The sequence below is a fragment of the Rattus norvegicus genome, chromosome 11, assembly GCF_036323735.1.
Source record: "Rattus norvegicus strain BN/NHsdMcwi chromosome 11, GRCr8, whole genome shotgun sequence".
Taxonomy (NCBI): Eukaryota; Metazoa; Chordata; class Mammalia; order Rodentia; family Muridae; genus Rattus; species Rattus norvegicus.
In genome coordinates, this window is record NC_086029.1 from 69,787,991 (window position 1) to 69,860,079 (window position 72,089).

At 41.6% G+C, this 72,089-nt stretch overlaps 2 protein-coding genes across 9 annotated transcripts in view; both read right to left on the reverse strand.

The window, feature by feature from the left end:
- Cfap44 (cilia and flagella associated protein 44) overlaps positions 1 to 2,008 on the reverse strand; it is an 85,002-nt gene extending 82,994 nt beyond the window's left edge. Inside the window, exon 1 of one of the 2 annotated variants that reach the window (XM_063270671.1) lies at positions 1,856 to 2,008. The gene's annotated coding sequence lies outside the window, so the exon portion shown is untranslated. The remainder of the gene's footprint in view (positions 1 to 1,855) is intronic. The other variant, NM_001134590.2, reaches the window with a different exon arrangement.
- A 6,491-nt stretch (positions 2,009 to 8,499) lies between these two features.
- Positions 8,500 to 50,314, reverse strand: Spice1 (spindle and centriole associated protein 1). Of its 7 annotated transcripts, none has more exons than XM_008768719.4 (18): positions 50,188 to 50,314; positions 44,216 to 44,311; positions 43,372 to 43,419; positions 41,655 to 41,798; positions 36,899 to 37,001; positions 35,961 to 36,067; positions 34,794 to 34,909; positions 26,204 to 26,343; positions 25,857 to 25,991; positions 25,283 to 25,548; positions 23,265 to 23,396; positions 19,519 to 19,669; positions 18,528 to 18,752; positions 16,255 to 16,766; positions 13,598 to 13,781; positions 10,939 to 11,041; positions 10,016 to 10,103; positions 8,500 to 8,948 (listed from the first exon to the last, which is right to left on the reverse strand). In XM_008768719.4, the coding sequence occupies exons 2-18, from the start codon at positions 44,309 to 44,311 to the stop codon at positions 8,895 to 8,897; spliced, it is 2,604 nt and encodes an 867-aa protein (XP_008766941.1). In that variant the 5' UTR covers positions 50,188 to 50,314; the 3' UTR covers positions 8,500 to 8,894. The 7 variants fall into 7 exon arrangements, 6 of the variants coding, with proteins under 6 accessions (XP_008766941.1, NP_001008286.1, XP_063126462.1 ...); NM_001008285.1 differs by having other exon boundaries at positions 8,500 to 8,951; positions 50,188 to 50,210; XM_063270392.1 differs by lacking the exon at positions 50,188 to 50,314 and adding an exon at positions 47,674 to 50,180.
- Positions 50,315 to 72,089: the final 21,775 nt, after the last annotated feature.

Genomic DNA, 72,089 nt, shown 5'->3' on the forward strand with positions numbered 1-72,089 from the left:
GTTAAGTTTCCCTTTATGAGATTCAAGCTTATTGATTCAGTCTATAGCCAATTCTTTTAACCACCTCACTAATTAGACTGTCCAGTTCTGAGTTAACCCTAAGAAAATGTACAGAGTAAAAGTTCTCAATGGCACTGAGGGGATGGCTGGAAGCCAGACAGGACTCCACAAGGGAGTGTTGCTCAAACTTGTTCACCAGAGTCCAGGAGCCAACCCTCACTCCCCAAATCTCAAACAATCTCTTCAGGGTGCTGGAGCTCATCACAGTTAATGGCCAGTAATCGATGTAGGAAACTGACTCAATTTTGACTTTACTTAGTGAAATATAGTGGTAGAAAAATAATAATAGCTTGCGGTGGGGTCTTTTTGTTTGTTGGCTTGCTTGCTTGCTTGGTTCTTATCTGATGGCAAACACAGTTCTTAACATTTCTGCACACATTATCTTACATTCTTAAAGCACAAGGCAGATGCTAATATTCTAACTTTGCAAGTGAGAAAGAAGAGCAGTCAGACATTGAATCCTTTCCTGTCCACCCCCTCATGCCATCAATTTCCAAGACCTGTTGCCAGATGTCCAGCTATGAAGACTTCTGAATTCACCCTTGTCCTCACCCCTTCAAGTACCAGGCTCACTGTCCCTGTCACCTTGGATTGCCTCTGACCCTACTCTGTTTCTCTAATCCATTTTATCTTTACATTTTCTTTCCATGGGAGCTGGAGATGAGATATGCCCCAGTGGTCAAGAGCACTGGCTGCTATTCCAGAATACCAGGGTTCAGTTCCCAGCACTCCTGTGGCGTTCACAACCACCTCTACTCCAGCTCCAGGGGAGCCAATGCCTTCTTAGAACCTCCATGAGCACAGTACGCATGTGGTACACAGACATACATTCAAACAAAGGCATACACATAGAACAAGAATAAACAAAACCTTTACAATCTTAGCTTTCTGTTACATTTATTTATATCTTATTTGTGGGTAGGTGGGTACACGTGTGGCGATCACAACTTTGTAGATGTTCTTTCCTTCCACCATGAGGGCGACAGGGATGGGACATGGGTTGTCAGGCTTAGTGGCGGGTGCCTTAACCCACTGAGCCAACTCGCCATCTTCTAATCTGCTTTCTGCCTTGCCCTTTGGGTTCCTGAAAGAGCTGTCAGAATGCCACTCTTGTTCACAGTGTTGACTGACTGTTGCCATCTCAGGAGGATGCAATACAAACCTTCATCATGGCATAACAGCCCTTTGTGGTGGGGTTGCTGGTCACTGCAGCATTTCACACCCCACTTTTTGCTCCTACTTCCCTTTAGCCCCTTTCCCCTACTGTCTTACTAAGCAGGCAAGTAAGACTGCTCATGACTAACGCATAAACTGTATACTGGCTTCCTACTGCCTTTTCCCATTACCAGCATTCCACCACACTCCTGAGACACTTGGCCTGCATTAACATGAACCCCAGGAAGCAAACACAGCCTTTTTTTTAGAGATAAGGAAAATAGTGTAGAAGGTCGCACTTGACAAGACTCACAGCTAAGGGTGGGTAGTATGGCTTTGTTGACCCAGGTACATTTCCAGTAGGTTTTTCTCTTCTCTCTGTGGTGACCTAACTTCTCTAGCTATCTGGTTGCTTCTCAATCTGCACCACAAGTTCCTCGAAGGCAGAGGTTGTGCATGCGTCTAAACCTCACTGGTTGCTTCAAATGCTTGCGTTGATCTACCAAAGGAGAACCAGGAAAGTGCTCCAGGGAAACTAGACCATTTGAGTTCCACCTAAAAGGGGTTCACTGCTCTCTAGGTCGCTACCAGACTTGGAGACTGGTGGGGGCAGCCAAGACCAGGCAAGGGGCCCACTTACCAGAGATGTTCACCACAGCAGCTGGTTTCTAGTCACACCTGCCCAAGGACTCCGTTTACTGCGGTTGCCACAGCAACGCCACTCCCACCGCCTCCTGGTAGTGATGTGGGGGAGGGGGAACAACAGGCTCTTAAGCGCATGCGCAGCGTGCCCCAAGGCTTTGCCTAAACTGAGATGCTGCTAGAGAGAGAGAGTTGTCTGCCCTGGGGACCCACCTCCCTCTAGGAAACAGAAGCCTAGCATTCCAACAGTTTATGAACCAAATGACTGAGCATTTGGGTACTTGCCCAACTTTCCAAGCCGGCCAAGGGTCCTAACGCAATTATTTGCCAACTAAAAACAAAACTTTTAAAATGGTGTGGCCTTGGCTACAGAAGATTGCTTCTCTGCTACATCAACATCAAAGAGCATTTTCAGTGGGTTTTAAAGGGTAAATAAGGGTCTCTGCTGTGAATTCTTGCTGTAGGAGTTGGGCACGTACAAAACAGAGGCTTGACTTTTGGGGGTTTATTTTTAATCTGTAACGTATGTATTGGACAAAGGACTCGTATATAAAATATATGAAGAGCTCATGCCTTTAGTAAAAAGGCAAATAACCCAACGAAAATTGAACAAAAAGTTTTGAAGCTTCTTTATGAAGGAAGGCATACAAATACCAATGAACAGACCAACGTAAGTAAGGTATCATCTTCAACTCACATGTACCACAACTCAGCCTCTGAAAAAGTAAAACGGCTGATCAAAACCAGATAGGATCGGGAGTAACAAGAGAAGGCACATGTTGCTAGTGAGGGTGTGAAGTGGGATGTCAGAAAACCACTTAATCTCTTAAAATTCAACCATGCATTCCCATGTAAGTAATTCATTTCTAGTTTTGTATCTAAGACAGATAAAATATTTAACCTCCTTCATAGCAGGTTTTTTTTGTAACAGACTAAAGCTGGAAACAAGCCCAGGCATTTGGTATCAGGACACTAAATATGAAATGATGACAGTCATTCGATCAAATACCAATACGGAATACAAAGTATCTATTGACACATATAATATGGCTCAATCTCAAAATCATGTTGAATGTGAGAAACCAGAATAAAAATATTGTTCTTAATCCTGAGATTTAAAGGAAGAAAAACCAATTCCACCATTCTAGATCAAATTTGAAGCAAGCTTTAAGTATCAAATACTGGCCTAGAGATGGACTTTGGTCAGGACCACTCCCTAGAACTTCCTGGCTGAGTGGCTCTGAGACACGTATTGGGGGGGAGGGCGTTATAAAGACAAACCTATAGGCCACAGTATTACCATGAGGCTTTTGTTATATTCCAAGAACCACAACTCCAGCATTCCAGGAAGTTACCTGGTCTTTGGGCAGCTGGGGCTGCAGGCTAATTTTGAGCATTACTGTATGTTTTGAATGGTTTCCTTTATATGAAATTCTAAAATGACCTTTGGTGGTGGGAACCACATTCATAGTGTTTTCTGCTGGTGTACAGATGGTAGGACTAACAGAGATGGACATGTAAGGTCAGCGGGATTGGTACTTTATACACATCCTAAAATTGATTGGTAAATTAAGGTCTAAGCATCCCACTGTACATGAATTGCATGTTAATGACAGCATCTAAAGGGTAGAGGTGACTGGCATAATTTTAAAAGCCAGATACAGTTTTCAAATAGATAATGCTAATTTCAATATTAAGGCAGAAGAGGTGTATGAATAAATATTAATTCACGAGAAGAGTATCAGGGTTCTGAACAGGGCAATTTTTATTTTAACACACACTCTTTGGACATCTTCTGATAAGACATTAAGTGCATGGCCTCTAGTTAAGAGCAAACGTCATTCTCTATTATCTTCTCCTTTGACATAGAGACAGTGCTCTGGGGGTGGACATATCTTCCCTGCCCTTATTTAGCAATAAATCTCCCCAATTACCCAGAACAAGAATCTCCAATTTATGTGCAGTTTATAAAATATGAAGCCATGGAGCCAGCTGTAATTCTTTTTTTCACTTTTTTTTAATTGCATTTTTTATTTACATGTTAAATGTTATTCCATTTCTAGGTTTCCTCTTCAGAAACCCTCTAACCCACCCCATTCCCCTGCTTCTATGAGGGTGCTCCCTCACCCACCCACCCACTCCCTCCTACCTCCCCACCCTGATATTCCCCTAGACTGGGGTATCGAGCCTTGACAGGACCAAGGGCCTCTCCTCCCATTGATGCCCAACAAGACCATCCTCTGCTACCTACACTCCAGAGCCATGGGTCCCTCCATGTGTACTCTTTGGTTGGTGATTTAGTCCCTGGGAGCTCTTGGCGGGGGGGCAGGGGTCTGATTGGTTGATATTGTTGTTCTTCCTATGGAGTTGCAAACCCCCTCAGCTTTTTCAGTCTTTCTCTAACTCCTCCATTGGGAACCCCATTCTCAGTTCAATGGTTGACTTCGAGCATTCCCCTCTGTATTTGTCAGGCTCTGGCACAGCCTCTCAGGAGACAGCTATATCAGGCTCCTATCAGCATGTAATTCTATATGTAGCAGTTCACAAGGTCTGACCCCAGAGGGTGCACATCCCTCAGCAGTATGCCTTCTTCAAGGTCATATCCCATCATGCTCAGCTTCGCAGGAAGCCTCACTTGCTTCCATGCTGGAAGGTTTCCCATTTGTGACTCATTGTCTTTACTAGTCATCATCTAGCTAATTGAGAGATCAGTTGATTCTCCTTTGTTCTCGTTTCTAGGATTCTAGTTTTATTAAACCACCCACACCCCACCCCCAAATTCCTTACAGTTTGGAGACTTCTAGAGAAGGTTTTTCTCTACTAATGAAAAGGAACTAGGCACTGCTGACACCACTCCAGTGTGGATGAGACCTTCAGAGCTGTATGTGCTGAACTGCAACCAGGAGACAATGAGCCAAGTAAGCTAAAACCGTGGAGGTAAGTCTAGCAGACTGAGTTCTTGACAACATGGCTAAGCCACTGTATCACATTTGGACAGTTTATTTCCTGAACTTTTGTTCTAATAAATAGAGGTACTACTTAGGAGCATTCCAGGGCACATGAAGGATCAAGGGAGGACCTAGCTGCATGGGAAAGACTGTCCTCAAAGCACTTAGGAAAAGTACAAAAAAGAAGTGGTAACTCCAGAGATTAACTCTGCTCTAAGCCGGGTCCTGTGCAAATCCAGCTCAACGGATTAGATGAAAGCAGAGGTCTAAAATATTGACAGAATTAAATTTTTTGTGTGATTTTTGTTAAATCATTCTCTCCTCCACTTGTGTGTGTGCGTGCACGTGTGCAGACAAGAAACACAGAGCAGAGAAGAGTGGATTCCACAATGAGGGGGGTCACAGGATGAACCACGCCATGAAGGAGCAGAAGGGTAAGATGGCTGAAATGTAGGTATAAAGGGAAAGCAGCCTGTGGGAGGGCTGCCCAAAAAGGAAACAGGGAAGCAAAGACAAAATATAGATTTGGAAAGTGTTAACTCAGGAGGGGAGTGTATGCTAGCTGTGGGGAGGTTTGGAAGTGCCCAACCATTGAGCTAGTTAAAGGATATCAAAATATAAAGATTTTTTCATTTTCAAATGCAGAGAACCCTCAGAGGTTCCATCACTCTTCCAGGAGCTCAGATTAACTGTTCACCGCTGCAGGCTGGTGGCGGTCGAGCCTCATGGTTTCTTCTGGATTGAGCTGCAGTTGCTGATTCCTGTGTGGTGTCTGTCAAGTTGACTGTTCTGCTGATTCATATTTGGTGTTTGCTGGTAGACTGGACTGAGAACAACGAAGACTGGAATCGCCCCAAAGAACATTTCTAAACAGGTCCACTTCCCCCATGTCCTATTAACCTTTCTTTTCTATTGGTGGGTGGTGGGCTAGAGGGGAGGTTGAGGAAAATTTATGCTTACAGTGTATCAAAGCATGCATTCAAAAATGCAAATCTCAATGCTAGCACGGAATAATCTCTACAAGATATTGGTCAGGGAGATGACAGAAGATCCTCCCTACCCCCTACCCTCAGAAAACCCCACATACACAGCAAACTACCATGCCATTGTTGCCAAACATAACTAGAAGGTGCGGCCACGCTGCTGAAGACTAGGGTTGTCCTGTAAGTGCTCAGCGGCAGATGAGTCACCCGTATCATCGTCATGGAACAGGGAACATCACTGAAGAGGGGCGGAAAGAAATGTTGACTTCGAGACATCACATGGCTGCGGCACATGCCACCTCACAGCAGCTGTGGTTACCTGCACAACAACAAGCTTGACAAAATACCAGCAGGGACAAGGAAGAGGCCCCTGAGGCCCTATCTTAGTGGAGGAGCTATAGACAGTTGCTGCTCCCCAGGAAAGGAGGCTAACTCTCCTTTGGGGAACTTGGCTATTGGTTAGTTGCCCATGCCCGAGTGAGCCGCCCACACCCACGTGCATACGGGCAGCATTATTTGGACTCAGGTTAGTGAGGAAGACAAACCTGAAGCAGGGAGGGGCAGAAGAAAGATACTAAGGAGAGTTGGAGGCAGGCAGTGATGAATGAATAAGATCAAAATACATTGTATAAATGCATGAAAATAAAAAAGAATTAAGTTTTTAAAGCAGCCTTCATAGGTCTGGGGAGAGATTTGCCGTGTGAGCATGAGGACTGGGATTCAGGTCCCCAGCATTGACACAGTTGTCAGGACTGCTGGCTCACCTATAATCTCAGTGTGCAGGAGATGGAGATGAGGGAACCCAGGGCACGCGGGTTGGCTGGACTAGCTGAAGTTGTGAGCTCCACGCTCAGCATCAGTAGCTACGATGAAGAGCAACCAAGAAAGGCATCCAACCTCAACCTCCGGGCCTTCACACAAACATGCACTTGTGCACCTGCACACACAGGCCAGTTCACACACACAAGAACACCCTCACACACGTGCCGTACATACACACATGGGGAAAAAAGGACACCCAGGGAAAGCAGGAAACTTAACATTTTGATGAGTGGTAATACCAGAATGATTTTACCTCAGACAAAGACAGTCTCTTAATCATTGCTGTGAAGGGACACCATGACCAAGGCAATACTTAACAACGAAGGCAAACATTTGATTGGGGATGGCTTACAGTTTCAGAGGTTTACTCCATTATCATCATGACAAGAACTATGGCAGCATACAAGCAGACATGGTGCTGGAGAAGAAGTTAAGAGTTCTACATCTTGATTGAAGGCAGCCAGAAGGATACTCTTCCCCATTGAGTGAAGCCTGAGAGACCTCAAACCCCACCCACATGGTGACACACTTCCTCCAAAAAGGCCACATCTCCTCCAATAAGACTATTACTTACTAATAGTGCTGTTTCCTTCCTATGACCACAGAAACACATGAATCTATGGGGGCCATATCTATTCAAACCACCAGACAGTCTTTATTAAACAACTTAGAAAATGTACAGAACTAGTGGAAGAAATTGGCAAGAAATAAAACAAATACAGATTCTGCACCAATTCACCAGTGCCAGAAGAAAATAATCTTACTTTTTGCTATAATTTAGAAGCCCGGGGCAGTTCCTAGAATGTGATTCTCAACTGCAGAGGGAGGGAAGGGGAGGTCTGAGTCAGGGGAGCTTCAGTGTGATCCTCCCCTCCCAACTTACACGGATTGAAAATTACTACCACAGCATGGCAGATATCAACTGAAAGAACTGGAAAGAGAAGTCAGCACTTGAGAAACAGTCAGCACATGAAAGAAAATCTATTGTAGGTGATTCGGGGTGAGGAAATTACTAAAGTTTTTATATTTCTTTCTCTAACACCATCATTAGATCAGTGTACTGCACTTAGACATTTGAACATAATGGGCATTACCACTGCTGAGGCCTGCCCCACCCCCAGCATAGCTGTAGCATTTTGTTCCATGCCGCCAACTATTTCATATTGTTGCTGTAATATGCTTGCCAGTCACTGACACAGAAAAATAAGTTGACTTAGAGCAGGTCCGTGCCGACCACATACCCTGTTACGTTTCCTATGTTCTGAGGTTTAACTTAAGAAATTCCACGAAGCTTTATGTAGAACCCATCAAATTAAAGATCAATATGAACTGTTATGTCTAAAATGGCTTGAGTCAGAGCCGAACACTGGGCAGCACTTCCTGCATCTGCATATGAGCTCACCGTGGTTTTTATAATTTTAGTCTTTATAAGCAGACGGAGAAAGATGTTCAGGGTTGTAGCCTCAGCCCTGAACCCAAGTTATGGCCTTGATCGACCAGCTTAAGGGTGTGTGTTCAATAAGCCATCCCTGTCTGACTGAGATCAGTGTTTGAGTGGTTTGTGGGCAACAATCATTACTTATTAGATATACATTATCATTTTGAAATTTTCACACTTAAAAACTACATAAGATTTTATTAGACATATCTATGTTTACTTGCTTACGCAAAATAGTCCTTCCTGCACCCACTTCGATTCTTTTGTTGAGACAGGGTTGTCTACACCGCTCAGGCTGTGGTGGGACTCGTTCTATCCTACACAGTCCCCGCTCAGGCTCCTGGATATTGGGACTACAGGTGCACACCACAGCCTCAGCCTTCAGGTTTTTAAAGCTGTACATTCAACTGGAAATGTCAATTTCAATAAAAAACGAAGTATTACATTCTTCTGAAAGCTAGAACAATTTTATTTTAAGTTATACATAAAGCAAATTATGTTCTTCTGGGAAGTTGAGCCACACTTAAGATGTGCTAAATAACAAAAAAAATTCAACAGCAATGACAAGAGTAACAGTGTATTACTAAAAAGTTACACAAGGTTAAATAAATATAAAACTTTAATTCCCCTACAGAGTTTTATTTACTGGGAATTTATAGGTTAGATGCTTTGTTGAAAAACCCATTTAAAAAGGTAAAAAAGTTGTCCTTTTCTCCGTTTCCATGAATAAGCATAGGTTGCAGGCTTTATCTGAAGGAAAATGTTGCAACGTGAACAGAGAATCCATGACGTGGGAAGGAAATGCCAGGATGAATTCCCAGAGGACGCTCTCTGCTTGGGCTTCCCTTACGGTAAGTGGGCAGAAAGAGCAAACCAGCCTTCCTCACTTTGCTTCTCAGTCTGCTGGACAGAGATGCAGAGAGGAGTTAGACAGGAGCCCACTGGAGACCACTGACATTAGACCAAGTACATTCAACAAGGCCGCACTATGTGCCATGGCAGTGAGGCCAGCTCTCCTGGGAGAGCTCTGCCCAGAGACACCAAGCAGCTGCCACCTGCTCAGCAGGTGCCCTAGAAAACCCCACCTCTAACATGGAGAAACCCAAAAGTTATTCAAACTATAGAGACAATCTGAAACATGGTGAGAATAAAGTTATTGGATCTTAGCAAAGTAAGTTCCACAACCCATGGGTAACTGTATCAGAGATAACTAAGCTTTTAGGAATTTAAAAGTCAGAAAGGACAACATTTTAAAGCCAGGCAACTGGCGTAGCTGACTAACTCCAGCAGTTGGTGCATTTGGGCTGTGTGTCTCTAGTCTATGATCTAATGCTTTCCCATAGCCGTGACCAGGTTACCTCTGGAAAAACAACCTTTATGATTCTTAAGATATTCTTACAATTTTCTATGATAAATACTGATTTTTTCAACATTATCAAAGCAAATAAAAATGCCTCCTGTGAAAAATCTAAATAAATTGTAAATGCTTAGCTTCCAACCAGTCTGGATCAAACCAGAATATATGAAAACGTACAAAGTACTCATTTACCCTGTGTTATCACCCTCTAACAAAGGTAGCCTCAACTGTGGTCCACTGGCATAAAGTTCCCAGACACCAGACTCTGGCTCTCCCAAACTCTACTTAGTCACACCAACAATGGCAGGAGCAACACCTCAAATCTATGACCCACTCAAGACCATGTGTTCTTGGGAATCAAGTCTGAAAGTAATAATTCCTAGTCTCTGAAAACACTTGGAATCCTACCAAATTGTAGCTTATTTCTTAGTTACCATATAAGACATAAAACAAAGGCATGACTTACTGTTTTTCAAATGAAGGTAATTAGTATTTCTTTTCCTTGCACAGTTTTCTATCATGTTATTTGGAATAACTAAGTGGACATTAGTCATCTCCCGCCTGCTCTCTCTCTACCCTACATAGTACACTACTACATTTTATAACTTACCTTTGTTCTTGGATTAACTGGCGTGAACTTCCCACTTCCCGAGGTGGCGTTCAGTGGAGAACAGGAATTGCTAATCGCCCCTGACGATCTATCCAGGAGAAATAGGCAGGCAGGCAGAGGGTGAGATTTACCACTAGCCATCAACGATTGTGTAACTGCTCTCTTTACCGGGAAGAGCTTGAAAAGGTTTGGCTGACAGGTCCAAACAACAGGTCATAACACATTACCAACAAAAACCTTAAAACTAATAGTTTACTCTTAGAGCAGCTTAGCTTTACAGAGTGAAGGTCCGGCATTCTCGCGTGCCCGTCACCTCTATCTCTATACAGCTTCTCTTACCTAGAACTTCCTGAAGTAATAACTACCACTGACCACCAACCCTGACTCACTATTAACAAGGTCGTTTCCATCAGGGTCTCTCTGTATGAGATACACTCTGCAGATTTTGACAGATAACTACACGTGCCTTCCATATATAATACCATACATGCAAGATTTTAAAGGCTGTGCAGTAGTGGGAAGGCGGTCGGGGTAGCCTAGGAGGGATGAGAACTGGAGCAGAACAGTACAATACAAGGATGAGGGTGGAGACAGCGAAGCCAGGGAACTCCTTCCTGACCTGCCTACCAATCACATGGCTCATCTGGGCCAATCAGCGTTGTGCTCGCTTATTGCAAGGGATGAAGTGCTACTGGCCAACGTATCTACCGTGGGATAGGCCACCTCCTGATTTTGTAACCATAAATGTATAAAGATTTGCCCATTTTTGTTTTAAGCAGGCAACCCTAGTTGGTTACTCTTACTTCCCACCTTACTCTCTCTGTATGAGTGAGTCTGTTTGAACTTCAGTTAAGACGGTACCGAGTGCAGACAGAGGCACACAGACCCTCGTGATGCTTTGATAGCAGTGGCCTGGGCCCTACCTTCTGGAACTGACCCCACTGACGGGAGACACAGTATTGCACTTCGAACTCTCGGAAGCCTCCACTCCTGGGACAGATACCTCGATGGTTCGCTTTCCTTCCTCTAAAATATAAAAATAAAGTTTAATTTCCTTACTTCTCACTAACACAAATAATGTTATTGCTCAATTTCAATATTATCAGAAATTATACATTACACATTTAGGTGTTTATATGTTTTTATCATGATAGCTCACAGAAACACTTGAGAGACGCTTTTTTAAAATTAAGTGTTAAGAAAAGAAACTTTGCTATTTGTCAATTTGGCAGCATGCCAGTTCACAGAATGCCGGAATCTTCTAACAAGTGGCATCACATCGGAGCAAGAGGTGAAAACCAGTGGGCCCTAAGATATACTGGGGAACAGGAGAGTGGGTGAAGGGAAGGAGTGTGTGTGTGTGTGTGGGGGGGGGTGAGCTAGCCTTAAAGTTTAATTTTTCAGTCTGATAAATTTATCTCACATGCATTTGTGAAATTGTCAAAGAATAAAAAAAAATAAAAGAGAGCTAGCCTTAAAGTTTAATTTTTCAATTTGACAAAATTAAATAGGGTTTCTTTTACCCTTACAGCTATGGAATCTGATCTTAGGAATGGTTTACAGAATCCTCTATGACTATGATGGATATAAAGTATTTCACTAATAAAAGTCTGTTGATTACTTATCTACTTAGGAAACCCTGAAACTTCACATAATTAGACTTCGCTTTGGCTGTATGAAAGTCCATGTCTCGTGCTATAAATCTGATCAAAACCACATGGCAGGGAAGGTCCTGAGTAGAAGAGACTGACCACTGTTGACCGGCCAAACTGTTGTGTCAAACTGCCTTCTAAGTATCTCTATTTACAGCCCCAGAATAAACGCTACTCTCAGCCTCACTCAGAGCAGCATGGCTCGGCAGGACACGGTGGTGTGCAGACCCTTGGCTGCTCATGGTGCTGAGAATGAGACGGTAAAGTACCCGACTCTCAGAAGGACATGTCTAGCTCCTCCTACAAGGCTCACGGAATACCACGGAAGAGGGGAGAACAAACGGAAGATAGGAAGCAGGGTTGTGTTCTGGGCAGAACAGCCACGACATCAGGAAATCACAGGGCCTGTGTTGCCTGCACTGGGCCTGAACAGTAGCGCAGTAGGGAGCTAGTGGAGCTGCCCCCTCTATTGAACTCCGGGCTAAGGATGGATTCCGGGAGGTGGGCGTGTCACTGTATTTAGTTACATAATGCTGGGAAGCCCACCATCCTTAAAACAAGTTATCAACATGAGAAAGGGACCTGCAGGCAGGGTCTGGCAGGGGTGTAATAGAAAAGAGAAGAGCAGAGAGTGAGAGGAACCAGAACATATTATATTCAAGCATAAAACTGTCAAAGAACAAAGCTAACCATTTTTTTTTAAAATCCCCCCAGTTACCCTATAAAACCATGGCACTGTTTAATTTGTATTATGCCTCGCAGAAGTTACTATAAAATCAAGAGTTCTATTTGGGTGTGTTGAATACTAGATGAGGTAACAGATATAAAGTTAATTTTCAAGCTTACAGAACGTGGCATCACATTCAGTCACAAGATCACGTTAGGCTGCTTCGCGTTATGCTCCCCACTATTTTCAGAACCAGCTGACGCTTTCTTCGGCACTGATTGTGTGCTGTGTGACCCCCAGTTTGGTGCTGGGATATTTAAGACCATACACGGCAGGCACCTTGCAGAGTTCGTGTGTATTTGAACAATTTGCATATTTGAGGCAGAATTTGCCTCCAGCCTTCAGGACTGTGAAGACTCGCAGTGAACTGAGGGAAGCTAGAATAAATACAAAGGAAAGGCTTTGGGGGAGTGCATTACCTGCTACTTTCCAGTAACCCCCAAGAGTCTGTTTTCTTATTCAAAATTTCAAAACATAAATAATTTCCAACAGAGGTGAAAACTCTTACTGGTAGTATATGGTAACAATGGTAACAGACTTCAGCCAGCCATACAGGACGCTCGGGTCCCTGTAAGCACCCTGGCTTTAGCATCTCAGGGATGCCACAATAGGCCTTAGACTGGGCTCCAGTCAATACCTTTGATGTAGCACCACCCTTGAGGGCATAAATGCATTTCTGGCTCAGAGCCAACCTACAGCCACTTCATTTAATCAGCACTGTTTGAACAGGACTACCATGAAAACAAATTTTTCAGTTATAACTCAATTATTTTGTAATATTCTTTATATATTCTTAAATGGAACAAAATCATGTAAATTAAAATGTAAATGTAAACTAAACTGAGTGGAAATGTTTTCCTGGTTTTAAGAGAGCAATTATATGTAATCTGGTGTGATAACGTTTATAGTCTAATTTTGATGCTCAGACTTTATGCAGCATATATCCTAAGTGAGTCACATACTGTAATGAATATTTCACTTGGAGAGTCTCTCTCTAGATGCCAAAGACTGGTGCTAGAACAAGAGACAGCTTACCACCACAACTTCTGCCACTTACTCTCTGACCCAAGCAGCTTCTTCTGGACAAAATTAGGGAACTAGAACACAGAATGCCCTGAGGCTCTTTTGACTTAATATGAACTTTCAAAATGGAGAGAGTAAAACCATACTTCCAAGTTTGTAAGTCATGAATCTGTGACCCACCAGTCCAAGCTCTGAGAGGTGACTCAACAGGTGACACTGGTGACGAGGAAAGGGTCAAACCAACAAGTTTCTGCTGCTCTATCAACTGGAGCAGTTTGCTGCGAGCCTCCATGCTCTGTCGGTTCAGCTCTGCAATCCTCTCCTCCATGCTGCTTGGCATCAGAGACTGAACTGCTGGGAAATTCTTCAGGGGGAAAAAGTATACATTCATCATTAAAAACTTTCATACTAAGTACCAGCAAGCAGCAATTCGTGGTATTTATGAGCCCTGATAAATACACATAAATGAATAAATGAATGAAGGGACAAAATAGTTTACAGATCATTTAATTGAAGAATGAGGGCTAGAGAAACGGCATACTCAAATTCTTCTACTGCTGCATGAACAGTCTAATAGGACAAAGCTGCCCTGTGCCTACATCTCTTACTACTCGCCTCAGCTGAGAGAGAGAGGGGGAGAGAGAGAGAGAGAGAGAGAAAGAGAGAGAGAGAGAATGAGAATGAGAATGCATATGAATATCACAAGAGCAAAGACACGTCTGCCAGTGAGGTGAATGCCATACTCCTATCGATGACAATCGAAGCAGGGACACACTACACAGGGATGGATGCCTCTGAATCTGAAAAGAATGCTTTTAAAACTTTAATCTTCAAACAAGGTTCATGAATTACCTGGCGAAGATTCTTAAAAATACTATTCCTTTGCTTTTAGCTTCAGAGATCTACTAAGAATATCCGTGATTAGAAAGGAGCATAAGATAGTAAAATAGTCTAAATAGAGAGGAAAAGCCCAAACAACACCAAAAAAAAACTACTCCAGATACGATGTAAGCTTAATTTGAAAAGCCCAAGAAAAATGTACTTTCACAATTCATAAATAATTTTGTTTAGTGAAATATATCCCTTTGAGGGAAAAGCCAATCCCTGATAGAAATGACTAATTTGAACTATTGTTTTTCGCTTCTGTTTATTTTTTTAAAGATAAACAAACCAATAAGAGTCAAAGGCTACTTTGTATTTCCAATTAAAATGGAGAGGGGATCTTAAGGCAGCAGGAGCCGACTTCCCTTTCCAGGACAGTCTTGTAGTATTTAGAAAGGGCACATGATGAATATGCAAACACATTTGTGCCTACAAGGCTGCTGCCCACCGCCAATGCTCCTTCCTGTCTTATGCTCTTGAGCTATGATAACAGAGGCGTCTCCCACTGTCACCTCCCACTTGCCTCACCAAAGCACTCAGTCATGATTTGAAAGCTCTTAGGAATGTGGCTATCTCAGAAAACCCTATCCCCAGCTGTCCACATTTTCTAAGACTCTCCACGAACAAAGAAATAAAGGTCTAAGGGATCAGATCAGCCGATAGACTTTACTTATAAATTGTCTTCTTTGACATGGAGAGTTTACAAAAGCTGACCTCACAGGAGCTAGGAGGGGATAAGTGCTTACCAGAGCGGGAAAACAGTACCAGGGAGCAGGGAAGCTTTTCTATCGGGGACTAAGAACAATCAGGGGTTCTATTTGCTTGTTTGTTTTCTTGGTTTTTTATTTGTTCATTTTGAAAAGACAGATTCCCCCACTACAGCCCAGAATGGTCTGGCACTCATTAAAGCAGCCCTGGCTGTCCTCAAACCCATGTCAACCCTGCCTCAGTCTCTTGAGGATTATTAGCCAACATGCCTGGTACTAGTCACACAGGAAAAAAATCCTGCTCTTATGTAAGATCGATGCTCCTCAAAATGTGGCCGGACCAGCAGCTCTGGTATCACGGCGGGACATATTAGAAAGGCACAGGCCAAATCCCACACCTACACAGGCAGGCACTACATTTTAGTAAGATCCTCAGACCATTCATATGCCCGTTAAAGTCTAACTGATTCTTTAAATGTAATTTCTAAAGGAAAACCCATTCTGTGCCCTAGAACTTTAAAAAGTTATCCAAGAGTTAGGACCAACAACTCTTTAATAGGCCACGTTAAGAGTAATTCCTTTTAATTGAAATCTAGTTGTGCAGCAAGCACTCTAGGCCCTCCTAACTCCATGTCACTCATTCCTAGCCTATCCTCAGCCCTCCCGCACATTTTCTCTAATTCTATTTTTCCATGCATTCATGTATTTTTATTCATTTTGCAAAACAAACTAACAGGTAAGTTTTATTTATCTTATAAGGAAGACATGTCAAAGCTATACAGAGTTACTTCTGAAAAGAAATCTCTTTGGATGTGTGTTATAGCTTGAGTATGAAATACACCGGGCTTGCTTGCCAGTGCGTGGGCTTTGGGGAGTGACTGGCTTTAATGAAGGACTGATCTACTGAAGGATCTGTAACGTGATAGTATTATGGGTAGGCAATGACAAGGAGGAGGCAGGGCTTAGCTGAAGAATTTCATTACTTGGGCACATCTTAAAGAGATGTACCTTACCCTCTGACCCTCTGGGCCACCATGAGATAGTGGCCTCTATCACGTGTTCCAGCCACCATGAGAGCCTGCTTGTCTAACCTAAGGGCCAGAACATAGATTCTGCCACATGGAGTAATTCCTCTGAAACCATGAGTGAAAACAAATCGTTAGTCCCTCTGCAGTGCCTTCAGACTGCAGTGACAGGTCTAATCGTCCATCCCTCAGTCCTGCTCAGTCAGTCTCAGCTGGTACTTACTGCAGGCACTTCGCTGGCATTTCCCTGTCTGCTCGGCTCCCGGAGTCCATCGCCGTGCTCTCCCCCTGAGCTGGTAATATTGTTCAGGTGCGCCTTCATGGCTGAATTCTGCAGTGTCAGCTCAGCGATCCGGGCCATTATGTCCTTCCTGTGCATCAGTGCGTCAGCTGTTCCGAGCTGCTGCCCATCTCCAAGCACTGTGGGCTCCTCTGAGAACACGGGGTTTCTCGATTGCTGAGTGCTGGGAGGGGAACTGCAAGGGGGCTGTGACAGGCTAACAAACTGTGGGGGCTGTGACAGGCTAACAAACTGTGGCTGGCTTTTGTTCTCTAAGTCGTCTCCCATGTGAGAGACTCTCCACCTCTGAGTGAAGAGACGGCTTTCCTCACTTGAGTTCTGAATGTCTGGATCAATAGGCAGGTTCTTCTTTTCCCAGGTCTGTTCCTTCTCTATAACTTCCACAGTGGGAGGAATTCGTGGAGCTGGACGAGTCTGAACAGTTCTCCTCAGTACTGTAAGTAAGATTTTAAACAGTCATAGGCATCTTATTTTTCAATAAACAGTGCTATAGTCACAGCACCATGCTGTCACAGTGGTTAGGGAAGTACATGATAAAAGGGTTAGCTGAGAGCCTAAAGTATTCTCAGGAAGGAGTATGTGCAATCACACACAGAAACTTCATATTCCTGAGAACACTTGTTTAATGTACTTTGACACATGTACTCCTACCCACAAACACTGATATATGCCTATAATCACAAGTGAGAAGGAATGATCGTGAATTTAAGGCCAGCCTGGGCTACATAGTGAGACACTGGTGCGTTTTTTTTGGGGGTTTGGGGGTGGGGATGGAATAGTGTAAGGAATAAAAATCTAATATACACAAACATCACAATTAAGGCTTACTTCCTTATTCTAGACATAATTAATAACACCCCAGACTCCTAAGAAATATTAAACTACTGAGTTAGAAAGCTGGAAGAAACATTAAAGTAAAATATTCCACATACTAGGATAAGACAGCTGGGGTCCAGAAGGGGTGTCTTAGCCCCATCCCCGCCACAAGTGAATAAGGAGAGGGCCAACCACCAGCACTTGACTCTGAGCCCAGCACCACCTCCATTTCCACCTCGCTGACCTGACAATGGCCGACAATGGCTGACAATGGCCTATTGGCTGTAGAAACAGCCAAGTACAATTCTAGTAACAAGGATTTGCCACTTTCTTTAACCTCTGGAACCTCGTCAGTTCTTATTGAAAACACATCAAAGTACCAAAATCTGAGGAACTTAAGAGTCCCAATAATAAAACTTAGGTTCTTGTATTCTTCAAGAAAATGTTATTAATTTTTAAAGAAATAAAATCCAGGCAAAATAGGGAAGAAAAATGTATCTTTGAAAAAAGGAGCTAGAAAGCCATCTCAGCAGAATTCACTAGCACACAGGCTGGGGGTCCATTCTGATAGCCCACAGGAGATGAGTGACTCCCCAAAGCTGTCCTTTGACCTCCACATACAAGCCATGACATCCGCATGACTACTTTTCTCTCTCAAAATTAATTAATCAAATTTAAAAAGGCAGAGAGTGATAAAGGAATAAAATTAATGTTGTCCACTGCTGGCCTCCACACACACTCACATGGGTGAGGGAATCCCCTCAACACGCTCACAAATAAAGAAACAAAAATAGTTAAAAATACTGTTTTCAAGGACCAGTGACACACAGTTCCACAGGTTAAAGTACTCGCCACCAAGCCTGATGACCTGCATTTGATACCTGGAACCATGTGGCAGAAGACAAGAATCCACTACCACAAGCTTCCTCTGACCTCCATATGTGTGTCGTGGACATTTGTGCGCGTGCACACACACACACACACACAGACACACAAACACACGCACATGCACACGCACGTTGGTCAGCAGTGGCATGTCTTTGAAGAGTGTACTTTTCAGATCCTTCTCTCTGTCTCTCTGCTGCCATGAGGTGGTCAGCTTGCCTCTGCCTTGCCTTGTTCTATCACCATTCAGAAAGAACACTGAACCCAGGAAAACAAAGTAAGCCCTTCCTCCTTCAAGTTATCTGTGATTCTCAGAGTGATGGCTGGGTGCAGGGGAACTACCCTAAAAAAATACATGTGCATGCATAAGCCTGTATTAATGCATGTATGTGTGTGCATATACACATATATGTACAACTCACCACACACACACACATTTATCATATGAGTGAAGGGGAAAAAACCATATATAAATATAGAAGAAACATGCTCACCGTCCTGCAGAGGAGAGAATTCCGAGTTGCTCTTCTGCCTGGGTGGTGTGAGCATCACGGCTGGCTCAAAAATATGTGTCGGGAAGTTACTGGCCAGATTCAAGTTTTCTGTGGGGGGTGGCCCCTGAGATAGTTTAACAGGCAGCTCTTCCTGTGGGAAGTCAACCATTTCCTCCCCTTTGAGCATCAACGGCATGGAGACATTACTGTTTACCACAGGAGCCCCTGAGAAAGACAAGAGGACATTAACATGAGGAAGGGTGGGCACACACTAACTCCCCAGGCCCCAAGCTACTAGCCTGCTGAGTCAGAAAGCTGGAAGAGACATGAAAGGAGGAAACCCAGCATTTATTCTATTTAATTGTTTATGTGTCCATGTGCCTGTGTGCATGTGTGCGTGTGCGTGTGTATACTACATGCTTTTAGAAGCTCACAGAGGCCAGAAGGCGGCTTCAAATGTCTTGGAACTGGAGTGGCAGGCAGGAGTTATGAGCTACCACAGGGGTACTGAACCTGTGTCTTATGCAAGAATAGTAAGTGTGCCTAACCACGAAGCCATCTGTGCGGCCTCCAGGTATTTATTCTCAAATGCACCTAAGTAGTTATGCATCAACAGTGTGGTGTGCTCTGTGCTATGCAACAGGGTTGCAAGGCTGAGACTTAGGAAGATGTGAACCAGGTTTCATCTGTATAACACTTCTGACTTTCCCCCAGGCAATAATGAGAATTCCTAATAATAATTGTGAAGTACCATAACTCCTGGGTTTCTCACCCTTGAGTAACTAAAGGTTTCTTAGTAGCAAAGTTAACTCCCAAACATTATAGTAACGAGACATTAATAGCAAAGCCCACCAGAAGAGAGTGACCTCATACAGGTTATATTTCAGACTGCCACTCTTCAAATCCACAAGCTCTACCTTCTATGCTTATTACTACCTTAAGAAGATTAGGTAATTTAGTAACAGTCTGGGAATAACGAGACTCCACCTACCTACATTATCCACAAGTCTTCTACCCATAGCTGCCCTTTCTGGTGCTTGACTTTCTTGTCTGGAGTTATTGATCACAGGACAGCTCTTAATGGCATGTGTGAGCGATATAAGCTGCTCATCTGTAGTAACCATGTACTGCTGAAGTCTCGCCTAAAGAAAACCACACATCACTGGTATAACAGACATCAGTCATTATCTCAAGAGTAAGCGCACAGAGATTTGAGTAAGAGTGTGTGTGTGTGTGTGTGTGTGTGTGTGTGTGTGTTTGTGTATGACCATTTTAAATACCTAATCTAAAGCAATGTTATTCATAATTATAAATGCTCTAAAGGAATTGTGATGATGAAATGATTCAATAAACAACTAATTACTGTTACTAAGTACTCTGATATCAAAATTAAGCCTAATTTTTTACAGAGCTTCCAATTTACAAAATGTTTTCACATAGACAATCTCTACTGACTAACTACAATAACAGAGTGATACATTAGGGGGAAACGCAACACATTCACGGGCACTGAAATGGATAAGCTCTAATGTCATAAAAACATATCATTATATACATGAAACAATGCTAAGAGCAAGAGAAAAGCACAGCATTCTATGTGTAATATATTTACAGCTTTCTATGAAAGGGAACTATTTAATGCACACTCAGATTTGTCTATGTATGTGTATACAACTACTAATGTTATATAATTTTCAAATTTCAAATAAATAAAATATCACACCAACTGATTTATTATCTGTCATAACACTGAACATGTTTGGAATTCCATTTTTATATTAAAAGCCAACTTCATTGTCCAGAAGTTTAGATGGATTTGATCTTTTTTTTTATCTTTTCCATACTGTAGATGTAAACGGGTAATATTCAATCAGCAAGTCTGACTATAACCACAAAATGCAGGTCTTTCATAAATACTGGATATGGTTGGTACAGGCATAAAATGGGTAAAGACAGGTAAAGGGGAGAAAGAGGAGGTGTATGTCTGCCAAGACCTTATAACAAGACTAGAGAAGCCAGTAAGACATGCCACAAGTGCTTATAAACGCAGACAACTGAGACAAGTCGGCGTGGTCCAGACGTCAGACATAGCACCGACTGTGAAGTATCAGTGAGCAGAGCACATGAAACAACTTTCTCCCCAAACTTCACTGGATATTCAGACTTCAAACTCAATCTATATAAAGCGCCTCTTGATTCCTTCTACAACATACACAGCAGCTTCATCTTTTAATCCGAATCCCAAACTGCACAATCACCTCTGCACAATCACCTCTGCACAATCACATTCGCACTATTACCTCTGCACAATCACCTCTGCACAATCACATTTACACTATTACCTCTGCACAATCACATTTACACTATTACCTCTGCACAATCACCTCTGCACAATCACATTCGCACTATTACCTCTGCACAATCACATTCGCACTATTACCTCTGCACAATCGCCTCTGCACAATCACATTCACACTATTACCTCTGCACAATCGCCTCTGCACAATCACATTTACACTATTACCTCTGCACAATCACATTTACACTATTACCTCTGCACAATCACATTTACACTATTACCTCTGCACAATCACCTCTGTACAATCACATTCACACTATTACCTCTGCACAATTGCCTCTGCACAATCACCTCTGTACAATTGCCTTTGGCTTTTCCCCTCCCATCATCCTTCACTCCATTTCCAATGGTTTGGTTGACCTTCAAAACACACTCTGCCTTTCTTCACCCCATTTCCCACTTCCGTTCTAGGCTACGCTGCTGTGCCCTATCTGAACCAATCTCACAATGCCTAGATGCAAATGTTCTATCCTCAAACTGTAGTCTGAGACGACAGAGTGGTTTCACAGGGGCACCAGAGAATGGCTTCAATTCTCAAGAGAAAGCAGTGAAGACAGTGTCTGTGTGGCATTAGTCAACTATTCACCGGAGGCAGTTCAGTTTGAAAATGAGATTTCTTGTACTTGGTAGTAGTACATCTCCTCAGGCAAGCATGGCGGCACATGCCTGCAACTCTAGCATGCAAGAAGCTGAGACAGGAGGATCACAAAGCCAAGGCCACATTAAGCTACATTGAGACACCCACTCTCAAACAATAACAAGAAAGACAACCAAAAAGTCAACAAATCTTCTGATGGATGGTTTTCTGGAAGTAGCTATGTTTAAAAATGTAAGTTTTGGGTAGAAACACACTGTGGAATACGAAACAAGGACAGTGATGTCCAATATAACTAACTCTTTAAGTTTAGGATAGTTACACAGACTCAGAAAAGTATACATATCTCACTGATAAATAATTGTAGTCATTTAAGAACAAAGTAAATTTAATGATTTAATTTCTACATATATATTAAGCATTTATAAGCATTAATTAAGTATATTATTGTTCAAACAGCTCCTAGGTGGTTAGAACCAGAGTCAGGAGACACTACATAGTCCAACAAAGGCAACCCTCTCTGCTATAGCCCACACAGCATGGTGCAGTGAAGTATTAGCCGGTAGTAAATACCACAGCAGAGCACAGTGCATGCTGGGTAGCCCAGAAGACCCTCCTAAGACTCTTCTCTTCAAGAATCATGACTCTTCTCTTCAGTGGTTCTCCGTGTCATTTGCCTAATTCTTTAAACTTAGCATGCAAAGAGCCCTATGTGAGGTACTTATCTGATCTTACCTCTGACTGCTCTCTCTCTACTTCACTTCCTCTATACTGGTATCCCAGAGGACTGTGAAGCACCCATTATAGTTCTCCCTCAAGACCTCTGCCCTTACTTTTCCTCTGCCTGTCCTGCTCTTCTAGCAGTCTGCAGGTACACACACTGACAAAGTGATGAATAAGACATTCTATGTTCTCAAGCCTGATGAGGACTCATCATGTGATGAGGACTGACGTACATACATGACTGGCTAGATTCAATGATACAACATTCAAACACATCAAAAATATGCAGGGGGAGATTGCTTAGGGGACTAAGGATATGGCTCAGTCAGCAAAGTGCTTGCCACACAAACATAAGGACCTGAGTTCAAATCCACAGCTCCAATGTAATATGTCAAGTACAGCACATGCTTATAAAGCCAGTGTGGGGACACAGAGACAGGTAGATCCTTGGAGCTCATTGGTCAGAGTCTAGTCAAACTGGCGAGGTCCACATTCACGGAGGGACCCTACCTCAAAATATAAGATGAAGAGTGACTGAGGCTGACACCAACATCAACCTGTCCTCCACACAGACTTGTACACACACTTGAATATGTAGAGTCACATAACACATACAAAGAGAGAAAATAAAGAAGCATGCAAACAGTCAGTGTTCTAGAAAAGATATTATATGCCTTTTTATAGTCACTGAAAACAACCACAGATAGCATGTGAGATCAGTGCAGAAGGGTTCAAAGACTGTTATCCTTTCCTCTAAGACGACAACTGGCTACCACAACACTCCTTCACACTCTGTAAAAGACCACGGTATTGGTGACTAATGAAATGTAGCTCCTGTTATCCCCACTCGACAGCATATTTCTTAGAAAGAGCAAACTTAGCCTCTATATTATATGCAGCTTGAGTTTTGACTATAGAACCCTGGCATAACAAATGTTCATACCACCCTCTGCCGCCGCCAATCAGAGCAGCTAAGCCGTCTGCAGCTCCAGGACAGCCCTGCATGCCTGCAGACATGCTCACCACCAACCATGGAGCCTTAGGGAGAGCATGTGAATACCTGCACGGCACCATTTTCCTCTCTGAGGAGAAGAATTTCAGCTGTCAGCGCATCAATGAGCTCTCGGTGATCACCTAACATCTGTTCCAGCTGCTGCCTTGTCTCTACTTCTTTCCGAAGTTGGGTTTCACTCTACAAAAGACAGAAGAAAAGTAAACTCCCACAGTGGGTCACAGACTGAAAACTACCCTTCTACAAAGGTAAGATAGTTTCAGAGAAACAAGAACCAAGACAATGGTGAGATTTAAAACTTTCATTAGGGGTTGGGGTTTAGCTCAGTGGTAGAGCGCTTGCCTAGCAAGCGCAAGGCCCTGGGTTCAGTCCCCAGCTCCGAAAAAAAGAAAAAAAAAACTTTCATTAGAAGGCTACATTTAATAAAAATGCACTTTTTTTGTCCTTGTCCCATCTTAAAGGACTACTTTTTTTTTTCATTTAAAAAGTGAAGGGCTGCAAATGAATATAGTTTGAATACAAAGCCCATCTCTAGAAAGACACATTGGCATCTGACCATGACAGTAAGCTACATGGAAACAAACAGGTCAGCTACCAGTTAGGAATGAGAATTAGATCCTTCACTCTATACTCTTCTGTATGTTTCCATTTCATGCTGTGTGATATACAATCAAAAATATTTTAATCGATAAAATATAACTTAAAACAAGTGCTATACTGACTATTCCTATTAAATATCATAGCTTTGAAAGTAAGTGAATAGTTAACAAAGCACATCACTGGGCCTGTAACGCTTTCTAAGCACTAGCACACTTTTAAGGACTACAGACTAATGGGAAAAGAATCCTGGGAGGGAGATAGGAGAGGATGGGGTGACAGTAATCAGAATGTGTGTGTGTGTGTGTGTGTGTGTGTGTGTGTGTGTGTGTGTGTGTGTGTGTGCATGTATATGAAATTGTCAAAGAACAAGTTGAATAAAAGATAAAAGGGGAGAAGAAACCCACTAGCTATGATACTATTCATATCATAAAAGACACATGAACAGTAATGTGAAGGGGAAAAAATGAAATAATCACAGAATAGGGGTCTACTGAAAAGACTTTCACATGTCTGACAGTACACAAACCTTTCATTAGAAGGCAGTTTTACAAAAACACCCCCAGATGGCATGTCAATCACAGTGATACAACTACTGCTTAAAGTAAATTTTCTTAACATTTTTGTCATATTTGTTCAACAGATTTAAGTACATAATAAACTGTATGTAGATTTTTAATCTGTGCATGCACATGTGTGTGAGGGTATGCATGCATGTAAACTCCAAGTGCCATTTTCAGAAATAGAGTCAGGTCTCTCACTGACTTGGATTGGAACTTACCAATTAGGCTAGACTGCCTGGCTCCTGAGCCCCAAGGATGCCACCATCTTCAGTCCCCCAGAATGTTTAGGGATTAAACTCAAGTACACATGCTTCCAAACACTGTAGAAACTGGGCTATCTCCCCAGACCCCTAAGTAGACTTTACAGAAAATTAAAATGTCCTACTACTAATTCTATACCACCTAAGGACCGATTAGTATTTATAAGCAAACAATTCTTTATTCTATAAATTATTTTCACAATAAGAAGACAACACCCATTCTACAGAGACCACAGTTTTCCTGCCTATGAAATTTACAGATTACAGGCAAAGCAACTCTCCCAATGGCGCTGACAGAGAGAGGAGCAGCAGCCAGCAGGGAGCGCAACTTAACAAGCTACAGTTAACAGTGCTGTGTAAACCAAGACATCCACCAGCAACACTTGCAACTGGCACAGGATATTACTTTATTTATGGCAGATTTTCTTTACTAAGTACATTTTTCTAAAATTCACAGTAACAGCTATATTTACCTAAGCATATATCTAATGATAGTGAGGAACTACAAGCGTAAATGTTACTAGATACACTAAAACTGAGTAAATAAAACTATTCAAATTTAACTGTCCTTACCTAGAGGTTGCAATAAATTAAGCAAGGAGAAGACAACCCACATATATCTACACCTGAAGAGAGGTTTCCTTACCTCTTTAAGGTACCGAACCAGCCGGCAGAGCGAGCTCACCAGGGACAGAGTGAAGCCTGTGAGTCCCTGACCACCCTGCAGCCCCTTGACCTCACGGCCTGTCCACCGCTCATACTCTTCCATTTCATGTTCCACCTCATGGATCATGTGTTTGAGGACATCCAGGCTGGAATTATTGCTACTTGCTAAGTCTGCAGAGGTTGTGCTGGAGGAGAGCATGTTTTTCTTCTGCTTGGAGAGAGCACGCATATCTTGTTTTCTTTTCACTGACAATGACAAAAGTCATTCTATTTCAAAACCGGGAAAATCACACCTACACATTTACCAAAAAGAGTTTTGATTGTTCACCATTTTTAAAAAGAATTTGCCACAATCTTTATAATGCAAACCTACCAACAGATGAAACAAAGTTTACATTATCTATAGCTAATATATGATTACCCTCTGTGACACATTGTGTGGGGCAGAAAGGGTTTCTTAGCTCCCCCTCAACAAACTCATGTTTAAATACATCCAGCTGGACACGATCTAGAGGCCATGAACAACTCTCTGCGTACAGTGGGAAAGTGTGCACCTTTGCTTAGCAGCGGCTTTGGCTTCCTTGTGTTCAGCACCTGCCCCACATAGCTGGAGTCTACAGGTTCAGCAGACTCCTCAGGCTGAAGCCCAGCCTGGATTCTCTTGACAGCATCTGTTGCATTCAGAGCACCTGGAAAGAAGAACGCAGCAGAAAGCATTTTAAGAGACTAAGCTTTCTCTAAAAACTGTTCCACTAATAGAGTCATAGATTCATCAGGAATTCAGTCCACGGAGAAAGACTCCAAAAGTTAAGTAGCATTTGAAAATGACTGCGTTCGAAACGAACAAGCAAGCAAACCTAAGAAAGTATGCTAGTAGAAATACGGCAAAGGAGCGACTAGCCTTTCTGATCCTCTGCTGAAAGCTCCGAGGACGGAGAGCCTGGAGGAGTTCTTTGTGACTGGGCAGCGATCTTCTGCTGAATATCAGTCCACAGTTGATTGATTAACTCAGAATTTTCTTCCTTTAGCTGGTGAAGAAACCTATAAGTTATGGGACAATTAGAATTAATAGGTGCTATCATTTAAGCCGTCCAACTACTCATGTGTTTGATTTTTTAGCAATTCATAATTAAAAAGCAATGTTACTAACTATCTGACAAGACAATGTGGTGGCTGGATGAGAATGTCCCCCACAGGTGTGTACACTCACATTTTGGTCCCCAGCAAGTGTCTGAGAAGATTGTGGAACCTTTATGAAAGGTGACAAGTCTGTCACTGGGGGTGAGCCTTGAGAGTAAGGCTTTTAGTAGCCCTGTCCCACTTTCTCCTCCTCCTTTGTGCTTCCAGACTGTCAATGCAATGTGACAGGCTGGTCTCCTGCTCCTGCTCCTGCTGCCATGCCTTCACCATGCCTTCCCTGCCACGATGGAATGTACCTCTTCTGCAACTTTAAGTCAAAATAAACCCATTCTTCCTTAGGCTGCTTTTGTCTGAGTATTTTATCATAGCAACAGAATGATGCTAATACAGAAGTCAAAAGGCCCATCTTAGGGAAGAAAGCAGTCCATCTGCCTTCCAGTTTCTATGCCCCACCGTCCCTTACACAAGAGTGTTTGCCTTTGTGCATATAGTCACCCTTCTTTCTCTCTCTAAAGTAATTATTTATCTATGGGTCTGCCCTTGTAGTTTCTCTTCCCTTCAGGAGAGCCAGTTTGCTCATATTAAAGAAAATGTTTTGAACCAGAAATAGGGCCGGAGTCAGAAGAGGAGCCTGGGGACTTAGTGTTGGAAGTCCTTTCATGACAGAGCTTAGCCTTATCCACAAATGTCACTGTCGCTGGCAATGCTGACATTTCACTTCTCACTGAAATTGAGACTTGAGAAGTGGGAAATAGAAAATAGAAACAAGTCTCTACCATCTAATGAATGGATGTGTAAATGTAGTGTTGCTATTCAACGAAATACTATTCAGCCAGAGAAAGGAATGAAACACTGCTGTATATCACAACATGAAAGACCTCAGACACAAGAGACAGCATGTTGCATGATCTCTATATGACATGTCTAAATAGGCAAATCTACAGGGCAGAAAATATATCAGCGGTTAGTCAGTACTAAGAGGGTTGGATGGAAATGGCCTTTCTTTCTGAGGTGATGAACATATCCTAAAATCAATTGAAAATCACCCAAATGTGAATGCATTGAAAAAATACTAAACTATAAAGAGGCTGTGTATCTATGAACTATAAACCAAACTGTTAGAAATTAAATAGGAAATAAATATTCTAATTAAGCCACTCCATAAACCTCTCTTCCAAATAAACTATAAGCAGCATATTAGAACACCATTTGTAAAAAAGTGTATCTAGCAAAAGAGCCATGATATGAGCCTTGCAGAGGTGACAAATGACAAGAAAATACCCCTTGTAACACAACACCAGAAGCTTTAAGTCTAACCTTTAGTAAAAATATCAGAAGAATGCTCTACAAGTTGGAAAAATACACACCACATTCTTATACTTACACTTACATTACCATCGCTAACACCGATGCTTCCAAGAGTCAGGCTACATACAGCCACAAATATAATGCAATACCACTGCAGTAGGCTAAAAGCTGCCGAAAGACATCCACAACCCGATCCCTAGAGTCTATGAATGCAGTCTTACCACATGAAATGGGGATTTTTGCAGAAGTGGACAAGTTAAAGGCCATGAGATAGGGACATGTTCCCAAAGTACTGAGGAGTGCCCTAACTGCAAAATATGTGCATCCATAGAAAGTAAGGGACATCTGATCTACAGGGCGAAAACAGACAGAGACTGGACTGTCATAAGTCACAGACTACAACAGTCCCTACCAAATGCCACCAAAGAAGGAAAGGAAAAACAATAGATTCTCTTCTGGGGTTCTCTCCGAGGGTGAATGGCTCTAAACACACCTGATTTCAGCCTGGTAAAACATAGTTCAGATCTCAAACCTATAGACACAATGAATTTATATTGTCTCAAACTGGCAAGATTTGTTAATTTGTTACAGCATCATCAGAAAACTAATACAGATTATGGCCTGAATAGAATGCTAGTGTAGACACAGTGTGGAAGTAAATGGCTTGGGAGTAAGCCTAGAAGGATTTTTAGGTGAAAGACAGAAGCAGCCTACATGGTCTTAAATGAACTATTGGTAGAAATGTGGACGTCAGCAATTTCTCTGATGAGCACACACCAAGAGGTGAGGTGTTTGTAGAGACCCCAAACTGACTTAAGGAATTCCCATATTATAAGTAGAGAGTTGACAGAAATATGACTGTCAACAGAGCTTCTAGTCTGAGAGTCACGACATTAAGAACATTCTGTTAGACTGGAGGCCAGTCCTGCTTAGGTGGTAGAAATCTTGGTGTAGTTGTATACAAAGTAGAACTTTATAAGTAATGAACCAAGAAGTTTTGCTGAGGAGATAGCAAAGCAGAGTGCTAAGGATACAATGGAAGGAAAGAGAAAAACTGAGGGCTCCAAGTTCAAGCTCTGGCACTGGGAAGAAGAAAAGGGATTGGGACTTGAAATTTTGAGAAATGCTTGGGCCTGCAGACCTCAAAAGATAATTAAATTACCAGACCTGTTCCTAGGAAAGCAAGCTCTGGAGAGAAGCACACCTGTGTTGCCAAGTGTTTGCTAGTTCCGAAGGGCAAGACATAAATTCCTGGATCTCCTCAGTGATCTCAGAAGCCAGAGCAAAAAAGGAGATTATTTAGGAAAGATTCACTAGGACCTCTTGTCTATCGTAAAACACAGACATTCATAAGAACTTTTGAGAGTGTTTTAACAGCAGAAATATAGCTAGTTTAGACTGGTAGGATGGAGTAAAGAATTGGTGACAGATTCCTGTATTCTACAGAGAGGAGTAAGTTGATAAAGCCGCCCAACTATAAACATGAGCTGTCTATCCTCCAGGCAAAAGGATGAATGACCTCAAGACCAGAGCTACAGATGTTTGTACAGATGTAAATCCACTGGCACAGGGGCCAAGGGGAAAGCCTCAGAAATAGTGGGCAGGACTATGGATCCTGAGGGTGAAGATTCAGGCTGGAGATGAGTGTTGCCAGGCTGTGAAACTTAATGGAATTTGTCTAGATTTCAGTCTCTTATAACTCCTGACCACTTTCTTTAGATAATTTTCCTCTTTTAAAACAAGAATGTCTATAACTCTTATCCCAGATATATTCCATCACTATATTCTGAAAGCAGATAACATGTTTTCTCATTTTATATAACTACGTATGAAAAAAAATTCTGTGGTAGAACAGATCATATCCAGCCTTCTTATACCTTATTTAATGATGAGATTAGGGACTCCTTCACTAGAACTGACAGACAGGCATGCTTTTAGAGCAAGAAGTGCTCAACACACAAAAATCCATACATACAATAGTAATATTACAAACAGAAAATTTAAACTCAAATCGTTGAGCTAATGAAGATCCCTCCCCAATAATGCCAAGGAGGGAGTCAGAATAAAGCTGCAACAACATATAAGATGAAATATGCGTACGAAAAAATTCAGAGATACTACACCTGTATGTACATATGGAAAAGTACATATCTACTGCCCAGTAGAAGCTAAAAAACAAAAAAAGGGCATGGGAGCAGTGCATGCTGGTAACCCCAGCACTTGGGACGCTGAGACAAAAGGATCACAAACTGGTGATCCAGGTGGGCTGGGGGGTGAAACTGTCTCAAAAACTAAAGGGCAGAGACAGAGCTCGATGGTGGAGCACTTGAGCTTACTCCAGGCCCTGGGGTCAAACTCAGCACAATAAAGTTTAAAACACTTCTGAAGAAAAGGTTATGAGTGTGTGCACACATGTGTGAACACATTCACTGATTAAGAAATTCTAAAAAAAATAAAATAAAATAAAATAAAAAGAAATTCTAAAAAGTAAATTTTTAAATGAATAAATACCAGGAAAATGATCTATTGAATGCAAGGAAAAAATTCTCTAAGGAAAATCTACCAGAGAAATAAAGACACTAGGTGTCAGTGAAAATTTAATCTCATAAGGTGCATTGAGGCACTTCAAGAAAGCAATACAGGAATGGCAGTGATCAGGGAGATAAAAAAACGCTAGGGCAACAAACGTGACCAGGAAACAGGGTGAGCCTCCTGTCTATAACTAGTCACTGCAGGACACCAGCAGAGCGGATAACACCAGCAATGAGGACAGGGAAGACAGTCCTACAACTTAAAGGACCAACTATGTCCGATAAGGGGAAACCAAGCTGGGCCCTAACTATGGGCCCCTTAAGTCTAAAGGTGGAAAAATAAATGTTGGAGGTGAAAGTAATCAAGTTGTTAGACAAAAATACCGGCACTGTACAAGGCCAACCAAGAGTGAAGAGTGCTGCCAGGAAAGCCAGTCGGTACTTCAAATACAAAAGCCATAGGAAAATGTCGAACTATTATGCAGAGAATGAGAGACCGTATAGCACTCGGACCTAAACAGGGTGTCTTCAACAAATCAGGCTCAGGGAACTCTGCAGAAGAGGAGACAGAAAGAGTGTAAGAGTCAGGGGATAAACAACACCAAGAAAACACGGCTCCCAAGATCCACACGAACCAGGCTTCTGTGAACTCACAAGACTGAGGAGCATGCGCAGGGCCTGCATGGCTCTACACTAGGTCTTCTGTGTGTATGTTACGGCTTCCAGTTTAGTGTTTTGAGTGTGAGAACGAGTGGGTTTCTGATTCTTGTGCCTTCTCTTGGCCTCTTTTCCTTCTGTTTGTTTTGTCTAATTCTAATGTGTCAGGTTTTTCTTTCAAATCTTATTTTATGTGGCATATATTTTATTTTTTAAATTATAGATAATACAGAACATATATTTATAGTATATGTTATAATAATTTTATTATTATCTTTTAGAACCCTGTTTTCCAAGGAAAGATAGAAAGGCAGTAGATCTAGTTGGGAAGGGAGGTAGAGAGGAACTAGGAGGAGTAGAGGGAAGAGAATCCATAATCAGCACACATTACATGAGAAAAATCTCTTCAATAAAAAGGGGGGGAAATGTCTAAAGAATTCAAGGAACATTCCATTCATGAGCCCAACAGCATGGGCTTTAACTAACCAAGATTCAACCAATCATGGAAACATGAAAGGACTGGATGAGCATTTAATAATTATTTCTTGGCTGTAAGATAAAAACAAACAAAGTCATTATATGCAGTAAAGCATACATGCTTTATGTCTGTCAATTAAAAGCTAAGATGCAACTATACTATGGGGAGAAACACCAAACAGTTTGCTTGCACAGTCAGTGTGCAGAGGAAATACGAGAAAACACACAGCTGGCAGCGAAGGTTCAATAGGAACAGTGCTCATCAACCTACAAGATCGTACAAGAGAACTACAATCTTCCTAAATAACAAGACCTTTTAAAGAACAACAGATACACAGAAAAGAGAGTGTGCAACCCTATAACCCTAGCATGCACAGGGCTAAGGCTGAAGCTGACAGTTGTGGCCAACCAGTTCAGTGAGATCAAATCAACCACAGAAAGGAAGAGTGACCACAGCACAAAGACCAGAACCGTGAGCGAACAGACAAAGCTGACATTGAACATGCCAACAGTGTGAACTGCTGTTACAGCAAACCTCACTAATCAGAATTTCCAAATTGACTAGGGAGGTCATATCCACTACACTGAACACAAGGAACACAAATAATGTCAAACAACTGCGAAAGACTAACTATAGAAGACTACTTACAAAAAGCAGAGATAATGCAGACAACCAGAAACAAGAAGCAGAGGTTTTATTCCCCATCTCAGACAAAAGAGATTGAACCAAAAGCCACTAAATATGACCATGGAGATTATGATGCTAAAAGTCATCGATCAAAATAAAGATATAGCATTTATAAATAAACATTCTATAAGCACAGCAGTCACTTTACAAGAAAGTACACATTAAACTTCATTAAGTATATCAAAACAATAAATATGAAGAAAAACAAAAGCACACTAAAACTAGAAGTCTTTAATACATCACTCTCAGTTTATAATATGGCCAAACTAAGGAAGGAGACAGAAGAAATTAGACAGTCAGCAAGGCAGGCTGACATGCACAGAGAGCATTATACCTTCGATAGGACCACAGCCTGTGCTCAAGCACACACAGGGACTCATGGAAATGCTCGCAGACAAGCTCACAAGGAAAGCAACACCAGGTTCCACAAGCAGGGAGATGACAGAGCACAGCCTGAACCTAGTGTGGCTAAACTAGACAGGAAGGGGCTTCCAGAGCTTTGCTTTGTTTTATCTTTAACTCTCAGCAAAAAGGGGGAAAATCAACTGAATGACTTCATTCTTAAATAATCCACTTAGTTTTATGAACTGTGATCCTAACTCAAGAAGCTATAAAAGCAAAACAGAAGAAAGCACAAAGAAGGGAACAGATAAAGGGGAAATGTGAGGAAGGAGAAATCAAACTATAAGCTCAACTTAATAAGCCAGAAGCCAATTCTTGGAAAGTTAAGAACTAGACTGTAAGCAATGCGGTCCTGAGAGGATGGCCAAAGAAATGATGGCGAGGGTTTGGTGCATAAGCCCCAATGCACCCCAACACCGAAACAAGCATATGTCTACACAATAACGAACACACAGAGATGCCTGCTACTTCCCTATGATTTTATACAGCCCTGTAATTAATACACAAAAGAAAAGAAGAAACCTGAAAACACTTAAGATGCAGGAACCAAACGTCCTTCGTAGATGACATGATGCTACACTCAGGACCTGGAGAACTGCGGTCAGAACAAACTTACCTAGGACTCAGTGCATAGCTGGCCACTGAGATAAGACAGAAACATGCATACTAATAAGCTGGAAGGCACGGGGGAAAGGTCTCACTCAGGGAGACTGCTTACCCCTCTCCCACAAGGTCCCCAAATCCCCAGCCACACAGGGATTTAAAAGATATAGTGGAAGAAAAGAAAATCCCATTTAAAGGAAAAATAAACAATATTTAAGAATAAACTGAACAAGAAATAAATACAGACTACATAAGAAAAATATCAAAACATCCCTCAAAAACAAAAGGCACACTTTTTAACAAAGGGGAAACATCAGGTCCTAACAGAAAATATCAACAAGCTCTGATTTATGAATTAAACAAGTTGATACTAACTTTCATACAAAAATAGGTTAAAATCATTAGGAACACCCTAAAACTTTAAGAAAAGCTGTAAGAAAGTCAGGCATGGTGTCACACACCCTTAACTGCAGCACTTGGGAAGCAGAGGCAGGGGGATCTCTGTGAGTTCAAGGCCAACCTGATCTACATAGTAAGTTCCAGAACAGCCAGGGCTACATAGAGAGACCTTGTCTCAAAAAAACAAAATACAAACAGGAAGGAAGGAAGAAAGGGAGGGAGGGAGGGAGGGAGGCAGGCAGGCAGGCAGGCAGGCAGGCAGGCAGGCAGGCAGGCAAGCAGGCTGGCTCCAGGTATCTATAAAGCTGACAAGTCCTCTCTAAAGAAAACTCTGTGGCACTCGAGAATGACTGGAGAAAAGAGGCCAGCGCCACTAGAGGAGCAAATCCTGAACAGGCCCACACTGAGATAGAGGCTGTGACAACGGGACAAAAGGGAGGTCTTTTCTAATAGTTTAAGGACATGGCTGTGATTCTCATCCTGTGTACCAAAACAAACTAACTGAAGGAGACTAAATCCCGAACACAATGACACACCTCCTAGAAACAAGTATGAGAAGTGTTCTGAACCCTGGGCTTGGGAATGAATTTCAAGAGTACAGTTCTTCATAAAATAGAAATCCACAATTTTAAAGCAAAATTATTCAGCATTAATACTTTAAGCCTCAAGATCCACTTCCAATTTTTCTTAAATATGGACTTCAAATAATATAAAAGTATGTAAGATATTTATTATAGTGTTTTACTACAGAGTACCAGATATAATGTAAATGGTCACGTACCCAGGAGAGAGGCAGTCAGCTCTGACATTCACTCAATATACAGACCAGTGGCTACGTCACTGTACTATAAAAACAAAGCAAGTGACCCCTAAAGCTTACAGAAAGCTGTGGGGCGACTTTAGGTCATATCAGGTGATAAATTCAAATACAGCATTGACATTTTTAATGTATGAAACAAGAGGAAATGAGAAATATTTATACAGCTGCTTATAGAAAGAAGTACAGGAGAAATAAAAACCATTTTACCCTCTTACTACAGCTTGTAAGACACTGTAGAACAATTTTCAACATTTAGATAAAACTATACCTCAGCTGCTTGTTACTTTGCTGACTTGTTTTTAAGGAATAATACAATAAGCAAACACTCTGAATACTGAACACTGGCCGAGAGCCTGTGCACCCCACCCCGAGACACACACACACACACACACACACACACACAGACACACACACACACACACACACACACACACACACACACACACACACACACACACACACGTACCTCTCTGTATTCCTGTTGGAGTGTGGGCTGAGGGAGTTAGGCAGTTCGCTCTCACTGTCTTCTGACTGGCTATGAGCAGTGCTTTCCGCCCCTCCATCGTCTACTTCATTAAGAGCCTACCTCAACAACAAAAGCAGCAACACAAGTGACTATATGCTCACTCATCCTTTCTGTCACAACAAACGTTTCTCGTCCTAAAGCTGACCCCCTCCTGTGTGCCAACCACAAAACCCTCGTCTTCCTCCACGAACTGTCCTAGTTACCCTCGGCTGCTTGCCCGCTTCACCTACCTATATTTGAGTGTAAGAAAGCATGTTTCTTCTTACCATACCATGTGTCCACCTTGATAGACTATCTCCTGTTAGTCTTTTGGTTTTTGTTTAGTCCAGGCTAACCCAATGTATTAGGTAGCAAAGGCTGACCCCAAATTCACAACTGCTTTTGTCTCAGCCTTTCTAATGCCAGTAATGCAGGCTTGTGCCATCACCACTGGCTCTGCCAATCTCTTTAAAGATTCATCTACAATTTTTCATTCACCATCTATGTATGCTCGGCAACCTTTGCTTGTGTCCTGCCACTCCACTCAAGAAATTTTCTACAAGGTCAATGGAGCATGTTTAATCCTCCACAGACAAGTTGGTCTTTCCCTCATTACACCTTACATATCCCTTGTTCCTTTCTTTACAGTTCAGAGAAGGATGACATATGCACGAGGAATTCAGGCCAATACCCAAAACATAGGCACAATAAAGTGCCAGGCATGGCGGCGCATGCTTTTCACCTCAGCACTGTGGAGGCAGAAACAGGGCGATCCCTGGGGCTCCTTGCCAGTCAAGCTAGGCTTATTTGATGAACTCCAGAGCAATGAGACACCCTGTCTCAAAGGAAGTGGACAGCATTCCTGAGGGTTTCCTATGACTTCCATGTGTGCACACGCGCGCACACCATACACTGAAGTATACACTCATCATATCTTCTTGGATGTTCTAGTCTTTTTTTTTTTCTAGCTCATCTTTCCCAATCTTTGTGAGTCTTCTTTTTCTACTGTCTCTTTACAGCTGGGAGGACAATGACTGACATTTAAGCTTTTAGAATGGTTTCCATGATGCCTGTATCGAGCTGAACTTCACCTCAGCATGGGCGTGGCTGTTGAGGGCAGTGGATTACCTGAGGCTCTATGATTGATTCGTTAAGGATAGACTGGGTGCCAGGGTCTTGATTTATTCCAGCGGGGCTCCGTGAGGAGCCTGGAGCCATTGTTACGTTTGGAAACCCTGCAGGGAGCAAACACAAGTCACTATGGTTTTATTCCATCTGCTTGAAGAGGCTCACAAGTTCTATCCTGCCACAGGCCCCCTTCACCTCAGGGACTTCACACAGCAGTTCCACTTCCATGGGTGGATATGCACCAGCCATATCTAAACTCATTTTTACCTTCATAAAACTCCATGAGACAGGTTTTATTAGTTTACAGGCCAATAAATTGAAACTTGGAAAAATTAAGTAACTAGCCCAGAGTTATGCTAGTAAATGGCTGACCCAGGATTCAAACTTTCCACTAAAAATAAATCCTGTTTCTAAAAGATTAAACAAATTATATACCATCATGATTAATAATGCTGAAGCTGAGAATGGTGATATGTACCTTTGATGCCAGCACTGAGGAGTTAAGAGGAAGGAAGATCAGGAGTTCAAGGACAGTCTTGGCTACATGGATTGTGAGGGTGGGGGGCAGGAATAATCATATGTAACTAAAGAAAAACAGAGTTTCTTTTGGTAAGAAACTGAAGTTGCTTTAGATTTTAAGCTAGGTTTATGCAAACTACAAGTAAAGGCACATATTTAATTATGCAGTAACTTAATAAGCTGAAAATGGAGCCATGCTACGCAGTTACAGAATGCTGTACTTTGCACTGCATTTTAGTAGACAGTTCCCTGTAATTCTCTAGTAACAGCAAGTGAAGTATGATCTTTGGCTCTGTATATACAAGCCAGATAGAAGGTGCAGCGGGAACGTGACTTCTGACAACAGAGTGAATTCTTCTAATTCCTCATGAGCTGTGTTTCCGAGAGCAATTCAGGTTCAGTGTGGACTGAATGCTTACCTGTGCGCTTACGAGGAACATCAACAAACAGACCTTTGGCTGCAGTCAGCAGATGATCAGACTTTTCCAGCACATCCTGTGTCTGGTACTGATCAGAAAGAATCTGCACATGTGTTAAGAAAAATACTGTTTAGAGAAAAATAGGCTCACTTGTCAAATTACTAAGGAGAAAGACTAAGGGAAGGCACCAAACATGACATTTTAAAAATTTAATTTTCAATCTTTATTGGTTATGGTTGCTGAATCTGTTCTTAACCATGGGCCATGACCCATCCTAAAACCCTCCAATGGCAGTATTCTTAGATAACAGTAGGTGAGACTATTACAGTAATTAGTAGGCTGAGAGAAATACATATTACATTGTGATCTGGTACACACACACACACACACACACACACACACACACACACACACGATCAGGTATATACATACATACAAATACACACTTAAAAGTAAGACTGCAATTTACATAGCCTTGCCACATGAGACTAACTATATTTTTTATTCCATTCTAGTTTTCAGTGATGGTTGTAGCCCACTAACTTGATTCTATAACCCATTAATAAATAATAGCACATACTTGAAAATCATATGCTAAAGATAAGAATCTTTGAGCCACAAACTCAAGGTGTTTCCACCACTGAAGTAGTCTGATAATCCACTAACAGGCCTATGACTTAGAAAAACAAAACATAGATTTTAGGACTAAGCAATGCTGTGCTGGCTTTTTATTATGGAGAGACTGCTGCACAAAACACCATTACAGCGGTGCCTCTGATTATGTACATTCTATTGAAGGACGTTAATGTACAGAAAACAAAGCCATATGCTACAGATTCATCAATTCTATCTACCACCACCAGATGGCATTCTTAAGCTGAAAGGAATCTTAAAATCAAGACAGGTCCTTATCCAACCCTGACTCAAATCAATAAAGCATCTAATAACAAACACTACGACTAGAAGTTCTCCGCAATACAGACAATCACATCACATGGCAGTTACTATTTTAAGATATAGAAAGAAAAGTGAGTAGCAGTCTTATGTTATCCTTTCTGCTACAGCCAAGTAAGTCAGCTAGGTCAGCTAAAGAGAGTAAATTCTGCATCTGCTCCTTCCACAGAGTAAACTTTGGAATGGCGTAAGGCCAAGAGCACACACAGTACAGAATACTGGGCTCGGGGTCACACTAGAGATAGTGAATAAACGCTAACCACTTAGTTTCCTGCTGTGTCAATGGCACATAGCATGGGTTTTACTTGAGATCTGATTATAATTGACACGGGGAATCAATGTAGTTATTAACAAGATCATTTTCCAACTTTCTGCTCTGTCAACTCCATGACTTTATTTTGACAGAGGGTGTGGTGGTTTGACTATGCTTTGCCCAGGGAGTGGCAATAGTAGGAGGTGTGGTCTTGCTGGAGTAGGTGTGGCCTTGTTGGAGGAAGTGTGTCACTGTTGGGGGTGAGCAATGAGACCCATCTCCTACCATGTGGGAGATAGTCTTCACCTAGCAGCCCTCAGATGAAGATGTAGAATTCTCAGCTCCTCCAGCACCATGCCTGCCTAGATTCTGCCCTATCCCACCTTGATGATAATGAACTGAAAGTCTGAACCAAACCTGCAAGCCAGGCCCAATTAAATATTGCTCCTTATAAGAACTGCCTTGGTCATGGTGTCTCTGCACAGCAATGAAACCCTAAGACAGGGTAATGCCTTAAAAACAAAAAACAGTAAACTCTTCAAATTACCAGTAGGAAATCAGCTGTGTGACTTTTCTAGCATGGTATCTAGAACCATGCCTCTGTATCAGGTATATGACTATGGTCCTATAACACCCATTAACTACAGACACCATAAACACAGAAAACATAATAAACAAAATAGGCTCATACTCTTTGACCCTTAGTTTTCTTTTCTTTTTTACCCCAGTACTTGAGAGTAAATCCTGAAGCACCCTAGGTAATCCAACAAACAAGACTGTTCCTAAAAACACAATCAAGTCTATTCACTGGAGTATTTATCATGCCAAGGTAAGAAGCAATCTTACGATTCAGGGTTGCTGTCCTGGAACTTGCTTTATGATCTTTGTAGCCTCAAGCTCACAAAGGTCCAGCTGCCTCTGCCTCCTAGTGATGAGTGCTGAGACTAAGGCTGAGACACAAGGCCTGGCCCAACTCCTACCCTTTAATCAAGGGTGCAGCTCGACTTCCACCCCTCTTTGAATATGGGAACAGCCAAGCAATAATGTCCTGGAGAATAACACAGAATGCCAAATGGCTGGCAAAAAAGGGGTAGGAGACACTGTCTACTTCCACTCGCTGTTGCCCTGCATACAACCAAAGACACTGTGACAGCTATCCTGTGTTCATGATGCTGAAGTCACATGCCGAAGAACTGCAGGGCCCTCTACCTCTACCTCTGAGCTCTTCCATGAGAGAACTAAATCTGTGTTTTGTTTAAATTACTGTATTGAGTTCTTTTATTCCCAGAAGCTTAAACTGGACTCTAATATACAACATACGTGTCCACAAATAAAACAATCAATAATAAATCATGCCAAATCTATATCCATTAAGAAGACATTAGACATTAAGAAGGTAAATTTATTTCTAACTACTGACTTTGAAGATACACTGGCATAGAATCTAAGCACCTCCTCCACCCTACAAGGATGTACAGAAGGGTGTGGAGACACTGAGAACCTGTATAAGCTAGTGATGCTCTCTGAGTGTATTAAAACACAAATTATACTGTCTTATGACCCAAATTTTTATCTTTGGTGAAATATCTTCCAAGTCCATACAATTAAGAGCTTAGAAAATATAATTTATAATAGATACAATATATAATAAATTAACATGGCTATGGTAGAAAGTGACAAAGGCAGAAAGTAAAGGGACAATCTTACTAATTCTGTTGATACTGGGAATTAATTACAATCAAATCTCAAGTAAAGCCACCATTTTGCATTCTTCTACTAAGTCTGTCACATTTCTCGGAGCAGACTGTTCATGTGGCCAAAGACCACTGTACTGGACTTACAATTCTCTGTGACTTAGCTGCAGGGAATCTGACAACCATTCTGACCTCCACTGGAACTAGACACATACAGACATACATACATACATACATGCAGATAAACCCCTATACAAAAAAAAAACAAAAACAAAAACAAAAAACTAAATCTTCAAAAAACAAAAGGAGAAGAAAATTAAAACTAGAGAAAGAAAACCTCCCAAAGTGGTTCTCTAGGTCAGATCTGTGGTTTTCAGTTGTACAATGAGAATTAACACATGTGCATGACTAGCCTAAGATTGTAACATGAAAAGTTCTATTCTCTGAATCCACTGTTCCTTTCTCAAATTTTGTAAACATTTATTTGGGAGATAGTTTTTCTTGATGCGTAAGATTCCTCTAAGAACTCTAAGGAATTTCTCAGAAGGCAGCCGATGACTTGAGCACACACGTTCTGCAGACAGCATGAACATTCTGCAGACAGCAAGCACTGTAAGCTTGCCCTGGGTAAAGAAGCACATGCAGAGCACGTTCCTTTACTAGGACTGCAGCTCAAACAAAAACGGATGCTCTACTCTAGCTGCTTCTTGTCTGACACACTGTTCACCCTGCATATCTGACTGCTTCTTCAGCACAGGCAGGCAAAAGGTTAAGCCAGAGATAAATGCCTTAAGACCTACGTCGATGGGCACACAAAATTATTTGATTTTATTTCATTTTTGCCAGGTAATTCTACTATACTGTGGAACTAAGACATAAGTACAGATGTTTACAGATACAGAGCACTTATTATTTTGAGACTGTGATAATCTCTTTAAAAGCATATGCCAGGACTGAGGAAATGGCTCAGTGGCTAAGAGTACTAGCTCTTCTTCCAAAGGACCCAGGTTCAATTCCCAGCACCCACATGGTAGCTCTCACAAATGTCTGTAAACTACAATTCTAGGGGATCTGACACCTTCTTCTGGTATATGCAAGCATCAGGCATTCATATGGTGCACAGACATACATGAAGGCAAAGGATCATACCCATGAAATTAAGAAACAATTTTAAATATTATGCTATTAAAATCTCATAACAACAGAGGCAAAAATTTAAAGATAAAAAGCCAAGGTAATGTAAAATGATGTTACAAAATGTGCAGAAAAATGGATATAACTGAAAAATACTGTATTAAGTTAGGCAACCCAGACAGATGAGAATTGAAAGTGCTTGCTCATGTGTGAATCCTGGCGTTTAATTGTTAATTAATTATGTATATTTAGGTGGGAGTAAGTGTGCATAGAGGTCAAAACAGTTTCTATGGTAGCATGAAACCGGAGAAAGGGGTGGGAAGATATGAAGTGAAATATGTATTGCTAGAGACAGCGAATTCAGTGAGACAGAGGAAGGGTAGGGAATGGGGGAGTGGGGAGACCAAACATCCACAATGAAGTGTTATAACAATGGCATTGGGAACATGCCACATTATATGCTACTTTTTGAAAGGTTGAAAGAGAAAAAGAAAAAGAAAAAATTCCAGACCAAGGAGTTATATAATCTAAGGCTATAGAGCTAATGAGTTGTGAAAAGAACATTTAAAGTAGCAAAGTAGACTCCACCTATCCTGCTGTTCTCTACAGGCCCCCCCAATTAGCTCACTGTACAAGGTTGCATAAGTACTAGGGTCTCTCCACTGAAACCAACCCAAGAGAAAAAAATGATATTTTTCTAAAGAAAATGAAATTACACTACCTCCTTCATGATAGATAACTTTCTTTTTTCAATACTTGAGGTTTCTGGTTTCTGCTTCTTCCATTTTCTCTTCAAAGCTTTTTCTTGAAGTTCCCAGTGCACCAATGCTCTATTCTTTGACTTGTGCATCTCATGACGGCGCACCTATACAGAAGGAAAACTGTAAAAAAAGGCTTTCAGTAACAAAGATACTGCCTGCTCCTTTATAAGACTACTTACACTAGTTCACCACTCTTTAGTCCTTTCTGGTTCAGTATGTGTGTGCTTCAGTGTGTGCATGCGTGTACATTCATAGCTAAAACTCTCCAAGTCTTCTACATTTTCAAAATGATATAAAAGAAAGTATTGAAAATGTGGAGGTCTATCTTAAGACACACCAAAGTATTAACTTCTACTTCATTTGTACAGACTACCAAAATACCTAGTGTTCTTCCATACAGGTTAAAACTCGAGTAATGAGTGCTAAAATGTCAATTAGAGGTCAACACTGACACTTCACTCATGATGTAAAGGATACATAATCCACCTAAGTCATCTCTGGCAAAGCACACCCCTTTCACAATAAGCATTACTTCCAAGTCAATGGTGTTTGTATAGTTCTGAAGTGGCTTCATGTGGAACTGAGGTCACAGATGATGTAGATATCCAGGGAAGGAGAGTTCCTGAGGCAGAAGAGACAGGAGCCAGAGCTCCTAAAAGAGTTGGAAGGGAAGATTCCAATGGGGTAACTGAGGACTAAAGGTAGACATTTGTCTTTACAAATACGCTAGTCCTCAGAATTGTAACTATGAACATAACTTTGGTCATCTAATGAAGTTATAGTCATACAAACATGCCAACTACCAAAAAGACTAGCAATCAAGAATTGTGAGCATGCATATCAGAATCAGTCAAACAGTACTTTATACCCAACAGGAGAACTAACATTTAAAAGGTGACAGTAATCATGTGTAAACGAAGCTCCACACATGCTGGTGGAATTTAAGCAGATAAGCACTTTGGAAAACAGTTTGGCAATGATTCATAAAAGCCAATATGAAGATACATGACCTAGCCATTCTATTCCAGATAGACACATAACTGTCTGCATATGTTCACAGAGACGTGTACATGAATGTCCACTACAGTATTACTTCATAATAGAAAAGAAGCAGAAATAAACCAGATGTACAAATGACAAACAGTTAAATCTGGAATCGCCATTCAATGGAATAGTAAGGAACGAAGCAGAGATACATTCTATAACACAGATGAATCGATAAAATATGCTAGAAAAAGAGGAAACAAAAACCAGACCACATCCTGTAGTCCATCTGTAAGAGAAACAAGACTAGGCAAATTCACAGAATCAGAAAGATTAGTCACTGCCATGGACAGGCTAGCCTGGACTACACAGAACAAACCTGTTGTGAAAATAACAGCAATGACAACAACAATGGTAAAATGCTTCCAGACAGGAAATGAAGACCTCTTAATTCTAGATAAGTGACAGGACTACAGAACAAAAAACTCCTGAATAAAATTCTAAGTGGCTGATAAGCCTTAGTAAAATCAAAAAATTCCTTAGGTATCCTTTTAGGTTTTATACAGATGTGAACAAGATTAAATGTAACCAAACAAGTTCCAAGGAGTGATGATGGTTTCTGTTCTCAAGATTAGAAACCAGATATCAAATAAAATACAGAATCCAGGACTTAACTTTCAGTGTTCAACTTACCAGATCTTCAGGAGTTGCCCGGTGAACTGTTAGATCATTCACAGTATTCTTTAAAAAAAGAAAAACAGAGTGAGCTTTTTAAAAGTTTCCTTATAAATTTATTTTTAAGATTTATTTATTTACTACATATAAGTACACTGTCTCTGTCTTCAGATACACCAGAAAAGGGCATCAGATCTCATTACAGATGGTTGTAAGCCACCATGTGGTTGCTGGGATTTGAACTTAGGACCTCTAGGAGAGCAGTCAGTGCTCTTAACCACTGAGCCATTTCTCCAGTCCTCCTTATAAATTTTTAACAGTTACTCAATTTCAGTGGCTGAAAATTGATTCAAATATCCTAAGACCAAAAGTCCCCCCCCAGGAACCAATATTGTCGATATAATGTTAAAACACATTACTTTTGAGTATCTTGTAGAAAACAGGGTATTTTTAGGTGTTACATAGGAAATAAAGCTCTATTATTTTAAAACAAGGAATAAAAACAGGGTGCATATATTGTGAGTAAACTTAAATGAAGCTACAGTTTCCAGATACTAGGGTTCCACAAGGCAATTGTAAAGTGTTTTAACAATGAAAGTGTAGTCGCTAGGGCAAGCTGGAGAGGAACTTTTTTGAGGACATAGTTCAATCTCACTAATCTTCTAATTCTAGAGGAACTAGAAGTTATTACCCTTAGTAGTGTACTCTTAAGGAGGAATGGGGCAAATATCCTGCTCTTCCCTCCAAGACCAAACACACGCCCAGAAACCCACCCGACCCCACTACAGCCTGAGCCGTCCCAGCAACACCTGACAGTGCTAAGGCCCGTTCCTAGGACACTGCTTATGGTCCCCAGACTTACATCCCACTCTTGCCTCACTGCAGCTTTCTTCTTTACTTTCAGAGTCTTTCTTGCACCTCCCCGGGGACCAAAGCGGTTCACTCTGATCAATGACATCTAGAAATATTAATGTGTTTTAATAAAGGCAAAAAAATAATTATGCATTATAAGTACATATAGGACAACTAAAACCACTCTCAAAATATCAGGAGAATTTAGTCATGATCAAAGGAATAGGCTCTCCACTTACTTGGCTTTCTCATTTTACAATTAATACTAAAGTGAAACCAACAATGTATTAAAAAGGTTTTAAATAACAAAACCTTTTGCTTAATAAAGAACTTAATATAGAAATTATGACCTAAAATAGAAACTAAAGTACCCTTTGCTGAGAGCAACAAACACAGAGATTGCAACAACTTCTAAAATGAAACCCACTCATGAGGGCTGGTTGATAAGCAATGGTGCTGGTAGTTTGTTATATGGGTCAGTTAGGATCATGTAGAGCCAGACTTCTGGAAAGCATCCATTCTTTCCACCATGTGATGCCTTCTATGCTGTTCAGGAAATACAGAGCAAAGCCCTTTGTTAGAGACAGACAAGCACACACACACACACACACACACACACACACACACACACACACACATACACACAGAGAGAGAGAGAGAGAGAGAGAGAGAAAGAGAGAGAGAGAGAGAGAGAGAGAGAGAGAAATAATTGCACACACAGACAGACACTAGGACAGATTCACAAGACAGCCGTAGGCAAGCACAGATTCAGACTCATAAACAGAGAGAGGACGAAGACACAGGGAGTGTGCAGTAGAGAATTCAAATTTGTACTTGCTCTTGGTTAAATTACTCCAAAAGGAAGTGCTTTTACTTCTTTCCTTTACGTGTTCATACACTATTGGTCACTCAAAGTCAATCACTAACACATATTACCCAAACAACCTACCAAAATAACTACAGAACTTCCAGGCTACCCCTCATACGCCTTACTAGCCCACAGTGCCATGATGTCGTCAGCATCCTTCACCCACACCTGTCCGTCTCTCCAATGGAGAACACAGACCCTTGCACATGCTAGGTAACTGTGGTACTCTTAAGTTTCCCCTTCCCCTTCCATTAGTATTTTTAATAAAATAACTTACTGTGATAAAGATGCCTAAGCTCCAGGGTTTCCCTAAAACAGTCTTCCTAACTCTCTACTGTCTTTCTCGTTACATTTCACTCCTCAAACATGTTGTCAATTTCAGAGCTTACAATCCAGCAAAGGAGATGAGTCACAATGACTATTTTCCCCCTGTGGTGCTGAGTTCAGATTGATGCCCAGATGTAAAATACATCAGGCAAATTCCCTCACACTAACCTCTGTGTCAGACCAACAATTAAGATTTGGTTTCTCATGACTTGGTTTACCTACTTTTATTTCAAGTTTTATTAACATGAGTTCTGTAATATTTTCATACATGTACATATACATACATTATATCACACCAACTGCCCTCTCTCCTCACCCTCCAACTGGTCCCCTTCCTCTTTACAATCAAGCAAGTATCTCCCTCCTACTTTCACATCTTTTTCTAAACTCTAGAGAAAACAAGTAATATTTATCTCTCTGAGTCTGGTTCAGTTCCACTTAATAGCTTCTAATTCTATTTCCTGCACATAGGATTTCATTCTTTTTGTAACTGAATAAATACTTCCTACATACATCACATTTTCCTCATCCACTTATCTTCTGATGGACATCTAGGCTGAATTCATACCTTGACTACTGAGAACAGAGTCATAATAACCATGGAAGCACAGGTATGCCTGTGGTTGCCTAACGCTCCTCTGGGTATAAACCCAGGAGTGTACAACTGCAATCTAAAGGTGGTTCTTTCGGTGTTTTTAGTTTTGAGGAACCTCTATTCTGGTTGTACTAATTACATTCCAACAGCAACATACAGGGGCTCCTCTTCAGCTCCCAATATCCTCACTAATATTTGTTTTCTTGATGACAGTAGCCATTCTGGTGAGGTAAGCTCTCAGTGTGGCTTTGATTTGCATTTCATTGGTGGCTGAAGATAATAAACGTTAAAAAAAAATTCTCTCTGTGTGTGCTCTCAGAGGCCAAAAGAGGATGTCAGAACTCCTAAAGTCAGAATTACGGGTGATCGTGAACACTCAGTCAGTCCTCCAGAAGAATAGCACTGTCATCTGTCCAGCTCCTGAACATTTTTCTCATGTATTTATTGATCATTTGTACTTGTTTTGAAAACCGTTTGGTTTATTTGCCCACTAATATCAAAGTCTTCTTTCCGGTGTTTAGTTTTTAAAAGTTCTATATTCTGGTTACCAGTGCCCTGACAAATCACTAAAATACAATAGGAAAATACCTTTACCCATATTGGAGGCTATTTCTTCACTCTTTGAATTCCAAGTGTGCAGTTTTTTAAAAGGGCATAATATCATTGCCAATTCTTTTATTATATTTATTTGCTTATCTCTGGGGGTGAAGGAGCACATACACAGTGTACATATGAGGGCCAGAGAACAATTTGCATGAGTTGTTTTCTTCCTTCCACCATATACATGCCGGGAATAAACTTTGGCAGCAAAACTCACTGGGCCACCTCATCAGCCCACTTTTGTCAAGTCTCATACAGAAAGTCTTTGCCTGTGCCTGTATCTTGACGTGTTCTCCTGGTTTCCTCTAGGAGGTTCACATCACCTTTCATTAAGGCTACTGATCAATTCTGAACAGACGTTTTACAAAGGGGGGAAAGTGATATGGTTTCAGCTCTACGTATGAACACAATCTTCTCGGCACCATCTGCCACCAACAATTAAGTTTTACAGTGGTGATGCCAGTAACACCTGTAGTGGAAGTAATGAAGCGTCAGCTAAGACAGTCTAGGTACTTACTATATGCGGATTGTTCTAAGCTCTTTGCAACTATTAGTTTCTTTAATACAAGAGCTCCATGAAGTGGTTACTACTTTGACTCATTTTATAGATGAGGAAATTAAAGGGCAAAGAGTTAACCAACTGTGAAGTTCATTTGTAGTAGAAACATAACCAGCATTTAACTGGACACGGAACAGGTAAAAGTCGAAATGAGCCATTGCATTTACAGAGTTATATTCCAGCAAGGCACCAAAACAATTCAACTCAAAGAGTACTGTTTTCAATATTCCTTTGAAAAAGTCAGACTCCTACCTCGTACAGGGTACAAAATTTAGCTTAACATTAAGTCATATATTGAGATGTTAGAACTAAAACTGTAGGACTATTAGAAGAAAACATGAGTATAACAGCTGTGAACCTTAGGTCAAGCTGGAGAACAGAGTCAAAAGCAGAAGAAACCGAGATGTGGGGTGGATAGTTTGGTTCATCAAAAATTCTAAATGTTATACTCAAAGGTACAATCAAAAAAGTGAAAAAGATGCCTAGTGCAGCGGCAAAAGTTATTTGCAAATCATTTACCTTGTATCTAGAATCTATTTTAAAAATTCTCGTAACTGGACTATGCAAACAACCAAATTTAAGCGGGCGTAGGTCTTGAATGCGTAGGTCTTGAATAGGTATCTCCAAATAAGATACTGCAGATGGTAAGGAAGCACATGAAAGGAAGAAGAGACTGTCAATAGAGGCTGGTGGGATGGCTCAGTGGTTAAGAACCCTTGTTGCTCTACCTGAGAACCTGAGTTCAATTCCCACTACCTACATGATGGTTCACAACCATCTGTAACTCCAGTTCCAGGGGATCTGACAACCTCTTCTATCCCACAAAGGCACCAGGTAGCATGCGGTGCACATACATACATGCATGCAAAGCATTCATACAATATAATATAAACCTTCTTTAAAAATGACCAACACACTCTCTTGCTCTTGTTCTTTTCTCTCCCCGTTTGTCCCCTCCCCCACCCCCGCCCATGCTCATAGCGGATCTTTACTTCTCCCCTCTTCTACTCTTCTTCTCTCATTAAACCTCTCTCCTCGTGGAAAAAAAAAAAAAAAAGACCAACATAATTAAATACTAGTCAAAACCACTTGAGGGTGACTTTAACAAAAGAAAATACAAGTACTGGGAAGAGTATGGAGAAACTTTGAACCTTCATATATTTGATGTTTGGAATAGAAATTTACATAGGCACTTTGGAAGTCCACTGGGAAGTTACTCAAAAATTTAAACACCATTACCATGTGACCCAGCAATTCCCCTACATAAACATTCAACAGGATTAAAAACATTAGTCCCTAGAAAACCTTTAAGTGAATGTCCACAATATTATAGTTAATAGACAGAAGTGGAAACATCTCAACACGCCCATTAATTGATGACTATATAAATATATATGATATATCTATGCAATTGGGATGTCACTTTGCGATAAGGTATAAAGTACTGACATAGGCCACAATGTGGATGAAGTCTGAGTGCATTAACTATGAGAACCAGGAGGGTAGCACAGCCCTCTAATCTCAGCTCAGGAGGAGAGACAGGCAATCCCCAAAGTGGCTAGCTACATGAGCCAAATCAGCAAGTTCTAGATTCAAGGGAGAGACCCTGCTGCAATATAGAAAATAAAGAACCAAGACACCCAATAGCAGCCTCTGACCTACACACACACACACACACACACACACCATATACACTTGCAAGAAAATGTTAAATGTAAAAAAGCAAAATTCAAGTACACCATGTATAAACTACCTGATGTTAATGTCTCTGCATCGTTAATGAAAAGCCTCGGCATTAATCCCACAACTCTGGGAGACATACACTGTCTTAAGAGACAGCACAGTATTATGGCTAAGAATTCGGCCTGGAATCAGGCTGTATAGATTCACTCTTGAGCTTTGTTGAAACTAACTAGATATGTACGCTGCCCATTGGAATCCCTGCCTGACACACACTAACTCCTATTTCAGTGTAGATGACATCCATGGCAATTCTTCTTTTCTCAAATGAGGTAAATAAGGCTTAGCGAACATAATCACATTGCTCACAGTGACACAAATGACAAGGAGAGGAAGGAACTGGCCCTAGGTGTCACTGACTGTAAAGTACGTGCTAGGAAACTACAAACAACGGGTTGACTCTGTTGGTTAAAACATGCAAGTCTTTAAAAGAGAGGGAATTTTTATTTCAAATTATATTTAAAATATTACATTTTTTCCACAAGTTAAAACTCTACCAGCCTCAACCCAAGAAACAGTCATGAATCTGAAGCAAAAACACGTGAGGAGCTAAAAGCAGGGGTCAAAGGTCCATATTCCTGTTTCCCTTCCTCCAAAGGGCAGTTGTCAGGAACTTAGGAAAACAAGCGCTGTTTTTGCGTCATAACAGAGACTAGAGGTATTTTAATGACAGTAAATAGATCACCATACCCTGCAGAAGTGGGGCCTGTGTGGAGAAAATGAGGAATATTAATTGCTTCCTAATGCTAAATCCTTTCATATTTCTCAGGCTCTTTCCTGATCCACATACAAACACAGGCCTCTTCCTAGGCTTCCCCAACACCCTCACTGCCTTCTCTTCCCAGTTTTCCCTCCCACACATCCTGAGATCGAGCTCCGACCTTCACAAGCAGCGCCAAGCACCGTCTGGAACAATTTCATACATCTGACTCCCAAGCCCAAACTCTCAAGCAGCCCTTCCTTAGAAACCCTGTCCTAACTTAAAGGACGCGCCCTGTCCCAACACCAAGTACACGGCGTTCCCCAGTTGGACACCAAACATCTGGAGCACCCGACAGCCTCGGGATATTTCCCGCCAGCGGGGTGCAGGGACGCGGCGCGCGTGCGCGGGGCTCGACGTCCCGCAGGAGCACCAGGCGCTACCCGGAACCGCACTCTCGGGCTCTGCGAGGCGAGCGGCCGGCCCTATGGTGAGGACGCCTTCCCTGGGCGTCGGGACCGAGGCGGAGACGCTGGCCGCTTCTCCTCGCCCTGCGCGCGAACGTCAGGCCTTCCCCGCTTCACCCAACCTGCCTTGCTGCTGGCCGACTGCCGCCTCCACCCCGACTAAAAACTTGAGTCTCCAGAACCACAGAGCCCGCCACAGGGCAAACGCGGAAAGCGGCTTCCGGGCCGTTGCCCGGGTTACTGTAGCTCCGCCCCCACGCCTGTGCGTACATCCGGCAAGCTCCTCAGAGGCGTCCCAGAGGTGGTACGTGTGGCGCTAGGGCTGTGTTTGTTTTTGTTTTGTTTTTTTCCCGGAGTTCTCACCTAAAGGGCTGAATAATTCTCCCTTCATAAGCCTCGAGAAGTCTCCAAAAGAAACGTTGCTTTGCACACCAAGCTCCACATACCGCACTTACTTGCCTTAACTTTTGATCATTTACTAAAATATTTCTTGCAACCTATCAGTGAGCCAAACATGCTAGGTTCACTGGGAACTAAAACCAGACCCTGCCCTCAAGAAGTTTACAGCCCCATAAGCAGCAAGCTCTTGATGACAGAAATGTGTACAGTGAAAACAATATCTCAGGAAAGCTGAAATGCAAGGAGTAGTAGATCATTTAAAAAGAGCATTTCTACAGTGGGAAATTACCTATGCAAGGATGTACGTCAAATTGCAATGGAGGAGTAGTTGAGAGAACTTGATGGTTGTTGGTAGACTAGAGCCAGGATGTGCATAACTTCACAGATCATGTTAAGGACTTTACAATGAACGTCTTACCCTTGATAACTTCCCTTGAAACCCCTGACTTTCAGTTGTTAAGAAGAAAAGCTACACCTGAATCAGTGTCATCTAGGTGCAAGGAACTGCCTTCTGAGTTTCCACTCTGATTTAACGTGCGCATTCCTCTACGTAATCGTCATCATTCCTTCCTCTCCAACTTGCTGTGGTCACTTAGCAAGTTACCAGCACTGGCTCTCCTAAGTGCTTGCACTGCCGCAACTGCACATGTAAGACAAATGCCCGTGTTGATTCATGACCCCCCCAACTTTCCTACAGTTGATTGAGCATCTTGTTACAGATCCCTGCTCCGTTAATTCTCTCACTCCCCTAGGTGACAGTAATATACTTTCTTATTTATCTCCTCTAACCTCATGCCAGTCTGTGGACTTGCTTCTCATTTTGTTTTTAACACTGAATTTTAAGAAAACTTCAATCAGCTTCCATCACTTTCTGTCCTCCTATCAACATATTTACCCACAGAGTTTACCTTTTCCTTCAACTTCCGAAACCCAGTGAAACATGAGCGCACACGCACAGGCTCGGATATACATACGTGCGCGCACACGCGCGCGTGCACACACACACAAACGCATAAAAAACTACAAAGTACATATATAATAATCAAATCATTCAGAGCCAATGATAAAGAAAAAAAATTAAAAATAAATGTCCACAAGAACAAAAATAAAGATAACAATTTCTCTCTAGAAACAACTAGACAGTAGGACATTAGCATATATGTTGTCCCACTTCCTTCCTTGTTTTATTGTTTTACCCACTATATATCTTTTTAAAATGCATTTTCTTTAGAAAAATAATTAACAAACTGATTCTGAAATTCTTGTGAAAATACAGAAATTCCTACAATAGCCAAAACAAAAAGAACAAAATTTGATTTCTAAAAATGCCTGATTTTAAAACTTATTATAAAGATTATAATAGTCATAATGTCATGATATGGGTAGACAGGCATTCAAATATATCAGTGAAGTAAAACAAAATAAGCTCATACAAATGTAGAAAATTAATGTTTCACAAAGGTGAAATGGTAGCATTTAAAAATGAATCTTGCTGGAGCAGGTATATTCCCATGTGCAAAACAATGGATCTAAACATTATACTTATCACATTCAAGAAACTAATTGATAAGGATCACAGGACTGGAGATATAGCTCAGCTTGAAAAGTACCTGCTACCTAAAAAGGAAGACCTGAGTTCCATTCCCAAGCCAGGCATGGTGGTGTGCACTTGTAGCCAGGCATGGTGGTGTGCACTTGTAGTCTGTGCTGGTTAATTTTTAAATGCCAACTTGTCACAACCTGAGAAGAGAGCCTGTTGGCAGTCTGTGGGGAATTACCTTGATTATCGATTGAGGTAGAAGACCCAGCCCACTCTGGGCAGCACCATCCTTAGGCAGGCAGGCAGTTCCTCCCTGAATTGCATTTAAAGAAAAAGAAAAAGAAAAAGGAAAGAAGAAGGATGGATGAGGATAAGGCGGTTTGCAAACCAGCTAGCAAGCAGTAGTCTCAGTGTTCCTGCTGTGCCCTTCGGCTGGAAATGTGAGTTTCAAGATCTGAGATTTCGCTGGGTGGAATAGCAAATGTCAGCCTTCAATTTCTTGCCCTGAGTTCCTGCTTGACTTCCCCAATGATGAACTGTAATTTGGGAATTTTTAGCCAAGTAAACTTTTCTCCCTCGTTACTTTTGATCAGGGTGTTTTATCAAAGTAAAGGCAAAAGAAACTAGAACATAATCCTAGTGCTGGGAGGCAAAGACATGTGGATCCGTGGAGTTCATCAGCTAGCCAGTCTAGTTGACTTGAGCTCCAGGTCCAGTGAGAGATACTGTACCAAAAATAACGTTGAAGATCATGGATTAATTTGTTTGACATTTGACCTCTACCCTCCACATGTGTAAATGGACAAAAGCAGAGAACATTGAAGAAATTATGTGGGTTGAGCAAACATAATCCATAAATATAACATAAATTGGATTTCATTGAAATTGAATTTTTCCACACACTTTCTGTTAACAAATCAAAAAGCCCACAAACTAAAACAAATCTTTCCAAAGTATGTATCAGTTAAGGACATATATGCGTGTGTGTGTAATATATATTATATATAATATGCATATATATATACATATATATGTATATATATATGTATATATATATATAAAATCAAGGTGTCTGGAGCCCACAGAGTGATGCGGTCATTCCAATTCTGGATCTTTATCAAAGAGGAAGAACAACATATGACCCTACAAAGACTTATACATGCAAGACTGCAGCAACTTTATTTATAATAGCCAAAAAGTTATTATTCCAGATAAACACTCATCAACAGATGAATGGGAAAACACATTGCTATATATCTACCCAAGGAAACACTGCTCAGTAAGAAATAACAAACTATTGCTACAATAGTCTTGATGTATCTCATAGTTACTGTGTTGAATGAAGGAAACCAAATAAATAAAATATACCCTATGGTTCTGTTTATATAAAACTTGGGGGAAATGAAAGCTCATGAAGAGTGGCAGTAGGTGAGTGGTCACTTGGGAATAGGACAGAGCCAGTTAGAGATAAAAACGATATTAATATGAAGGAAGACAGAAGCTGTGGAAAAGGGTGAATATGATCCTGTCTTGGTGGCTTCACAGATGTGTGTGTGTGTGTGTGTGTGTGTGTGTGTGTGTGTGTGTGTGTAAAACAGGTGTTGTGTTTGAAAACATTAAATCGTATGCTTTAAACTTGTGGAAAGTGATGTATGTCATTTGTAGTTCAGGAAAACTATTTATTTGTCTTTCTTTGGCTCATCCTAATATGCTCCCAAACCACAAGACACCCACTGTCCAGTGGCAACTCCTAACCAGAGAATCCCCAAAGCCTTGTCTTTATTTCACCATAAGCCTATTTTTCTCTCTAGCTTTTCTTTCTTTACTTTTAAAATATTTTCTATGATTTTCTTGTTGTCGTGGAAATCAAACTCAGTGTCTTACTTCTGCTAGACAAGCACTTTACCAAGTTACAGCGGTGAAGCCTAACCTGACTTTGAGTCTATACCAAAGTCAGACAGTGATGGTGTCTAGATCTCTTGCTGTGTCAATCTCTGAATCGATGACACTTTTTATTCTCCACTGAGGTCAATCGAGAAGTCTTCAATTATTTCCACCACTCCAGCTGTGTATGATTTTACTCTGTTGTTTTATTCTTAGACAAGGACGACCACCTTGATTATCACAGTAAGAACAGACATTTTAAATATTTCCTGATTTTTAAACTGTGAAGATTTAAACTAAAATATAAGTTATAGGAATCTCTGGTCAATTCTGAGAGGAAAATCAATAGGGAAGCTATCAGTTGTGGCCAAATTCCAACCATTGAGGGGAGGATGCTGCAGAAATTGTTGGCCCAACTCTGTTGTCATCTGTGGACTAGCTGTTGACCGTTTGAACATTCAGTCTGTCTGCTGCTTCTTTTGCTTTATTCTCATGCATGGAAGAGCTTGGCCAATTCAGGGAAGACTGGAAGAGGACATTTTAAGCATTAGAGGATTCTCTAGTCTTGTCCAAAGTCAACTGTATGACAAAACTTAAACTTCCCGGTGTGTTCTCATCATGATATGATGAGCAACATACAGTACATTATATAGCAGCTACACAGGCACATTTAAAGCTATAGATCATGTTATTACATGCTACAGATAGCAGACGTGATTTAATGTTTTTACCTGCTGGGGTTGAATCTCGATTGCTCCCATCTCTCCTTTTCATGCCCACCTTTGGAATAGTAACAGTTATTCCGTGCCATCATGCAATGGAAGTGTGTAATTTTCTCCCTGATATCGAAGGGGATTGTGTTCAGGATATTTTGCACTTGAGCTTTTGAATGGTGTTCAAATTGTTAAGGTCATGGGGACTCTTAGAGATGGTATACGTGCATTTTGTACTATGAGGTGGAGGACGAAGGTAAGCAGTTATGGTTTGAATAAGAAGTGTTCTCCACAACGGTTTGTATATTGGAAGAGTGGTCCCATATCAGGCACTATTAGAGACATGACTGGATTCCGAGGACTCCGACATATTTAATGCACTAACTGTATTATAAAATGAGGCATTATTGGGAGATCAGATCTAATACGAGAAAACAGATCACAGTCAGCATGCTCTGGAAAGACATGCTACCTTCCTTTGTCCCTTATCTCTCTGTGCTTCCTGCCTGCCTTGGTGAGGCCCCTGCCACTACATTCAGTCTCATCACAGGCTCAAAGTCTCAGAGCTAACCTGGCTTGCATGGCAACCTCTTAAAAGTAACCAAGTAAGTTTCTTCTTCATTTTTATTGTTTCTATCACGTATGTTAAAGCAACAAAAAGGTCTGACAAACACGGATCTCTATTAGTCTTCTGCAGGGGACAAATATTGTATCTACAAACCCTTACATGCTGTTGAATTCAAGTTTAGAGTTACTTGTTGAGATTTGGTCTTGCTGTCTATTGTGATGCTAAATATGGCGCCCAAAACCTGGAGTCTGCAAGACCTGAGACCCTTCCCCCAAGTGATTTCTGATTGGTTAATAAAGATGCCAACAGCCAACAGCTGGTCAGAAGAGACACAGGTGGGGTTTAGATTTCCCAGGCTTGGAGTTGGGGGTTGGGGAGGGGGGGCCCGAGGAGAAGAAGATGGTGGAGGAGGAAGAAAAGGCACTATGGGTTAGGTGAGCTCAAGAGAACATGGCCCTGAGGGCTGGCCAATTAGCATTAAGAGCAGCCCAGAGGAAACATAGTAAGTAATAGCTCAAGGTTATGAATAAAAATTAGATTTTAATAACTTAGAAGGTAGATATCTGCCCAGCTCTAGTTCTGATTAAGGCTTATTGTAAATATACAGGTTGTGTTATCTTTTATCCAGGAACTAAATGATCAAGGTGGGGTAGAAACCCTAGGTCGGGATTAAAAATTTCTACAACAGTTACTTGAGTTCTGATATCAGATTTTATTAATTGCTTTCCCCCATTAGGAGAATGTTGTAACTAGCAAAGAGACAAACTCGTGTGTTTGTAATTGAACATGTAGGTGTTAGTATAACCAACCTTGGTTGTAAATCCCAAAGACCTCATTTTGATAGAACTGGAATAATCCCCTGGCTTTTATCCTGGAGGCCAGGTAATAGATGACATCCTACAGATAATAAGATTGGTAGCAGTGAGCTTATTGTTTGGGATAATCTGATAACTGAGCTAAACAGTAGCTTTAACTTGGCAATTATAGTAGAAGCTGGAAAAAGTGAACGGGGACCATTAATTACAATAACCAATGGCTTGTAATAAATGCTAAAAATGATCCCCAATAAGCTGGCAGACCAGGTCTTGGTCCACCATCTTGAATAGAAACTGTCCACCAAGATAGCTCCTTGTTGACCGGAAGTCCCACACCTGCGGATCCCGGACCGCAGCAGCTCTCTGCTCCCAAACCCCGTGGGAGAGAGACCCCACCGCCTGATCAGGTGGGCACTCCTGAGGCTGCAGAGCGGAGGAGACCACCAACACTGCCCACCCCTGCCCACATCCCTGGCCCAAGAGGCAACTGTATAAGGCCTCTGGGTTCCCGTAGGGGAGGGCCTGGGAGCGGCAGGACCCCTGCGCCTGAGGCACTGCCGGAACCTGAAGGAAACAGACCGGATAAACAGTTCTCTGCACCCAAATCCCGTGGGAGGGAGAGCTGAACCTTCAGAGAGGCGAACACGCCTGGGAAACCAGAAGAGACTGCACTCTGTGCACATCCAGGCGCCAGAGGAAAACACCAAACGCCATCTGGAACCCTGGTGCACGGAGGCTCCTGGAAAGAGCGGCGCAGATCTTCCCGGTTGCTGCCACAGCGGAGAGGACTTAGGCAGTACCCCACGAGCAAACTTGAGCCTTGGAACTGCAGGTAGGACCAACTTTTCCCCTGCAAGAAACCTGCCTGGTGAACTCAGGACACACAGAGGCAAAATTCCTCTAAGGCCGGGCACTTCCTGTGTTTACCGGAAGTCCCACACCGGCGGATCCCGGACCGCAGCAGCTCTCTGCTCCCAAACCCCGTGGGAGAGAGACCCCACCGCCTGATCAGGTGGGCACTCCTGAGGCTGCAGAGCGGAGGAGACCACCAACACTGCCCACCCCTGCCCACATCCCTGGCCCAAGAGGCAACTGTATAAGGCCTCTGGGTTCCCGTAGGGGAGGGCCCGGGAGCGGCAGGACCCCTGCGCCTGAGACACTGCCGGAACCTGAAGGAAACAGACCGGATAAACAGTTCTCTGCACCCAAATCCCGTGGGAGGGAGAGCTGAACCTTCAGAGAGGCGAACACGCCTGGGAAACCAGAAGAGACTGCACTCTGTGCACATCCAGGCGCCAGAGGAAAACACCAAACGTCATCTGAAACCCTGGTGCACGGAGGCTCCCGGAAGGAGCGGCACAGATTTTCCCGGTTGCTGCCACAGCGGAGAGGACTTAGGCAGTACCCCACGAGCAAACTTGAGCCTTGGAACCACAGGTAGGACCAATTTTTCCCCTGCAAGAAAGCTGCCTGGTGAACTCAAGACACAGGCCCACAGGAACAGCTGAAGACCTGTAGAGAGGAAAAACTACACGCCCGAAAGCAGAACACTCTGTCCCCATAACTGGCTGAAAGAAAACAGGAAAACAGGTCTACAGCACTCCTGACACACAGGTTATAGGACAGTCTAGCCACTGTCAGAAATAGCAGAACAAAGTAACACTAGAGATAATCTGATGGCGAGAGGCAAGCGCAGGAACCCAAGCAACAGAAACCAAGACTACATGGCATCATCGGAGCCCAATTCTCCCACCAAAGCAAACACGGAATATCCAAACACACCAGAAAAGCAAGACCTAGTTTCAAAATCATATTTGATCATGATGCTGGAGGACTTCAAGAAAGACATAAAGAACTCCCTTAGAGAACAAGTAGAAGCCTACAGAGAGGAATCGCAAAAATCCCTGAAAGAATTCCAGGAAAACACAATCAAACAGTTGAAGGAATTAAAAATGGAAATAGAAGCAATCAAGAAAGAACACATGGAAACAACCCTGGACATAGAAAATCAAAAGAAAAGACAAGGAGCTGTAGATACAAGCTTCACCAACAGAATTCAAGAGATGGAAGAGAGAATCTCGGGAGCAGAAGATTCCATAGAAATCATTGACTCAACTGTCAAAGATAATGTAAAGCGGAAAAAGCTACTGGTCCAAAACATACAGGAAATCCAGGACTCAATGAGAAGATCAAACCTAAGGATAATAGGTATAGAAGAGAGTGAAGACTCCCAGCTCAAAGGACCAGTAAATATCTTCAACAAAATCATAGAAGAAAACTTCCCTAACCTAAAAAAAGAGATACCCATAGGCATACAAGAAGCCTACAGAACTCCAAATAGATTGGACCAGAAAAGAAATACCTCCCGTCACATAATTGTCAAAACACCAAACGCACAAAATAAAGAAAGAATATTAAAAGCAGTAAGGGAAAAAGGTCAAGTAACATATAAAGGCAGACCTATCAGAATCACACCAGACTTTTCGCCAGAAACTATGAAGGCCAGAAGATCCTGGACAGATGTCATACAGACCCTAAGAGAACACAAATGCCAGCCCAGGTTACTGTATCCTGCAAAACTCTCAATTACCATAGATGGAGAAACCAAGATATTCCATGACAAAACCAAATTTACACAATATCTTTCTACAAGTCCAGCACTACAAAGGATAATAAAGGGTAAAGCCCAACATAAGGAGGCAAGCTATACCCTAGAAGCAAGAAACTAATCATCTTGGCAACAAAACAAAGAGAATGAAAGCACACAAACATAACCTCACTTCCAAATATGAATATAACGGGAAGCAATAATCACTATTCCTTAATATCTCTCAATATCAATGGCCTCAACTCCCCAATAAAAAGACATAGATTAACAAACTGGATACGCAACGAGGACCCTGCATTCTGCTGCCTACAGGAAACACACCTCAGAGACAAAGACAGACATTACCTCAGAGTGAAAGGCTGGAAAACAATTTTCCAAGCAAATGGTCAGAAGAAGCAAGCTGGAGTAGCCATTCTAATATCAAATAAAATAAATTTTCAACTAAAAGTCATCAAAAAAGATAAGGAAGGACACTTCATATTCATCAAAGGAAAAATCCACCAAGATGAACTCTCAATCCTAAATATCTATGCCCCAAATACAAGGGCACCTACATACGTAAAAGAAACCTTACTAAAGCTCAAAACACACCTTGCACCTCACACAATAATAGTAGGATATTTCAACACCCCACTCTCATCAATGGACAGATCATGGAAACAGAAATTAAACAGAGACGTAGACAGACTAAGAGAAGTCATGAGCCTAATGGACTTAACAGATATTTATAGAACATTCTATCCTAAAGCAAAAGGATATACTTTCTTCTCAGCTCCTCATGGTACTTTCTCCAAAATTGACCATATAATTGGTCAAAAAACGGGCCTCAACAGGTACAGAAAGATAGAAATAATCCCATGCGTGCTATCAGACCACCACGGCCTAAAACTGGTCTTCAATAACAATAAGGGAAGAATGCCCACATATACGTGGAAATTGAACAATGCTCTACTCAATGATAACCTGGTCAAGGAAGAAATAAAGAAAGAAATTAAAAACTTTTTAGAATTTAATGAAAATGAAGGTACAACATACCCAAACTTATGGGACACAATGAAAGCTGTGCTAAGAGGAAAACTCATAGCGCTGAGTGCCTGCAGAAAGAAACAGGAAAGAGCATATGTCAGCAGCTTGACAGCACACCTAAAAGCTCTAGAACAAAAAGAAGCAAATACACCCAGGAGGAGTAGAAGGCAGGAAATAATCAAACTCAGAGCTGAAATCAACCAAGTAGAAACAAAAAGGACCATAGAAAGAATCAACAGAACCAAAAGTTGGTTCTTTGAGAAAATCAACAAGATAGATAAACCCTTAGCCAGACTAACGAGAGGACACAGAGAGTGCGTCCAAATTAACAAAATCAGAAATGAAAAGGGAGACATAACTACAGATTCAGAGGAAATTCAAAAAATCATCAGATCTTACTATAAAAACCTATATTCAACAAAACTTGAAAATCTTCAGGAAATGGACAATTTCCTAGACAGATACCAGGTATCGAAGTTAAATCAGGAACAGATAAACCAGTTAAACAACCCCATAACTCCTAAGGAAATAGAAGCAGTCATTAAAGGTCTCCCAACCAAAAAGAGCCCAGGTCCAGACGGGTTTAGTGCAGAATTCTATCAAACCTTCATAGAAGACCTTATACCAATATTATCCAAACTATTCCACAAAATTGAAACAGATGGAGCCCTACCGAATTCCTTCTATGAAGCCACAATTACTCTTATACCTAAACCACACAAAGACCCAACAAAGAAAGAGAACTTCAGACCAATTTCCCTTATGAATATCGACGCAAAAATACTCAATAAAATTCTGGCAAACCGAATTCAAGAGCACATCAAAACAATCATCCACCATGATCAAGTAGGCTTCATCCCAGGCATGCAGGGATGGTTTAATATAAGGAAAACCATCAACGTGATCCATCATATAAACAAACTGAAAGAACAGAACCACATGATCATTTCATTAGATGCTGAGAAAGCATTTGACAAAATTCAACACCCCTTCATGATAAAAGTCCTGGAAAGAATAGGTATTCAAGGCCCATACCTAAACATAGTAAAAGCCATATACAGCAAACCAGTTGCTAACATTAAACTAAATGGAGAGAAACTTGAAGCAATCCCACTAAAATCAGGGACTAGACAAGGCTGCCCACTCTCTCCCTACTTATTCAATATAGTTCTTGAAGTTCTAGCCAGAGCAATCAGACAACAAAAGGAGATCAAGGGGATACAGATCGGAAAAGAAGAGGTCAAAATATCACTATTTGCAGATGACATGATAGTATATTTAAGTGATCCCAAAAGTTCCACCAGAGAACTACTAAAGCTGATAAACAACTTCAGCAAAGTGGCTGGGTATAAAATTAACTCAAATAAATCAGTTGCCTTCCTCTATACAAAAGAGAAACAAGCCGAGAAAGAAATTAGGGAAACGACACCCTTCATAATAGACCCAAATAATATAAAGTACCTCGGTGTGACTTTAACCAAGCAAGTAAAAGATCTGTACAATAAGAACTTCAAGACACTGAGGAAAGAAATTGAAGAAGACCTCAGAAGATGGAAAGATCTCCCATGCTCATGGATTGGCAGGATTAATATAGTAAAAATGGCCATTTTACCAAAAGCAATCTACAGATTCAATGCAATCCCCATCAAAATACCAATGCAATTCTTCAAAGAGTTAGACAGAACAATTTGCAAATTCATCTGGAATAACAAAAAACCCAGGATAGCTAAAGCTATCCTCAACAATAAAAGGACTTCAGGGGGAATCACTATCCCTGAACTCAAGCAGTATTACAGAGCAATAGTGATATAAACTGCATGGTATTGGTACAGAGACAGACAGATAGACCAATGGAATAGAATTGAAGACCCAGAAATGAACCCACACACCTATGGTCACTTGATTTTTGACAAAGGAGCCAAAACCATCCAATGGAAAAAAGATAGCATTTTCAGCAAATGGTGCTGGTTCAACTGGAGGGCAACATGTAGAAGAATGCAGATCGATCCATGCTTATCACCCTGTACAAAGCTTAAGTCCAAGTGGATCAAGGACCTCCACATCAAACCAACTAATAGAAGAAAAACTAGGGAAGCATCTGGAACACATGGGCACTGGAAAAAAATTCCTGAACAAAATACCAATGGCTTATGCTCTAAGATCAAGAATCGACAAATGGGATCTCATAAAACTGCAAAGCTTCTGTAAGGCAAAGGACACTGTGGTTAGGACAAAATGGCAACCAACAGATTGGGAAAAGATCTTTACCAATCCTATAACAGATAGAGGCCTTATATCCAAAATATACAAAGAACTCAAGAAGTTAGACCGCAGGGAGACAAATAACCCTATTAAAAAATGGGGTTCAGAGCTAAACAAAGAATTCACAGCTGAGGAATGCCGAATGGCTGAGAAACACCTAAAGAAATGTTCAACATCTTTAGTCATAAGGGAAATGCAAATCAAAACAACCCTGAGATTTCACCTCACACCAGTGAGAATGGCTAAGATCAAAAACTCAGGTGACAGCAGATGCTGGCGAGGATGTGGAGAAAGAGGAACACTCCTCCATTGTTGGTGGGATTGCAGACTGGTAAAACCATTCTGGAAATCAGTCTGGAGGTTCCTCAGAAAATTGGACATTGAACTGCCTGAGGATCCAGCCATACCTCTCTTGGGCATATACCCAAAAGATGCCTCAACATATAAAAGAGACACGTGCTCCACTATGTTCATCGCAGCCTTATTTATAATAGCCAGAAACTGGAAAGAACCCAGATGCCCTTCAACAGAGGAATGGATACAGAAAATGTGGTACATCTACACAATGGAATATTACTCAGCTATCAAAAACAACGAGTTTATGAAATTCGTAGGCAAATGGTTGGAACTGGAAAATATCATCCTGAGTGAGCTAACCCACTCACAGAAAGACATACATGGTATGCACTCATTGATAAGTGGCTATTAGCCCAAATGCTTGAATTACCCTAGATCCCTAGAACAAAGGAAACTCAAGACGGATGATCAAAATGTGAATGCTTCACTCCTTCTTTAAATGAGGAAAAAGAATACCCTTGGCAGGGAAGGGAGAGGCAAAGATTAAAACAGAGACTGAAGGAACACCCATTCAGAGCCTGCCCCACAGGTGGCCCATACATATACAGCCACCCAATTAGACAAGATGGATGAAGCAAAGAAGTGCAGACCGACAGGAGCCGGATGTAGATCGCTCCTGAGAGACACAGCCAGAATACAGCAAATACAGAGGCGAATGCCAGCAGCAAACCACTGAACTGAGAATAGGTCCCCCGTTGAAGGAATCAGAGAAAGAACTGGAAGAGCTTGAAGGTGCTCGAGACCCCAAAAGTACAACAATGTCAAGCAACCAGAGCTTCCAGGGACTAAGCCACTACCTAAAGACTATACATGGACTGACCCTGGACTCTGTCCCCATAGGTAGCAATGAATATCCTAGTAAGAGCACCAGTGGAAGGGGAAGCCCTGGGTCCTGCTAAGACTGAACCCCCAGTGAACTAGACTATGCGGGGAGGGTGGCAATGGGCGGAGGTTTGGGAGGGGAACACCCATAAGGAAGGGAAGGGGGGAGGGTGATGTTTGTCCGGAAACCGGGAAAGGGAATAACACTTGAAATGTATATAAGAAATACTCAAGTTAATAAAAAAAAAAGAAAAGAAAAAAAAAAGATAGCTCCTTGTTTAAAGGATCTCACCCTATTTTCAACAATAGACTGCTACTTGAGAATGTTCATGGTGAAGTCTTGGAGCAACTCCCTTTGCCTGTTATCTCAGGGATCTCATTAAGAAAAGGCAAAACTAATTGAAGTTGTGAAGTGGCGTCAATGATGGTTTCTGGGGTTTTACTGCTGGACTTCTTCATGACAGTTCCTTGTAAGGGTCCTTCCCATGAAGCACAGGAGTAGCCTTATGAAGTGACTTGATTGATGATCATGTAGAGAGAGCCCCTTTAAGGAAATGTGGAAAGTGGCCTTAACTTGTTAAAGAAAGGGCTGGGTTCTGTCTATGAGTCCACTGCAATAATTTACTAAGTCAGCCTGAAGCAGAGACTACTATTAAGGGACAAATGTCTAAATGCGTAGGCACACTTGAAGTGGAATTTTCTTATTTGTTTGGAGACTCAGGTGTGTCATGTGATATCTTTTTGGAACCTGCCTCATAAGAGGATGCTTTCCTGAAGCAGGCACATGAGAGGATGTTTTGCCGAGGCAGACACTTGAAAGAATGCATGATGTTTAGAAAGAGCATAAGTAGAATCCAACAGGCAGTGAATGACACTCTCGTATCGCTTCGCCTTGCAAAGCTTTACTGCTCTTCCCTGATCTTCGCTTGTCGTGACTTCATAGAGAGAAATGCACCAAAGAACTTCCTGCAGTATTCTGGCTGCTTCTTGCTGCTTCCTGGACTCATGCTGATTCTGCAGAGCCTCATGGTTTCTTACAGATTGAGCTGCAGCTACAAATTCATGTTTGGTGTTTGCCAATTGGACTGGACTTTTGCCACTGATTCCTGTTTGATGTTTTGGACTAAACTGCTGGTATCCTAACAACAAAGATTAGAATCCCCCCCCACACACAAAGAACTACTTCTAAACAGGTCCACATCCCCCTTGTCCTATTAACCACAAGGGAGGTTGAAACATTAAAGAACCCTAATTAAAGTAGGTTTTGAAAAATCTCAGCCTACAGATACTGGTTCATATAAGGATAGCCAAAATGCCCGAAAGGGAGTGGACCATTTGCCAATAGAACTAGCTGCTATATAAAGTGGAAGTTTCTGGTTGTGTCATGTGACGCAGACTCACATGATGTTTTGCTGAGGCAAGACCTGTAGGACAACAGGTGGTATTTGGAGAGAGTATAAATGGGACCCAACGGACAGTGACGGTGCTTGTGATGGGCACACTGAAGAGCTGCACAGTCTCTCATCTTCCCCGATCGTCACTTCACTGAGAGAGATACAGCAGAAAACTCCTGATGTTCTGACTGGGCCTGGTCGCAATTCAACTCAGGAGGCCTGGTGGTTTCTACTGGATCATGTGCCCATTGCCGATTTGTGTTTGGTGACTCTTTTAAACTGCACTATAGGTATCCTGACACTATTGAACTGGACTTCTGGTATCAGCATGCTGACAAATGGAGATTGGAATCACCTCAAAGAACTACTTCTAAACAGGGCCACATCCCCTTGTCCTACTTACCATCTTTTCTTCCCTACGTTTGGATGGTGGGCTAGAAGGTGTGTGGGGGTGGGGATTTGATGCATTTGAGAACCCTTATTAAAGTAGATTTCGAAAAAACCAAAGCCTACAGTTATGGAAGTTTGTAGTCATGGCTACATACTTATCAAAAAGGAGTGAGAGCTTACAGAGTTCTCTCATGACATTTCTGGTAAATTGTGCCCTGAATCACTCATACAGCAGGTGGTATGCCCCAGATTAGAGGTGCAGAGTCACGCAGCCAGAGAGTTTCAGCCTGGAGTCACTCAACATACCCCTCCTAAAAATAGGTAAATCCAATCCAAAGGAGGTAAGGGATTCCCCAAAGATCTAGATCTAGTTGACCTCGCCTTCACAAGTGTTCTAGGATTATTGTATTCACAAGTAACTCACTCCCTGGAAATCATCTTTTTAAATGTTTTCCCAGCACCATGTCTAGGAAGCCCACAGATCCCCGTTAACTCCAGCTCCAAAGCACCTGATAGAATCTTCTGACCTCCATTGGCACCTACATACACTGATCATACCCTTCCATACACATAAACATACATGTAATTAAAAATAAAATAACGCTTTTAATTAAAAATTTCAACGTTTTCCTTTCTCATATTCGTGGCTGGCTAGTTTGTGACATAATCCTGTTATCTAGCCCAGGCTGCCCTTAGATTTTTGGTTCTCATGCTTCAGCTCTTTGAATTACGGGTGTGAGTCACCGCACCCAGCTTCTTGGGTATTTCTGATGGGAGTCCTAGCAGAGGTGAGAAAACCACTTTCCCCCCTATTACTTCAGAAATAAGCCTGCTATCTGCTACATGTTTACTCCCTGGTTCTGGGGGTGAGGGGAGAAAAAACCCTAAAAGTTCTGCAACTGGGTTTGCTCCATTTATAAGAATGTATTTTTTAACAAAAGCTTATGTAGTGACAGCATTTTGATAACTCATCAATCTCCAATTTCAACCTTGTGGTCTGATTCACCAGCAAATGACAAAAAGATTCCTAATGAAGCACCAAGAAATCTGAATAAGGTTTCTTTATAAAACAAAGACATTTGTGAGCTTGCCCTTCTATTGGAAGCTTTCAAAAGACACTCACAAGGTTCCATCATTCTTCAGGGCTATATAGGAGGTGAACACTTGGCTAGAATGTGGTGTAGCAGCCTCTCCTTACCCAGGAGTCTTTTCAACAACACTATTTTTCATGTTTGGTCCATGTTAGAGAGTTTCTTTAGTGCTGTGGCTTCCAGCCAGTTGCCTGAGAGACTTCCTAGTGGCAGAGTTGCCTGTGAGTCACCTGTGCTCTTCTGCACAATCCCATCAAACCCTTCGGTTCCTGCGTTGGTCTATTGATGCCCTCTCTGTCTGTGGTAAGAAGCCATCTCATTTGGTAATGATTGCAACTGTATATATCCTATTTTTTAAATTATTTTTTAATATATTTTTACTATATGTAAGTATACTGTAGCTGTCTTCAGACACACCAGAAGAGGGCATCAGACCTCATTACAGATGGTTGTGAGCCACAATGTGGTTGCTGGGATTTGAACTCAGGACCTTTGGAAGAGCAGTTAGTGCTCTTAACCACTAAGCCATCTCGCCAGCCCTATATCCTATTTTAAAAGATCAAAATGAAAAAGATATGCAGAGGACTGGCAAAGACAACACTAACTTACAAGCAACAGAACAGAGGCTTTGAATCAGAATAAAGAATTTTCAGAGGAATCCAATCTGGATCCTACAGTGCCACCATGGGACAAGATTTCAGAATGGCAACCCATAGAGATTCGATATGCTCAATTAAAAACACGGGTTCTGTTTGATGATGCTACCTTACAGTGATGTCTTACAAAAACTTATGTGCTTCACTTTGTAGAGGTTAGAAAATTAGTTAGTACAGCATGCATCTGATACCTTTCCAAGCTTTCCAAGGGCTTCTGCCTCGAGTTCTAAAAAGAACGATTCTGGGATTGTTCATTATCATTCTTATACGCACATGTATTGTTAGAGGGGATGGAATATTGGAGATGCCTTTGTATCTAGTGGGATACAACAATTTTTTTTAGATTACAGCATAAAACATGTTATAGACATATCTTACAATCCTACAGTTCAAGCAATCGCAAAAAGAGCCAACCACACTTTAAAGAAGATGCTCATAGAACAGAAGGGAGATATAGGATCTCCCAGAGAGAGATTAAATAATACTTGACTTGAGACAGGTAACAACTGCTAAAACCAACTGGATTTTTTTTAAAGGACTGCTGAATTATATATATATATAATATATAATTATAATTATAATTATGTACATTATATATTATATGTTTGTTATGTATAATATAATAAATGTATGTGTAATATAATATAGTATATACTTATTATATATGTTTATTATATATAATATATTTATTATATTATATATAAATATGATAACCTCAGAATGGAAGTCAGGAAATGTGTTGCATTGTGAGAGAAGAAGGCTGTGGATTCCTTTAAAGTAAACGAAGGTTAGATTTGATCGAGGGAGACCTCCTGAAGATCTTAGCTGCAGACATAAAGGAACAAATCAAGAGCAACAGCAAAAGAGGCAACATGACAGTGGATGCCTCCACATGGGAACAGCTCTAAGATTGGCTGAGACATGAAGGTCTGTGCATAGCCAATAAATCTTGCTGGCTACATATTCCTCCAGATTTATTATTACATGCCATCCTTTCCTATGTAGTGGATGGAGATTTATATGACAGTTTGGTTATTCAGTCCAAATGGCCTTGTAGAATTTGATGCCTTTCCTGCTCAGACAAAGAGCAAAGAATCATCTTTAGCCAATTTGTGCACACTGCACATTCTATACTTGTGTTAATGCAGAAATGTACGTTACCTTTAAAAGTGTGTGTGCTTTCAGAGCAAAAGGACCAGATACCAATGGAGACAAGACAAGTAGTTCGGCTGACCTAGCCTCACAGATTGCCTCAATAGCTGTTTCCTCAAAAAGCTGCATCCAGGACAGACAACTTCAAAAACGTTAGCTAAGATAAGTCAGTGGCACAGGCTGTTCCAGCCAGGACTTCAGTTAAGTCCCGTACTTTCCCATCCCACAGAGACTGGACAACAATGTTGCATCTAGCTTTCCCAGAACTTGGCCGATATCACAATTTCCCTAGGGTCCCCAAAGAATGCATTCACCCCTAGGAAGCAGGAAGCAATATTAAGAGAATAATGCCCCCATTTTAAAGAGAATGGTGGAGTGGGTTTTGGTCGTTTGGTGGGTCATGGGTATTTGTTGTTATTTAAGAGGCTACAAGTTATTAATGGTCTTGGTCAGGGAGGAAACAAAGTAAAGGAGGTTAGATTCACAGATCTCTTTTCTTTCTCTTTCTCTATCCTTTCGTCTCTCCCATTTAGTGTTGAGAGGAAGGAGAGAGGGGATGAGAAGAAAGAGGGGGTATAAGAATGATAGGATAAAGGGGTGATTATTGAATCTACTTTTAAATTACTTTTAAAAAGCAATTACAAGTCTCAAACATTTTACACTAGTACAGATTGTTAAATATTGATATACATTTAAGGTTGTATATATGTTTCAACTCTCATTTAAGGTATTTTACCTATTCCACTTGTTGAAAAATATAGCTCTAGTCCTTGAAGGTTACTATTGCAAACTGCTAGGATAATTAAGGAATGCCAAGTTAGTAGTTAGTCACCTGTAACTAGCCCAGAATATCTGTCAGACTTATCTGTGAAGCAGGAGTTTTTGAAGGCCTGCCCCACCTTGACTCTGCAAAGCTGGTCAGTCAGCTTCCTCTGTGTCCTGCTTGTCCACAGTTTGAACAGCATGCTTGTGGTCATGTTAAGTACTAGTTTAGGTAGAATTAAACTTTTTTCAGCCTCCTGTAGATGTTTTCAGACTAAGCAGATGGTAAACAGCTGGAAACAACCAACGTTTGCCTATTCAGCTACACTGTAGATAGATAGATGATTTTCAAGCACCTCAGAGATGTACAGAACATGGCATTTAAGATGCTTATAATAATAAAAGGCTTTCTGTGACAATGAGACAAGTCAGCTCCTGGCAGCCTCCCTGCTTACTTCAAAGAAGATGATTGGCATCAAAGAACCTCCATATGGAGTTTGCTTCAAATGTGGCAAAGCTAGCCACAGGGTGAAAATGCCCTCACCTCAACTGCTGACAGCATGCTGTTCAAACTGTGGACAAGCAGGACACAGAGGAAGTTGACTGACCAGCTTTGCAGAGTCAAGGTAGGGCAGGCCTTCAAAAATTCCTGCTTCACAGATAAGTCTGACAGATATTCTGGGCTAGTAGGTTGAAGATGGATGCCCCACCATTGCAGAGAAATCTTGACTAACTAGGCAGCCAGCAGTATTGGTCATTTATATAGCTTTGGAAGCAGCTCGCTCTGCATTTCCTGTTTGCTCAGTTATGTTTATCCTTCTCAGGTCTCTGATCAAGTTGAAGACTAGACAGTTATAGCCTCACATACAAACCTAAGTGTAGGATTTAAGAAAATGTTTTAAGGTCTAAGAAGATTTTTTTCTTTAGGTTGGGACATTATGAATGTAATTCTGACCTGATAGTTCTCATAATTGTTCTTATTGTATATCGTTTATTGATGTTAGAGAAAGAGTCTCTATTGGACAGAAAGGGAGATGTTGGGATAATTTTCTTGTTCACTGTGTAAAAGTTGTCTTTGTATTTTTTTAAATGTTGGTTTCTACACCGGCGTTGTGCTGAGTACGGTCTGAGACGGTATGCACCACCTGTCTCAATGTTTCATAAACAATTTTCTCCATCACCTTCTGATTGGTTTAATACAGAGCTGGCAGCCTACAGCAGTGCAGGAGAGGAAAGGCGGGACCTCCAGTCAGAGATAGGAACTCTAGGGAAGAATTGAGGTGCAGGATTCACAGGCCTAGTATAAATGGGTTATATAAGCTAGTTATACAAGCTAGTTGGGTTATTAAGTTATACAAGCTAGTTGTGAACAAGACAAAGCTGTAGTGTCGAAGCTTTAAGTCTCTGTGTCATGATTTGGAAGCTGGCTGGTCAAGACAGTCCAGCGGGCATTCATCATTGGTTTTTCCGGTTAGACTCTGTGACTCCTGGGACACAATATACCTTCTAGTTTCTGAGTGATAGACCCACCCCCTCGGGTAGTGAAGTGGTCAGGATGCTTTGTGTTTCTCTGTTGAGGAGAGTTTTTGCGGCCACCTTCTAGGAATTTGGCAGGATGACATTGGGATAGGACAAGGAAGTAGGCTCTAGTTCTTGATCATCTTGATGAGCCCCTAGAAACAGTGATCTCAGGACTTTGTTGTTGCCTTGTTTGTTCCTTGACCTAGAACTGACCTTATTCTTTGTGTGTACTTAAAAGCAGACTGGGGAAAAATAGACCTGCTTCAGCCTCAGCACTGGCTGGAGTCATGTTATAATGTTGTCTAAATGTCTTTTTCTTTTCAATCCTCACTCCCTCCCTTGAGACCCAGTTGACTGACTGGGCTGGTTTAGTCACTCTGTACGTTCCCTTAGTAGTTAAGGAAGCATGAAAGTTTGATAGGACAACTGGTCTTAGACATTAATCCTTTGAAGCCTGTGTGGCTTGCAAACTTCACTGTATCCTGGCAACCACAACAGTATCGATTCGCACAGTGGCCGCTATGTTCTGTTTCTTACGAAGGTATAAAGATTCTAATCACTCTGAATAAAATTGCCACATCCTCAGTTGTGCTCTGGTGCAGCTTGATGTCATTATGCAGGTGAAGGAAGGTGCAGGATAGAACAAGGCCTGTCATTGGACGAGAAGGAAGAATGGGCGGGAGAAAAGTTTTAGAGAGGGAGAGGAGGCTGGGGCAAGAGGGAAGGAGGGAGAGAATGTGGTGGCAGATGTTAAGTTTCCTCTCTGCACATATTACAGGTTGTTATGGCTATTCTTAAGGGATGGATGTGTACAGGATTTTGTGTTGTCTGGATGGGCAATCTTATCAGTTGTTTCAGAGGATATTGTGTGATGTGTTTTTTTCATGTGGCGACTTTATTGAGTTCAAGAGAATGTATGGTGGCAGGATGCACTGGCCCACCATAGAATTGGGATATGTATGCCTGTTGTGGTGGAAACAGCCAAGGGAGCTGTGAGTGAGGGTGGGGCGGCCTGACAGGGTGCCCTATTGGAATGGCTCTCAGACAGTGGGTCAGAAAGTAGATGGGAGCAGCATGGAGCCACTGAGATGAATTAGCGCTAGCTCCAATGGCTGCTGGAGCCAGAACAAGCGAGAGAGCGCCGCCACCAGGGTACGCGGAAATCAGCTCTGCTGCTTTTCTATTTACTACAACACTATAGCCCCTCCAACCAGCCTGATTTCATTCCTCAAGGCTGTCTCAGGGGACATTGGCCTGGTAAGTAAGTGTGGGTGCTTACCCTGTGAAAGAGAGGGAGCTGCTGTGAAGCCTTGTGGCATGAGCAGCCGCTGGATTCAAGCATGATCCCTGCATGTCTACAAACAAAAAATGCTCACCTCCGGGTCTAAGAGATTATATCCTACTATTTTCTAAATATTTTGTCTAAGTATAATGTTCCTAGGGTGATCATTGAAGGCCCTAATCATCTTTAATAAAATTATGACATTTAACAAGGTCATTATAAGGGTTAGGATTGAATAGAATGTGCGTATATGAAGGAAGAAAATTAGACTGGGGTGATTTTATAAGAACTAGAAGAAGAGAATCAAAAGCAAAGTTTGGGCTGGAGATACGGCTCTGCTGTTAAGATCACTTGTTGCTCTTGCAGAGATGCCCGGGTTCCATTGCCAGCTACTACTTGGTGACTCACAAATATCTGTAACTCGAATCCCAGGGGATCTGATACCTTCTTATGACCTCTATGGAAATCATGCACAGATATGATGCACATACATATAGTCAAAACACTTGCACACATAGAATAAGTCTAAAAAAAACTTTTTGAAAAAATGATGCATGCTTGCTTTGCATCTTTTTTTTTAAATATTTACTTATTTATTATATAGGAGCACACTGTTGCTGTCTTGAGACCCACCAGAAGAGGGCATCAGATCTCATTACAGATGGTTGTGAGCCACCATGTAGTTGCTGGGATTTGAACTCAGGACCTCTGGAAGAGCAGCAGTCTCCAGCCTACTTGCTTTGCATCTTGAGGCCTGACTGGGTACTTAGCTTCTTCCCAGTGAAG

Coding starts and splice junctions, on each gene's coding strand:
- Spice1 (NM_001008285.1), bottom strand. CDS start 44,311: ATGTCATTGATCAGAGTGAACCGCTTTGGTCCCCGGGGAGGTGCAAGA. Junction 43,420..44,215: donor CAGTGAGGCAAGAGTGGGAT/GTAAGTCTGGGG, acceptor CTTTTTTTAAAG/AATACTGTGAATGATCTAAC. Junction 41,799..43,371: donor GGGCAACTCCTGAAGATCTG/GTAAGTTGAACA, acceptor CCTTCTGTATAG/GTGCGCCGTCATGAGATGCA.